Source organism: Podarcis raffonei, chromosome 1 (genome assembly GCF_027172205.1).
Source record: "Podarcis raffonei isolate rPodRaf1 chromosome 1, rPodRaf1.pri, whole genome shotgun sequence".
NCBI lineage: Eukaryota > Metazoa > Chordata > Lepidosauria > Squamata > Lacertidae > Podarcis > Podarcis raffonei.
Genome location: NC_070602.1, coordinates 83,635,984 through 83,695,388, shown reverse-complemented (window position 1 = coordinate 83,695,388; position 59,405 = coordinate 83,635,984). Strand labels below are relative to the sequence as shown.

At 43.2% G+C, this 59,405-nt stretch overlaps 3 protein-coding genes across 9 annotated transcripts in view; 2 read left to right on the top strand and 1 right to left on the bottom strand.

Moving 5' to 3' along the window:
* Positions 1-3,057, bottom strand: part of UNC93B1 (unc-93 homolog B1, TLR signaling regulator) — a 12,499-nt gene extending 9,442 nt beyond the window's left edge. Inside the window, exons 1-3 of the mRNA XM_053400185.1 lie at positions 2,978-3,057; positions 2,371-2,471; positions 1,210-1,351 (exon numbers count right to left, since the gene is read on the bottom strand). Of these exons, the coding sequence (XP_053256160.1) occupies positions 1,210-1,351; positions 2,371-2,471; positions 2,978-2,987 (253 nt within the window). The 5' untranslated portion in view covers positions 2,988-3,057. The remainder of the gene's footprint in view (positions 1-1,209; positions 1,352-2,370; positions 2,472-2,977) is intronic.
* Positions 3,058-25,410: 22,353 nt separating this feature from the next.
* On the top strand, positions 25,411-49,506 carry LOC128419428 (aldehyde dehydrogenase family 3 member B1-like). 2 transcript variants are annotated; one of them, XM_053400112.1, is made up of 12 exons: positions 25,411-25,548; positions 35,557-35,796; positions 35,938-36,382; positions 41,330-41,492; positions 41,604-41,714; positions 42,182-42,302; positions 42,466-42,551; positions 42,993-43,074; positions 43,408-43,794; positions 44,252-44,418; positions 48,240-48,339; positions 49,274-49,506. In XM_053400112.1, the coding sequence occupies exons 1-12, from the start codon at positions 25,539-25,541 to the stop codon at positions 49,465-49,467; spliced, it is 2,106 nt and encodes a 701-aa protein (XP_053256087.1). In that variant the 5' UTR covers positions 25,411-25,538; the 3' UTR covers positions 49,468-49,506. The 2 variants fall into 2 exon arrangements, with proteins under 2 accessions (XP_053256087.1, XP_053256078.1); XM_053400103.1 differs by having other exon boundaries at positions 35,557-36,382.
* Positions 49,507-51,835: 2,329 nt separating this feature from the next.
* Positions 51,836-57,241, top strand: NDUFS8 (NADH:ubiquinone oxidoreductase core subunit S8). Of its 6 annotated transcripts, none has more exons than XM_053400124.1 (8): positions 51,836-51,936; positions 53,050-53,125; positions 53,554-53,617; positions 54,688-54,750; positions 55,045-55,134; positions 55,917-56,089; positions 56,736-56,864; positions 57,037-57,241. In XM_053400124.1, the coding sequence occupies exons 1-8, from the start codon at positions 51,851-51,853 to the stop codon at positions 57,166-57,168; spliced, it is 813 nt and encodes a 270-aa protein (XP_053256099.1). In that variant the 5' UTR covers positions 51,836-51,850; the 3' UTR covers positions 57,169-57,241. The 6 variants fall into 6 exon arrangements, with proteins under 6 accessions (XP_053256099.1, XP_053256108.1, XP_053256115.1 ...); XM_053400140.1 differs by lacking the exon at positions 51,836-51,936 and adding an exon at positions 52,142-52,331; XM_053400133.1 differs by lacking the exon at positions 53,050-53,125 and having other exon boundaries at positions 51,843-51,936.
* The last annotated feature ends 2,164 nt before the right edge of the window (positions 57,242-59,405 follow it).

Here is a 59,405-nt window from a genome sequence, read left to right as displayed (position 1 = left end):
TACACTTCTCTACTCACCCTCCCAGAAACGCTATTCAGAAACATGCTGCCTCTAGTCCTGGCCGCAGATACATTTATCTTCCATTCATGTGTTTAATCTCCTTTGAAAGCCATCCAACATGGTGGCCATCACTACATCTTGCAGTAGCAAATTCCAGAGTTTAATTATACACAGTACGAGGAAGTACTTCCTTTTGTCTTCCAATATTCAACTTCATTGGATGGCTCCAGCTTCTAGTATTGAGAGATGCAGAAACATCTGTCCATTCCAAATGGTTGTCAACCTGTATCTGCTCTACATCTCAGCAGGCTATACCTCCTTATGCTGGTGGAGTCCTGCTAATCATCCACTTTAGCCAACAGATCCTGGAGTTTCCCATCCAGCTGCCTGGTCCTTCCATGCCTCACTATACCACTAAATTTGGAAGCTGCAAGTTGCCTTGAGACATCATTATTTCAACCATTTATATACCACTTAATTTCAATGACTTCTAAGTGATGTACAAGAAGCGCAATATAATGCAAACATAAATCTTGTTAAAATGATAAAACCAGAATTCAGCTAAAATGCCTGATGCAATATATTTTTGAAAAAGTCTTCAGTCGGCATAGGAAGTTCAAAAGGGCGGGATCCTGCCTGATCTCAACTCTGCAAAATTAGGTCCACAATGTTGGATGCACAGTTCCTAATGGATACAAGCCATGTATCTGAACCATAGGGGATTACTAACAGTTACTCCCCTTGAAGATCATAGAATAATAAAATTGTAGAGTTGGAAGGGTTACCAACGGTCATCTAGACCAACCCCCTGCAATACAGGAATCCCAGCTAAATCATCCATGACAGATAACCATCCAACCTCTGCTTAAAAACCTCCAATGAAACAGAGTCTACAACCTCCCAAAGCAGTCCATTCCACGTCAGTGATCAGGTGATCAGGTAGGGATTTCAGGGATCAAATTATTTCAAAAATAAATATCAAATAGCTAGTGGGAAAGTCTTTTCGGAAGGCAGCCCTGCGAACTGCAGTTTTCACAACACCCACTTTTACACTTTGCCCCAGAATCTTGGCAATGGATCAATATGACCAGAAAAAAGTTAGCCACACCTGACCTAGAGGTACGGCTGGACTTGCAGGTAGATGAACATCTGATGGAGACTAGGCTATGGGTAGCAGCAGGAGATGAAGACAATGAAAGTGTAGCATACCTAGAAAGACCCCGTAGGTCAGCATTCCCCCCAGGCTGGCCGCCAAGAGGTTCTTGATCACACCAAAGCGCTTGCGGCGGAAGTACTTGCTCTCCTCCTTCTCTTCGTCGTACTCGGCGTGAGCCCCCACAAAGTCATCCAGCTAAAGACAGAAGCATCACATGGGGGTTAAGAGAAACACCCTGGTAAACTCGCCCCCCCCATGGCAGAGAGCCAGCATGCCACATATCTCAGAGAGAGAGAGAGAGAAAGAAGTAAGGGCCACTGTGAGGTAGTGGATAGAGTGCCAGACAAAGGGCTGGGAGACCAGGTTTCAAAGCCCGACTTGGCCATGAAGCTCACTGGGTGACCTTGAGTTAGTCTCTGCCTCTGAGCCTCACCAATCTTGCAGGGTTGTTATGGGGATTAAATGAGGAGGCAGGCAACCATGTTCACCACCTTGAGCTCCCTGGACAAGAAGGTAAAGGTAAAGGGACCCTGACCATTAGGTCCAGTCGTGGCCGACTCTGGGGTTGCGGCGCTCATCTCGCTTTACTGGCCGAGGGAGCCGGTGTACAGCTTCCAGGTCATGTGGCCAGCAGGACTAAGCCGCTTCTGGCGAACCAGAGCAGCACATGGAAACACTGTTTACTTTCCCGCCGGAGCAGTACCTATTTATCTACTTGCACTTTGATGTGCTTTTGAACTGCTGGGAGCAGGACCGAGCAACGGGAGCTCACACCATCGCGGGGATTCGAACCGCTGACCTTCTGATTGGCAAGTCCTAGGCTCTGTGGTATAACCCACAGCGTCACCCTAACCGAGGTACCACTATTATTATTAGGCTGCTGAGAATAAGTGGTATGCACGTGTTCTTGCACGCATGTTGAAGAGCCAGCATACATGCCCGAAATAATTTTTTTAGCATGTTGATGTGGAGGGGCTTTCCCTCTTCCACATCAAAGAAAGCAAGCCCCTGCTATCCTCATCTTATCTTCACAACAACCCTGGGAGGTAGGCTAGGCTGAGTGAGCGAGCTCATGGCCCAGTGAGGATGTGAAACCTGGTCCTAGCCTGACACTCTCTAACCACTGTGCAGAACTGATCGCATTCTTAAACGCACTAAAATACAATTTCCATCCCTTATGAATACTTGGCTGGGGAGTGGGAGGGGCTTCTTACCTGAACCTCTGGGCCATTCAGGATAGGGCCGTTTATAACGTCGATCCCCTGGCCGTCGGGGGGCGGCCCGTGGCCCGGCGCCTCTTCGTACACATTGCCACCTGCAGGGAACACGCGGCGAGGAGGAAACGAAAGCTGAGCACTCCGCGCCTCCCTCTCCCTTCCCCCGGGGCTGCAAACTCCGCCGCAGACTCGGGGGTCCCGGAGCAGTTACACCAGCAGCACCCCTTTTTAAAAAAGAGACCCCCCCCACACGTCTAGACCACGTCAGGTTTTCTGCTTGCACCGTTTTACGGTTTACCGGGCAAAGAGAAATACACGAATATACAAACGGAAGTAATAAATAACGAAATCTTTCCTTCATCAGCACTGACACCGATTTCGCGCCGGGACAGGTGGCGGTTACGCTCGCTCCACTTTGGGAGAAAGGATGCTAAGATAAGGAACGTCAGAAAGTTGTGCTAGGATAAAACGGGGTTCTAGGAAAGAGAGGGCGCTTCTAAAAGCACACGAAGGGGAAGCGGCGCAAATTCCCGGGTTGTTTCCCCCACCCATCCCGGATCCTGATCCAGCTTCCCCTCCCACGCAAGGGTCAATTACAGTATACCTGGTTCCATGGCAGCTCCAGAGGCGTCACTGCTTCTTAGAAAGTGGAGGGTTCGCTGCGCTTTTCCGGCTCCACTGGGGTGGGCGGGGTGGAGAAAGGGAGGGGGCGAGCTCTTAAAGAGGTAGGAGTATCAGAAAGGCAAGCTAGGGGGGTGGATCCTATACGTATGTCATATTATACACAGTGTGCGTGTGTGCAAAGCGGTTTCTGTGCTTGCTCTACTTAAACGGCTGCATTAAAACATTGAAATAGTTCGCCCAAAATACTCTTGATAAATCGGGGAGCAGATTACTACTACTACTTCTACTTTTAATACAGGTACTTACAACAACCGATTTTAAAAAGGCACCTACTCTTCTTTCCCATCCATTTCTGCAGCCTAGATGTGCCTTGCGAATATAGATATATAGATACATGATATAGATATGGTTAGAACGGTCATAAAATTAAAGCAATAACAACGCAGGAGGCATGGGGTGGAGGAAGAATGGGAGGAGAGTAAGATGTTGCCGTGGAGTCAGTTGCTGCACCCTAGAGCTGTGCGTCTCTCTCTCTCTCTTATCACAGTACCTGGACTACTGCAGCAACTCAGCCCCACTAGTCTTCAGGAACAGTGTAACGCAGCCTTTCTCAACCTAGGGTCCCTATACATTGTGGGACTACAACTTCCATCATCCCTGACCTCTGGTCCTGCTAGCGAGGGATGATGGGAGTTGTATTCCAACAACACCTGGGGACTCAAAGGCTGGGTTCTAACCCATTCTCTTCCCCTGTTCCAGGGTCCCTGCTCACAGTCCAACATCCCTACTTTCTTCTGCAGTAGGCAAAGCAGTGTGGACAGCTCCCAGGGCAGGATAATTCCAACCCCATCCTATATCAAACAGTTTACTGTGGAGATGAGCACATATTAAAGCAGGACATCTAACTGGCCGGCAGCTTTCAGCTCCCATCTGCACCAGCCAGTATGGCCAATGGCCAGGGATGATGGGATCTGGAGTCTAGCAATATCAGAAAGGCACAACATTTGCTTTCTCTTTAATAGAGAGATGTATGCTGCAAGGCTCAACCATTTTTCTCAAAGTGAGACTCAGCAATAAAGCTTTGTTTTCTCCTTCATCTCTCAATTCCTACCCCCTTCACCCCCCCAAAAAAGCCAAATCTCTCATTCCTTGTAAACATGTAATGCAGGAGCCCAAGTAATCGGGACGTATTCTGCTAAATTCATTTCCTGTCCTTCAGGCAAATCTAATTTAACGTCATCACTGGGGTTCCTAGAAGAGTTATTGTAGCTTTAACAAGCAAAAATCCAACAGGCTAAATTCTCTCCAGTGTTGCTTTATACCAAAGGAAAGTTTTGCCTATAGAGTATCTTGCTATCATATTCAAGCATGGGAGTCCATGCCAGAAAACAAAGGCACCCGCTAATCTGGCATGCTCACTTCTTCACTTGGCCTGTGACACATAAGGATTGTTGCCACAGAGAAAGGCTGTAGCTTCCTCTTCTTCCCTAAACCTTTGCTTCTGCCTTCTGCTCATGTGCACCTGATCACGGCCCCTTCCTTCCCCTTTTCCTTTGCTGGGCATGCAAATAGGTCTGAAAGGGGACAGGGGTGCTGATGCAATGGCTGCTGATGACATGGTCTATTATCTTCCCCAATCTTTCTGTTTTCAAAAGAAAGCAGCAAAAGGCGAAGAAGAGGAGGTAGAGAAAGAGACCTGCAGAGATGTGAGGCATTCTTTAAGATGCTGCAGTATTATTATTTCAGTTGTGGGGTGAGTGGGTCCAGTAAGGTCTAGCAGCAGGCCTCCCTACTTGGCCCCTGAGCCATTTCAGTCAAGCCACACCCACCTGACCTACATCAGACATCATATATGATATATGATATAAAGACATGGCTCCCTGCTGAAAAGGGAGGTGTCCAGGCACCACTGATCATCTGATTGTTGGTATTGGCAAAGCCCTGTCAACAATCAGGTGATAAGTGCTTGCAAAACCCTGTGCCTTTGCTAGAGTGGTTTGATTTCAAGTCACACAGGCAAAGGGAAACATCATGGGGATGTCAGGTGGTTGATAAATGGGCATCCCTGCCCACCTGTCAAAAGTGGCCAGTGGGGGTTGGGGGACCTAAGCGTCCAGCCCACTGCATGTTCCCCACCCCAGTAAAGACAGTACAGAGAGAGGATTCTTCTTCGACACAAAGGATTCAACTAAAGTTTCTTCTCCATTCCGTCTGCCCTACATTCAGCTATCATAAATCCCAGGATAATATGAATGAAATGTGATTTTTTTAACAAGGGAAAGAGAACGGCTATCTGATGAATGTATCTCACAGGGATCCTGAGTGAGTTCACAACAGTGAATAATGACACTTCTGCACATGTGGAGCTCAGCTTTTTGCGGACTCTTCAGCCACCTGCAAGGGTGAGTAGGTGGAAATGGCTCATATAGGTTTCATTTTCTCCAAGTTCCATTTCTCCTGTGTGTGCTGCACACTCCCCAAGTTCCCTTTTAACTTCTGCTTTTAAGCACAGTCATTCTCAAACTTTCGTTTTCAGTTCTGTATACTTTGTAGGCAATGTGATAAAAGGCTTTTGTGCACATTTTATTTCAACACATTTTTTTTTATTTGTAAGTTGCACTTCCTCTGAAAGATACCAGGGTGATGTACACCAAACATATGAACAAAATACAATAGAATAGTGCTAAGCACACAAACATAAACAAGTTGCAGATCATTTAAAACAGCATTTCATATACTGTACATATTGCAGATGAGGTGTACACCTCTTATCTATCAACTTGTGAAACCTTGGACAAATAAGCATTATTATGGTTGGTGTCTGAAACCCAACAGACAGACATACCATGGTGCCTTGAATGAGGTTGCCATGGGCAACACTGGCCTCTGTCCCTCTTTTCTTTCCTCCTTGCATCTCTGCCTCTCAAAGGCTTGCACAGCTGTTTGTTGCAGCAGCCCTGGCTACAAGCTCCTCAGGCAAATGGTGCCTCTGGGGCTGGCCAGGGGGTGCTTCCCAGGCCCCTGTGGGGCAGTGTGAGGAGGCACCTCTATTGGGGGCAGGAGGGGGCAGCTCAGAGACGGGGGGGGGGGCAGCAGTGGCTGCCCCTATAACTCCCAAGGAGACGGGAGAGGAGGCTGAGAGAACACTCCACAAGGGAGGGTGTTTGAAAAGGGGTGAGGGGCTCCTGGCTCTGCAGCAAACAGGATGACATAACTGGGTTCCTGAGCCCCACAGGGGTGCCGCAGAAAGAATGTAGCTGGTCAAGGGAGTCAGGGACTGAAATAGGTTGAAAACCTCTGCTCCAAGGGGAAACCATGGAGAAGAACCTTCTATGCATCCTCTCACCTCAAATCCTGATGGGACCATGAGCAGAGTTTCCATCTTGCCTGCTGATCTTGAGATCAAATTGGCTGGTTTTTGGAGGAGGTACTCTGCAGGTATTTAGGACCCAAGGTTTGTAAACCATCACGAATCCTCAGCAGCCAATGCAAAGCTTTGAGAAAAAGTGTTGTACCCCTGTTAATAACCTGGCACTTGCATTCTGCCCTAGCTGAAGCCTCTAACCATTTTCAAGGGCAGTCCCACATAGACAAGCATATTGCAAAAATCCAACCAATAGATCACCAGAACTTGAGTTATTGACAGTAGGCTATCCCAGTCCAGGACATAGCTGGAAATAGGCACTGAGCCTCCAGTGACAATTGTGGATAAAGGAGTACCTCCAAGCTGCAAATCTGCTCCATCCAGGGAATGCTACCCCATCCAAAATGGGCTGTTTCTCCAATTCCTTGATGAAGGAACTGCCTATTCACAGTACCTCTGTTTTATTCCAATTCAGCTGGGATTTTGCCAGCTCACCCGCCCAGGTCTTCATTAAGTGCCTAGTTAAACTTATGGAACTATGAGTCTCTGCTTTCATATGTAACCAGAACAGTATAGAGCAGGACACATGGAAGTGGCTCCCCCAGTGCAAAACTTAAAATTTAATCCTTCCTTTAAAAGGAATCCTAATTTTGCAAATTTGTTTAGAAGTAGGCTTCTTTAGGCTTAATTTCCTGTTTAAACCTAGTGCATCAATGTAAGATAAGGGAGATAGGCTGACAATTCATTAATTGACAAGTGGAGCAACTCTATTATATACTGGTGCAACAAGACGCAGGAAAATAATCACCCAAACATATTACCGGAAACCATTGATCAGGCTATAGACTAATATAATTTGCTTCTCCTAAATTAAAATAATTAAAATGAACTTAGCATTTCACAACTGTTGTGCTTCCTCCACCCCTAGCTTTGGTAACAGCATGCTTGAGATTCCACAGGTACAATGTGCAAAAGGTAACAACTCGAGCAGTTGCAGCAGTTAGCAGGATTAGTGCAACCATTGAGGAGACCTAGTATAGTACTACAGAAATTCATATGTAAATCAGCCACTAGAGGGAGTAGGTGTGCCACATAAATTTTAGCCTTGTTTATGCATGCTCTTAGAAAGGACATGTGATGAGTCCTAGCTTCTAGCGCAGTACAGTGGTACCTCGGGTTAAGAACTCAATTCTTTCTGGAGGTCCGTTCTTAACCTGAAACTGAGGTACCACTTTAGCTAATGGGGCCTCCCACTGCTGCTGCGCCGCCGCCACACGATTTCTGTTCTCATCCTGAAGCAAAGTTCTTAACCCGAGGTACTATTTCTGGGTTAGCAAAGTCTGTAACCTGAAGCGTCTGTAACCTGAGATATCACTGTATATCTCCCCCTCCACCTAAACCTAGCATAAGGGTTTACCTGAGGCACCTGCCAAAACCTGTATCCCAGTAGAGACCCCACTGTCAATCCTGGGAGCCTCCTGGTCTGCAGCTTCTCCTCCATGCTGTTGCCTAGTTCACCTGGTCTACCTGAGCAGGTAAGCAGTGTGAGGAAGGAGTAATAACCTCTATGCCCCTTGCCCCTTTCCTCTGGCAGGGGATTTGGACTGGGCCCAGAGGAAGATGCAAGCGGATCAGCAAAAACCACAGTGACAAGATGCGGTCTCACTCAGGGCTCCCTGAAAATGTGGAAACAATTACAGGCTCTGCTCCATAGTAAGTGTCCATTCTATATTTCTGAACCTTTACAGGCTACATTTAGGGCTTAAAGGCAGCTGTAGAGTAGGAAGAACATTTTGTGCTTTCAGGAGAGTTTCACTTCTGATTGCCTCATAACTTGTCTGAAGGCTCTTCAGAGGATTATCTTATATTGAACCCTGGGGAATAGAGCAGATTAAAGAAAAAAAATCTGATGATCAAAACATTTTTGCTTCCATAAATACGCCTATGTCCCTACACCCAAAGCTTTCCTAAGTACTTTGCAAAAAGGATGAACAATTGTCTTGGCATTAAAAACCACATTGGCAATATAGCAGAGGGAGGGCCGCCTGCTGCAAAGTCTGCACGTTTGACTTCCACGTCATAAAAACAAACTGCGTGAATGTGAGGATTGCCAGGTCACTACCGGTGGGTGTTCTTGGTTCATTTCTTCTGTGCTGCTGTTTGTGAATTTCCTGTACCTGCCTTAAAGGGGCAGTTTATAGGATCCTTTGTCGTTCGTCATCACTTAAACACAGGCACAGCGTAAACATATGGCTAAGCTTTATGATTATGCTTTAGCAATTAAGGTGTTAAGACCTGCTCCAGAGAGATGTGGGTTCTAAGGTAATGTGCAAAATATGCACCTTGTTGTGTGCATCCCTAATCTCTGAGCAGTGCGAAATTCAAGATGTTTCACGTGCTTAGCCAGGGTTCAGTTTGTATTTCCTCTTGGAATGAAGGACAGTGGAGACTGTGGTGTCTTTAGGATATATGGTTTATTCATGCATATCTGCAACCTGAGCCTTCTGTGATGCAGGGGTTCACAGCATTCACTCTCCAAAAGGATCTTGTTTCTCCCATGGATTCAAACAAAATCAAACATTGCTCTCAAAAGTTGTTCTGACTGACTCACCAGTTTGCTGCTTTACCTCCAGGTCTTATTACTGCCACTTTCAACTCTAAACTCAGGCTATGTCCTTCTAAGTATCTCAGAGTTGAGGGAGGGCCACCAGTCATTTGTCTTCTCACACAGTCCTTTTTGTCCCCTTTTCCGTTAATGGTTTATATTTAAACACTGGGTTCAAGGGTGAGAAGGATCTTTCACACATCCTACTTCCTCCCCCATAAACTCAAAACAATATGCATGGCATTCACTGACAAATAAAGTTGTAGGATTGGAAATATTTGCTCGCTGACATTCAGTGGACTCAGGGTAGGAAACCTCAGGCCTGGGGGTCAAATGTAACCCTCCAAGTCTCTCCCCCTTGGGATTATCCCCAGGTAATGCCCCCTCCTTAGCCACGCGTCTCTCCTTGGACCTCCCAACAGTCTTCCTTGAATGTTTTTGCCTGGCTGCAATTTGTCCGTGAACTCTAACCATGCCTCTTGCTTCCCTGAATGGAGGAGAGGTGTGTGTGTAGAAACTAGCCTACTATATCATTGGGATGCATTGTTCTGCCCCCTTTTGCCTCTGCACTGCCCACCCCTGGCATGTGGTCCCTCGACAGCTGCCCAAAGGGCGTGAAGCCCTTGGCCTGGAAAGGGTTCCCCATTCCTGCAGCAGAGGACAGATCCATTGTCCCCTTTAATGTGGCAATCCCTTGCCCTGTGGAACTCCCTACCAGTGGAGGTTCAGAAGGAACCATCCTTCCCATCTTCCAGGTGTCTTTTGAAAACAAATACCGTTTAAACAGCACTTTTCAATATGAATTTTCTCTTTTTAACCAGTCAGTACTCCATGATGGGTTCACAATTTTTTTTAATCTCTAATGAAAATTCATCAGTGTGAGTTTCTCTTAGTATTTTTGTATGCAACATTTTTGTATGCACCTTTGCCCTATACACACATATTTTGCAAAGCAATTTCCTCATATAGAATGCATTTTTGTGTATGCTACTATTATATGTGTTTTATTCACCTTTTACCCTTGCAAATACACACACACATATACATACACACACATATATGCATTTATACAGACACACCATATTTTTCCGTGTATAAGATGCCCCCATGTATAAGACATTTTTGGGAACTCTAAATTAAAAAAGCACCCCTCAGCACTACCTGTGTATGAGATGAGCCCCAATTTTAAACCTATTTTTTTGGTAAAAAACCTAGTCTTATACATGGAAAGATATGGTGTTGGAGAACTGCACTGCAAAATTAGAAGCATTGTGAATTTTGTAAAATGGCCGTATTTCAGTTCCAGTATTATTTATGATAGTGCAAATTGGAGAGGCTCACTTTTAAATGCGAACTGAACTGAATTTCTCACTCACACAGTTCCCTGAAAAGAGAGAACGCTGGTGTGCTTAGTGCTTTGTCATAGCTCCTGTGACTAGCAGGTTCGCCAACAAGCTCTATAGGGATGCGGCTGGCACTATGGTCTAAACCACTCAGCCTCTGCGGCTTTCCAGTCAGAAGGTCAGCATTTCAAATCCACATGATGGTGGTGAGCTCCTGTTGCTCTGTCCCAGCTTCTGCCAACCTAGCAGTTTGAAAGCACACCAGTGCAAATAGATAAATAGGTACCGCTCCGGCGGGAAGGTAAACGGCGTTTCCATGCACTCTGACTTCAGTCACGGCATCCCATTGAACCAGAAGCGGTTTAGTCATGCTGGCCACATGACTCGGAAAGCTGTCTGTGGACAAATGCTGGCTCCTTTGGCCTGAAAGCGAGATGAGTGCTGCAACCTCATAGTCACCTTTGACTTGACTTAACCATCCAGGGGTCCTTTACCTTTACCTTGGGACAGATTACGTAGCCTTCTTTTGATCTTCATCTACCTCTACTGTGTTTGTTTGAGCATGTATATTGTACTGTGAGAAGACAGGAGTGCCTGGCGTGCTCTGGTCCATTGGGTCATGAAGAGTTGGACACGACTAAACGACTAAACAACAACGACAACAACAATCGTACTCTGAAGTATTGCAAAGTGTTTATTGTTCCATTGAAGTTTCTTAAAGAATGTAGCTTGCAATTTTATTTATTAAATGGATAAATCAGCAATGGTGGGTGTCATTTATCAGAGATTTGTGTCAAAGCTTCCTTTGGAACAAAGAGGTTTTGTTGGAGCTCATTATCAAGCCTTGCGATAATTTTCAGGCATAACAAAAATAAGTTTGGAAAGGATTTGCATCTACAATATAGTTCATATTATTTTCTTCGACCAAAGCCTCAGCCATGGGCTTTAAATGACAATGTACCACCTTGGCAAGTAGGAGGCTGAAGAGGAAATTAAGTCCTGACTTTAATAGTGTTTCAAAATGTGCTGCTATTTAGAGGGGAAGGGTTATTGCATTGTATTTTCTCAGTTTCATGGTTTCTTATGTAATTGTTATTTTGTAAACTGCTTAGAAACTGTATTAAATGGTATATAACTGTAGTAATAAGAACACAATCCTAGAACTGCCAGGATGAGTATAGTTATGATCCAGCAGATCTCTGACTGAGCCAGATTACATCCTGATCCTGAAATACATCAAGCCCAGCAGATCTGGCCCGACTGCACTGGCTGCCAATTAGTTTAAGGCCCCAATTCAAAGTGCTGGTTTTGACCTATAAAGCCCTGAATGGCCCACAACTGCAATAACTAAAGGGCCACTTCTCCCCATATGAACCAGCCCAGCCCCTGTGATCATCATCTAAGGCCCTTCTTTCAGTGCCTCCTCCATGAGAGGTTCAGAGGGTGGCAACACAATAACAGGCCTTTTCTGTGGTGGCTCCCTGTTTGTGGAATGCTCTCCCCAGGGAGGCTCACCTGACGCCCTTGTTACATATCTTTAGGTGCCCTGCAAAAACATTGTTCTTCATCCAGGCCTTTGGATAATTGAACAATTTATGACCTTTGAAACTGGGCTGGGTGAGTGTTGTTATTTTGTTTGTTACTATGTTGTGTATTTTTGTGTTTATATATTGTAAACCACCCTACAATCCTTGGATGAAGGCTATTATAGAAATTGAATGAATAAAAAAAATACATCTTGTATTGGCAAGTGCAAATTCCTGGAATATGTGGAAATGGTACAATTGACTAACAGACTAAGAGGTAATACTAGGCAATCATTTATTCAAAAATGGGATATGTATAAGAGATATCTACAGAATAGTAACAGTGGTACAATATCTATGGCAGCGTTTGAATGATGCTTGTCTAAAACAAGCAAAAAGGTACGAATTGTTGTAAGAAAGTATTAGAAAATACAGAAAGCATAAGGTAATAATTATAAGTACATTTATCACCAGAAAGGTGACATGCATTGGGAAATGATAGGAAGTTTATTCCATGTTAGCAAAAAGATAGGGAAAAAGAGATTGCATAAATTTAATTTAAATTCAATTTAAACTGGGGGGGGGGGGAGAGAATTAAAAAAATACATCTTATTTATTTACTTTTTATGGTTAGTCTGAAAACCCCAGACTTGGTAGCAGAAGTGGTCTGTTGATGGCTCAGTGTTCAGACTGACCTCTTCTAAGTTTTCCAGGTGGTGGAATGGTAGGAATTTTTAAGGTGCTAATAGAACTTCTCTGGTCATGACTCATACAATTGCTGGAATTAGCAACCCAATAATAGTGCCCTGTAAGTGCAGAATTATGGTAATGTCTTCAGGTGGGTGTAGATTAACATGCTTCAGTCTATGACTACTACATATTAATGTTTATTATAATTGGCAGCCAGCACCTACTCAGCTATTTGAAACAGAAGCTGTTGTACATTTCCACTGCTACTGAATGTGAAAGTTTTTTAGGATAGGTTAGGTGCCAGGTGGAAGGACTGCTGAAAAGCTACAAACCAACAGAAATTCATATGATGGCAATTTTTACTCAGTTCTACGATAACAATGGTGATGACAACAGTGGTTAATGGCTGAAACGTAGCTGTTTCAGCTCTCCTGTAAGGCCCCTACCATGGACTGAATAGCTGTGATGTCATGGAATACTTATCAACACATGATGCATGTGTCATCTACAGAATGTTAGATTTGAAATAATGAAGATCCTGTGAACTACAAGAAGAAGAAGAAGAAGAAGAAGAGTTTGGATTTGATATCCCGCTTTATCACTACCTGAAGGAGTCTCAAAGCGGCTAACAATCTCCTTTCCCTTCCTCCCCCACAACAAACACTCTGTGAGGTGAGTGGGGCCGAGAGACTTCAGAGAAGTGTGACTAGCCCAAGGTCACCCAGCAGCTACATGTGGAGGAGCGGGGAAACGAACCTGGTTCACCAGATTACGAGTCCACCGCTCTTAACCACTACACCACACTGGCTCCCAAGAGAACAAAGGGAATAGGATAACAAGAAAGTAGCATGGAAGTAAATTTCAACATATTTTATTCCAGGATCAGACATAAAACTATTAGAAACATAAAACTATTAGAGCTCAGATTTGAATTTAGCATTGCCCCCCCCAAGGCATCTTTTCCAAGTAAAAGTAGATATGTGCGTACTGTACTGTGGTTAAAGGGACTACATAGTTGTACCTTTGGTTCTAAAATCAGTATTTTTATATTTGAAAATAAATAACAAGCAAATAAAAAAGCAGGGGATGGAGGAATGCAGGAAAATGTTATTTTAAACAATAGAACAGGTTTGTGCAGAGTGAGCAGTGGGAAACACTGAAGTGGGGAGTGGCAGTTTAAAACAAGATTTGTGTACAGTAAGACGAGAGTTTGGAAAGGCTGTGTGATGTTAGCCTTTTGATGTTAGCTTCTGCACTGTATCCACCTCTGCTATTTCTCCCTGTTAAAACTGGTTTGTTTGTTTTTTAACAACAACAACAACTCGGTGTTCCTCCATCCCTGCTTTTTTCAAAGCTCTGTCATTTTTAAAAACCACAGTTTTCATTTCAGTGCTCCTCCATCCCTGCTTTACTCAAACTTCTGCTGTCATTTGATTACAACGAGAAGGGAGTGATACTGAAAGGAAACAATTGGCAGTTTTAAACTTCTGCCGCTCCCATTCCTCAATTGCCTCATTTGCGAGAGGTAAAGCATGCCAAGACCCCAAATATTCTATAGTACCATCCCACAATCATGTATTTCACTCCTGGTACCATATGTTGTCTTCAACATGAAGGTCCAGACTCAGTGTAGTACTTAAGAAAATATACTTTAACAAGCGAACACTCAAGTACGTACAACATCCCTCAACTGAACTTAACATTCTCTAACTGAATAAGTTGACAGGCTTGCTCCTTAAGATTCTATTCAACTTTAAGATACAGTAGGATATACCAGCATGGTGTGTTTGTGCAGAGCGGGGCTGCAGAATAGGAGAGAGGTGGAATAAAATGGGGGGTGGTCTGTGTGCAAGGAAAAGTTGAGAAAAATGAGGAGCGTGGAGGAAAAGGGGGCCCTACCAATTTAGATCAAGTGAGTTTGCTGCCCCAGGCAGCAGATTCTGAGTGTTCTGAAAGGACAATGAATCATTATTTACTTTTCATTATTATAACAAATAGAAAATATATGAAAGAGGTGCAAATGGAAAAGCAAACATAGCAGAGCTTTTTAAAGGATCTTCAAGAGCACTCAGATAACTGAACTTGGGATATCTAAGAAAGAGAAATATTTGCCTCAGAATGGAATGATGGTCAAGGGCCCATATGTCACTTAAACTGTAGCAAGCTCCATGACGTCGGTAAGACGTCCACAGCGAGAATAAGGACTAAGCATTAAATATAAAGACTTAATTATTCACAACTAGGACAAAGGAGAGCATCAGAATAACTTGTATTAATCATCACATGAGTAGTGCATCATCTGCTCAGAGAATGTGGTATAGCCAGCTGACAAATTTTAGCAAAGGGATGTGGTATGTTAAACTGCACAGGATCTCATTGAGTTTCTCTGCTTTCCAGCACCCAGAACTTCCTTCTTACTCCCTGGCCCCTGTGGGACCCAACTCCCTGGATATTTATTTGCATCTTCATTTCACCAAAGCAAAAAAAAGTGTGTGTTTGTGTGTGTGTGTGTGTGTGTGTGTCTGTCTGTGTGTGTGCGCGCGCATGCGTGCGCACACACACACACAGAGCTCTCATTCATTGATCACCCCTACCTAACCAAATATCCTCACGTAGCCTACACAGATACATTATTGCAACCAAGGCAAATTTAATTCGAGCCAGACCATGCCACAGTTTAGCCCTGGATACAGGAATCACTACCGAAGGTAAGGGATATGTAAATTCAAATTCATTCAGGGTGGTTTTTTGTTTTTTTGCAATCTTAAATCCAGTTCTTCACAATTCTGACGTTTTTGCATTTTTTAAAAAACCCTCATGAAAATTCACCATAATTTTAGTGTGAGATTATCCTAATAAATACATTTTTATATGCAGTTTTGACATTATGTGCGCAGGTTGGTAAGCAATTTCCCCTAGCATAATGCATTCTTGCAAGCAATGTTCATGATAAAATTATTTTTTATGCAAACTCTCTCATAATATATGCATTTTTGAAAATTCAGATAAAGTTAAATTTCAAAGGGTGCCTGTGTTTCAGTTCCCATACTATTTTGAATTTGATAGATTTGACTTTAAATGCAATCTGAACTGAATTTCTCCCCTATCCTTACTGAGGGAGCAGAGATTCTTCCATTATCAAGGGGCCGTTTCTGGAATTCCAGCTGTCAAACAGGAATACAAACGTTCTACATCTCCTCTACTTAAGTTCTGACGGAGCAGCCACATCTATTTTGTCCCTCCCCCCATTTTTTGCCTCCATATATTTTCATGCTAGCCTGGGCACCAGAAACAGGGTTCAATGCTGGTCTAGTATCTTGTGAAGAAACAAGGAAGAGAGCATATTTCTTTACCCACTGATAATGCCTCCAGTCTGTCACCATTCTGTGGGGTAGATTCAAGTGCAGAGTGCACATTTAGGTTTGTGCAATAAAGCAGTGTGGCTGGGGGGGGTGTACATTGGGCGCCACTCACCCAGGGGGGAGGAACTTACCACAGGGCCTGAAGTGCACCTAAGCCATGCATCTCTCCTGGAAGTGACACAGTGGTTTGGGCGCCTGTAGCCACCGCACTGCCTTTTCCGGCAGTGTGGGGTTCGTGTCAGCCCACTGCCTCCCTCTCAGCTGGAGGGTGGCTGAGAGGGGGAGGCGGTGGGCGGACTCTATGCAGGCTCTTCCCAGAGTGCCCTGCCCGGCTCTCCCCGCCCCCATAGACAGCTTGCCCCGCCCCCGGGTGCCTGAGCAGCTAGCTACGCCACTGGTGCAATAGAAGTGAATTAAAACACTATTTCACCTTAGCACAGCAAATCTTCTTTTCTGGGTGGAAAAAGAAGACTTTTTGCAGTTGGGGTGAAAAATATGGGGTGAATGAATGAATAGTGGGAAGATGTATCAAGCAAACAAAATAAAAACAGAACCACTGCTCAAGCGAATAAGGATGAATTCAGAATGAATGTTCATTGTCATATTATCTCCCCACAAAGAAATCAAAACAAAAGCTCAATGAAGACGGGACATAGCCTAACCATAAGCTTTGTGACACAAAATCAGGAGGAATGCTGAATAAACAGATGGCACTTAGTTGGAGTGTCTGATTTTGACAGAAAAAAACACCCTTTAGGGAAAGGGAAGTGCCTCTTCCCACATGCAAGCTCTCAAAGATATCAGTTTCTTCCCACACTGCACTGGATTACAAAAGCAGGGGGGAGCAAGAACAAGGATTGATGCCAATGACTTTCACATACAGCAGGGGTCACCCACCTCAAACCAGAGAAAATGTCATGTGCATCCCCACCCCAGATGTTTCCTCCCAACCTGAAATTGCTCCTGTGCCACAATTAGGCTTGAGATTTTATATATATATATATATATATATATATATATATATATATATATATATATTCCTTTGGCCACAGGAGGGTTTATCCAAGCCTAATTTCAGCCAAAAGATTGTCCCTGTGGGTTTCAGGGAAGGCATCTGTGGGCACATGTGCACCCACACTGGCCACCTATGATGTACAGGGTGCAAAACAAGAATAATAATGGCCTTGTTGTTGTGAGGTTGGAAGCGATAAGAGTCAGAAAACACTTTGAACAATTCAAAGCTGGCCAATGATTAATGGATTAATGATTTTAATCCATGGGTAGAGGCTAAACCCAAGTTTATGATAAGCCAAACACCAGTAGCTTCTTTCTTTCAGGTGACTTAGCTTTCTCAGGTTATGTACTGAGTCATGCTCGATAGCATCTATATGGTCATGGTCATGAACAATCCTTTAAGAGATGCTGTGTGGGGACATTGGCTCTCACCATGGCCTCAGCAATTACCTCAACCAAAATTGGGGTGAGACCTCATGAGTCAGCTGCTGCTCCTTTTTTTAATATAGGTATGTATATCTTAAATGTTTTAGACCACACCTTCATCCACACATGGATTTCATGGTAGCATCCACAAAAATAGCCACACAATATTAAAACAAAGAATCAAAACCAAAGCAACACAGTAAAAGCAAAAGTAATATAGCAGAAGCTAAAACAACACAGCACATTTATCTAGTTGCTCTAACTAAGGGTAGTATAGATCCTTCCCACCCATCCAAAAAGAGGTGTTACACAAGTCATCTCTAAAATTATCAATGCTGTGGTATTCATAGAAAAAGAAACTTGTCACTCATTTGTACATGTTAACAGTAGGGAAATGCTTGAATTTTCCACAACTGGGGTTTCCACTGAAGTCTAGACAGATTTGCAAATGTCTGTAACAATTTCTGAGCCCATTCTGTGCCCCATGTGCTTTTAAAAATATATTTGCAGAATGTATGTCTGCCACTGTTACAGAAAATAGTTGTTCTGCGTTTCAGCCATCTTGTTGGCATCCGTTTTGAGAGACAATGAAGTGCGCCTCCTGGGGTTAAGTCAAACCACTGTGTTAGCAGCACCTGCATTTTTAAGCAATATATGACAAAAGCCCAGTGCTTTTTTTAAAAAGGGGGTACTCAAGGGTACGCAGTACTGGCACCTTTTGTTGTTAAAAAGTGTGGGACTTACTGTAACAACTTCATGGTGAGTACCGGCACCTATTTTTCTAGAAAAAAAGCACTTCGAAAGTCAAAACTAATACTAGATATGAAGTGACAGCTACTATTAGTGTCACAGTAAAATATTATTATTATTATTATTATTATTATTATTATTATTATTATTATTATTTTACCCAAGTCACCTCCCTGTTCAGTGCTGCTTTCACAAGTAAACTCCCATAGTCTATAATTGCAACTCCACTTTTGTTTACAGCTTTGTTTTCAGACATACGTAGAAGCATTCTTTTTATACAGTGGTACATCGGGTTAAGAACTTAATTTGTTCTGGAGGTCCATTTGTCTGAAACTGTTCTTAACCTGAGGTACCACTTTAGCTAATGGGGCCTCCCACTGCCGCTGCGCCGCCGCTGCACGTTTTCTGTTCTTATCCTGAGGTAAATTTCTTAACCCGAGGTACTATTTCTGGGTGAGCGGAGTCTGTAACCTGAAGCGTCTGTAACCTGAGGTACCACTGTACCGTGAAATCCTTTACCTGCTTTACCACATAGAGGTTCATAAAATAATTTAATCTCCCACCCCCCCCACAAAACCCCCTACATAAATGAGGTTCGATGTATGAGGTATGAAGACAAGTCAAACAGACAAAAAAGCAGGGGAACTATCATGGTTGCTTTACACTATCAAAAGACTACAAGAAGGAATGGTTCTTTCAAGCTGAGTGAGCCAATCCGTTTTTCATGCAAGAGAAAGCAAATTGCAGGAAGGTGTGATTTTGAGGGAATTGTCGGGTGATGAAAAAGCTTTGCTGGGCAAAGAACAAAGACTGCGCAACACCCTGGGGGCACAAATGAACCCAAGGAGATGGCAGCCAGTTATTAACATTAGTAGACCTGAAGTTGCAACAAAGAGTTGCAAAAGTTGGAACAGAAAAGAGATAATTGAAACAACTTGCATCGGTTTGCAGAACACAATGTCAACTTAAAAGGCATTTTGTAAACCAAGTTACTTTATGAGCAGATTTTGTGCAAGGTAATTCTGAAAACAAATGAATGCAAAAATTACTGTGAGTTCAGTCCCTAGTTAACAGATACGCTTTATGGTATGGACTCATCTCTAGAAAATAACGTCAATTGTCCTTCCGATATATTTGATTGACTTGCATGGTGTTTACAAGTCTTTCTCTTAATCATTTGTTTATCTCACGTTTCCCTGTCAATTTCCTAACTGCAAAAAGCTCTGGGCTCCTTTGGGAGGAAGGGTGGGATATTAAACAAACAAACAAACAAACAAACAAACAATTTAAAGGGGGATTTGTTGTGTTAGGGTCACAGAGTGCTTTATTCCACTTTAGAGATCCTTATTATTGCATGTCATAATTATTCCCAGGGCTTTTTTTTTCAGCTGGAACACACTGGAACTCAGGTTTGCCACCCATCAGGTGGGCGCCATTGCCATTCTAAGAGAACATGGGAGGTGTTCATGGTGAGTTCCAGCACCTCTTTTTCTGGAAAAATAGCACTGATTATTCCATTTTCAGTAACTGTTTGCGGCTGCAAAGGTTTGGGTTTAGCAACTCTGCTTTATCTTCAGTCAGTGCATAAACTCAAATCCTGTAACTTTTTATACCACAAATGTTCTGACTTATTACTGTCCTGCTTTTGTTGCACTGTATCCTGTCCAGATGGCAATAAGGTGTTAGCATTGGGGAAGCATCGAAAAAAACAACAGCTCAAGTGGAATAAATCCAGCACTAATGCATTAATCTTTTGTCGAGAACATGTTTCAGAATACACCTGCTTTAAACTCCAGTTAGGAGGCCCTGCTAAAGTCTTGCCTTCGAATGAGTCACACAAAATACTGGCAGTCTTGAGGTGACCATCAAGGCTTAGCACCTCATGTTTGCATGAAATGTGAAGTCAGTCCAGAGACCTGAAGGGGCAAAGGTATGGAGCAGACCCTGTTATTACCTCAGTGCAAAAATGTACCATGGATAGCATGAGGTAGACTTCCTTGAAGGGGTGTGACAAGGGCAGGATGTTTATGCATCTATATTTATATCCCTTTACTCATCATGCATACATGATTTGTGGCATTTCCTCAATGAGCTTCAGAACTCCTGAGTTACAAAAATTACATAACCTTTCTTTAGTGGCAGTGGTACAGTATAAATTTTCTCTACAAAAAACTGCTGTAAAAAAACCACGAATGATAATTTTATTATTTATACCCCACCCATTTGGCTGGGTTGTCCCAGCCACTCTGTGTGGCTTCCAACATAATAAAAACACAGCAAACTTCAAACATTTAAGACTTCCCAATACAGGTGTTCAGGTGTTTTCAGAAAGTTGTTTAGTTGTTTATCTGTTTGACATCTGATAGGAGGGAATTCCACAGGGTGGGCACCACTTCTGAGAAGGCTGCAAAGGGCCTAAACCATAAAGTTTGTGAACAAATCAAATGTATTATGTGCTGCAGAAAAAGTAAGAGGTTCATGGCGAAATTCTCTCCAATGCCCAGTACCCTGAGCAGCTATTATTATTGCTCCTGAAATCAGCGTGAGAACGGCATACTTGGCCAGCCCAGTTTCACATGCTACAAAGTTCTGTTCAATTCTTAAGTTTATTATTCTAGCCAAGCCCACGATAAGCTTGTAGCAATAATATTAATAAAATACAGAACATCCACCCATAATAAAAGCCAGCCTCCATGATGTAAGAGAGAGAAAAGATACCATCGCCAGGCCAAGATCAGCCCATCCCTATAGAAGGAAGAAGGTGACACCAAAGAAGACAAAGAAGATTGGCAAGAATTAATTAATGAACTACAGTATTCAGGAAATATTAGATAATTTGAAACCCAAGAAAGAAAGAGGGTATTGTTTTGTTTTTTAAAAAGGGAAATGTTTAATGCATACTTTTCAAGGGTTGTGTACAGATTTTTGCATTAGTAGAACTTTAACAAGTCACTTGTATTAAGATGAATAAGGTTTGAAAATTGGATTGCTAAGAGTATAAGGCTTTATGGACGTGCATGAATAAGTCAATACAATGGAGCCAAGAGGGGGAGTGGAGGGAAGTCAACTGAGTTAAGATTTACAATTTGAATTTTTATATTTGCTTTGTTATTGTATTATTATTGTTTTGATTATTGTTTTCTTTTTTGTCATTTTTGGAAAATTAATAAATCATTATCAAAGAGAAAGAGAGAGAGAAGATATCAGAGACACCAACAAGCTAGCTTAATTTCAAATTAAACCTCCGAATCTTCCAGCCTGAGAGCTCTTGATGCTACCCAGTTATTGCTCTTTTGTAAAACTGCAGTTGACTTCCCACTGGGTCACATTATTTCTCAATGCACATCCTGCTAGATTTCATCCACACCTTTGGGCTCCTCCAAAAGGCATACCGGTATTTATTCAGCATTCATCCTGATATGCTTATAGAAAGACTACTCAGAGGTTACACAATTGCAGTTGATGGGGAGGTCTTACACAGCAAACTCACTTTCCCGTAATACTGAACGTTTTTTGTGTGATAAGGACAGGAAAAGGCACATGAAAGTATGGGATAATAATAATAATAATAATAATAATAATAATAATAATAATAATAATTTTTATTTATACCCCGCCCTCCCCAGCCAAGGCCGGGCTCAGGGCGGCTAACAAGCAATCATAAAAACAAGTTGAATGAATACAACTTAAAAACAATATTAAAATACAACAATTAAAATATTGAAACATTAAAATATTAAAATGCAGCCTCATCACAGGAGGAGAAAGGAAAAAGAAAAAAGAAAGAGGGGGAGGGAATCAAATTGGCTCCAATAATGCTTGTTTTTGATGCAACATCATCTGATGCAACATCATCTAACCTCCCTATAAACAAATCATTAAACAGCTGACATAATCTAATTACCCTGCCATCAATGAAGGATGAATGCTCAGTAAGCAGGTGGTCTGGAAATGACCACGGTAAGAGAAACACAACAGAGACCTGTAAGTTGCTTGCATTCTTTCACTGCTGCTCTACGATGGAGAGGAGAGTCAATACTGTGTACAGTTTGCAAAGCCCATTTTTGCTATGGTGTCCTGAATTTTCCAAGCCCAGTGTTGAGGTGTGCACCGGTGGGTACACGGATAAACAACAGGCAGCACGGCAGAGGCCACATTCAATGCTGTATCCTGCCCTGGAACCTTCTAGTGAAGGTTAAGCTATAATTCTGATAATAATAATAAAGGACTCATCATCATCATTTTGCTGAGAGTAACAGATCAAGCTGCTTGCCACTCACTGTTTATTGGATGCAAAGTTTAAATTGTATATTAATTTTTATAGGGCAATTGCTTTATTTCTTGTCTGCTTGTGAATTTTTATTGATCATTGTGAAGGCTTATTGTTTACAGTAATAAAATACTGACTGGGGCCAATTACTTTAAGATGCTTTGATCTGCTGTGAAAAAAACTGGGAAATAATCTCTAAAACAGATTGATAAAATGCAGTGCACATCTTTTCCCCATTGCCTGCAGTAAAAAGCAAATGTGCTTGAAGGAAATGTACAACAGGTGTACTTCAAAAACTATAATTAAACCCACTTCATTAACTATAATTTGAACCTTGTCTTTCAAGCTTGTTTAATCAACAATAACTCACTAAGGCTACAAAAGCAGCTTTTAATGTCTTTATTTCTGCCAGTACTGCAGGACATCATAAATCATTCAAGGCACTGAATACATACCCTGCTGTTATAGAAAAGCTATGTGGGCTGTTTGGTGAGTGCAGCGGTTTTCTGGGAACCATTTTCAACCCAAACATGTCTGTCTTTCTTTCTTTCTTTCTTTCTTTCTTTCTTTCTTTCTTTCTTTCTTTCTTTACCATATGCTGTTATACTGGTAGTGCTGCTGTTGTGATCCACTGTAGATCAGGCATTGACCCAGTAATGCGTTCTGACCCACCTAAAAAAAGACCACTTTTATTTAAACAATAGTCAATTGACTCAAGGGACCTATTACACAGAAAGCAATAAGCTGGTCTGAGTCAGTGTTTTGAGATTTGAAAGCCTTTGCTCCCTGATAAGCATGTACAGGCTGCTTAGTTGGCTAAGGATCATTTTGCAATGGTTGCTCAGAGCCAGTCAAACTCCAACTTGTTGCTTACAAACAGCATTCAGGCAGCAAATATTTGTCAGATCCGTATTTGCCCCAGTGAAATACAAAATGCGTCAAATCTGTGTCATCAGAAGTCAGACCAACTATCTCTGTATCATCCCTCTGATGTAGGCTCCTTATAAAATCATGCAGCAGTACCCTATATAGAGTGCATCTCAAACGTTACGTTGTCCATGCTTATTCCATATTGCTGCTTACACTGGGCAACATATTTAGACATTTGTTTTGAAAGTTGCAAGGAGGAAGGGGGAGAAAACACTAAACATATGCAATTTGGGGCTTGCCACACCTGAGTTTATTGTGTGTTTGCAGTGTTCCCATTCAGGTTGTGTAGTCCACATGATGATGCCCTCAAACAACACCAATCTCAATGCTTTTCTTCTTTAAATTTAGGTTACCCGATAAGGGGATAATCCAATAAGTTGGGGGAAATCAGGCTCCAAACCTCTCCAGTTGGGGCTGCAGACAATTTATTTCAGTGTTTTTGGATGGGCAGGTCAGTTGTCACTTTCTGCTATTCCGCTTTCCATGCCCACTGCTTCCTGCTTTGATTTCTTCTCCAGTTGTGCTGTTTCCAGTATGCTCCTGAACAGAGTTGAAACTAGAAAACTGCGCATGCAAACCATGGGGGTGGGGAATCTACACCCGAAATACAGGGCAGCAATCTGAAAAATGGGTGCTAAGAATTTACAGTTGTTTTCGCTGCTCTGGTTTGCCAGAAGCGGCTTAGTCATGCTGGCCACATGACCCGGAATCTGTACGCCGGCTCCCTTGGCCAGTAAAGCGAGATGAGTGCCGCAACCCCAGAGCTGTCCGTGACTGGACCTAATGGTCAGGAGTCCCTTTACCTTTACCTTTCCTTTCTTTTCCAGCCATAGCTGTCAACTTTCCCCTTCCCCCCCCCCCAGGATTCTTTGGAAGGAAAATGTGTTTTAAATTTGCTTTACATGTATGGTGCATCTGCAACATGTGTGAGGTGCCACCTGTAATATGCACACATGTATTGGTGTGTAGGAAAAACATTGTATAAGATACTGCTGCTTAATCTTATAATAATAACTTAGTCTTCTTGGGGAGGAAGATGAATTGGGGCTGTACTAAAATGAATGAAAAGAACAGCCACAGAAATACATTGATTCCTTACACCCAGGCCACAGGAATGCACTATTCAGAAGTGAATTCCGATTATCTGGAAAGTGTGACCCTGCTATTTCCAGGCATTCCAGAACTGAGACACCATACCCATCATGTGCTGTCCAAGTGCCACATATACCTGAATCAGCCACGATAAGATTCTTGTGGTTTCTAAGTACGCAGCAAATGTGTCAAAGGTTTCCCAGCCCTACCTGTTGCCTCCAGCACAGGATGCTCTTTAAGAGCCCTCTTCAAGCAGATTAAGACCAAAACTCTCTCATTATGTGCTGAAAGATGACACCATCTAGCAAACGAATTATTTTCAGGTGTGCAAAGAGCAGGCAAGGCTCCTGTGCAATGTGTAGGATTATGACGATTCGGATCGCGGTGTTTCAGGGACACATCTCATTCCAGTATGCCTCAAAATAACAATGAATGATGACAGCGATGATAATCCAAGAATCTCTGCTTGCCAGTAGGGGAGTATGTTCCAGAATGCATCTCAAGGAAGTGTGTGTGTGTGTGTGTGTGTGTGTGTGTGTGTGTGTGTAAAAGAAAGTAACTTCTGGGCCAGAGGTCCACAAAAGGGGTACCACTATTACCTGGGCAACAATGAGAAATGGGCACAGAAAATTACGTTCCAAATTTGCTTTGTGCGTGGGGAGAAGAAGAGACATGTCCTTCTCTTACATTCAGGTCACCTTCTTCGGGATTGTCCTGCAAAGGAAACAATAGTGTCTGAGGGGAAAGGGGCTCTTTCTTACACTTAAGGTCCTATTGCCTTCATGTGAGTTCTCCTGCCTTCTAGGCTGTGTCCATGCAGTTCCATAAGGCCAGCACTGCCTCCACGTGCCCTTTTATGGGTTATCCCCACCCTTCCAGTCATATCCTTTGCAAGGCTTATTCTTGTGGTTTGGGCAGAGGTCCCGCCCCAATCTCCTTCAGCCCCAATCAGCTGCTAAGTGGATTGGCCAGCACCCAATCACCTCCCCTAGAGATGAAGGGCAGGAAAAACAAAGAAGCAAAAATGCGCTGAGTCAAAGATAGTTCCCAGAGAAACAAATAAGGTGCTGAGGCTTCCTCTCATCAGTAGCACCCAGGGCCAGCCAGACATAAAGCAGCAGGAAGACAGGCTGAGGATTGCAGCAACAACAACAACAGCAGCAGCAGCAATGGAAAGAGGTACTACTATGAATGTTGGTTGGATGAGATCCAGAGGGTGCTAGTTGCATCTCATCTTCAAGGAATTGGATAGCTGAGAGGACAAGGATAACAGCACGTTCTGCTTGCATGTTCAGATCTGCACATCCCTAGTGTTGTCAGTGGCTGAGGGCATGTTGTGTACGGAAATGAGTTAACGAAAACTACAGATAGAATATTGGTGCTCTTGTATCGGATCTGAGAAATGCAGGATGCAGTCCTGGTTCTAGACACTGCAAGGCCCCGAATGTTGCTATATCTCAGCTTCTGGTTTCCATCTGTAAAATGGGAATAAGAAGCTTCCTTCATAGGATCATTGTGAAAAGAAGCTTCGCAAGGAAATGTTGATGTGTGGCCTGAGCCTTTGGCTGGTCTGTATAGCTAAGGAAGCGTTGAGGATGTTTGGCCAGCAGGACATTTGACAATGACAGCTATTTTAGCAACAGTTTTTACAAAGCCATAGAGGGAGTCTGAAGGGCCTTTTCAGTGGTGGCTCCCAGCTTGTAGAATGCGCTCTCCAGGGATCTGGCACCATCTTTATCCAGCTTTAGGCACCAAGCAAAGCCTTTTCTCTATTCCTGGCCTTTTGGCCCTTAATTTGAAGAATAGCACTGTGGTGTCTTTTAGTGGGGCAGGGCCCGTAGTTCTGCCTTTTTGTTTTGCTGTGTTTTTAGGCTTTTTTATATGTATTGCTTGAATTGTAGGTTTTTATTGTTGCTTTGAATTGGTTTTAATGTCAGTCCCCTTGAAATACTTTGCAAGAAAATAAACTGGCAAATATTAACATTAAAAATAATAAAGTGTCTGGCCTGTATTAGGATCGAGGCAAGTGGCAACCTACTCTATCAGAGATCATGGTAGTTCACAGCATTGAGTGCACTCGTCAAATCCTCTGGCTATGCAGGGGCTTCTGGGCAACGTATCACTAATAATGGCTTTTGTTCTAATGCTATGGAAGTTACTTGAACAAAGGAAAATTCAGAAATCTACTGAGCAACAGTGACTTTGAGTCACATGATGGTATTTGCTGCTGTGATGTCCCTTAGCTTCTCCCTCAGAAGACATCACTGGGACTCCTTTATCCAAGACACTGAGGAGAACTTTGTCTGTGAAACATTTGGGGCTCCTGGGATGAATCCTGCCTGAGCCCCAAGAGGGATGAATGCTGTTACTGTATTCTCTGTCTAGGCAGAAAAAAGACAAATCTAGAACCAGACCAAAAGTCCATTGTTAGCAACATCCAGGAAAGCTTCCATTGTGAGCAAGAACAGCAATTTCTGGGGTAAGGGAACTAGTAATTATCTGTCTCCTGCTCCCCGTATTTACCAGGAAAATGGTATAATCAAAATTATAGGCAAGATTTGATGAAACAGTTGCGCTAGCGAGAACCAACACAACAAGCGCCACTAGTACAGTGGGATTTTCTCCCCTCTCCTTCCTCACACCAGATCTGGGGGGTCAGGATAATAGTGTGAAAGGGGAGGAGAGGGGAGATTCCTCCATCAGGGAAGCAGAGATGCTTGCAGTGACTGAGCAATTTCCTGTTGTTTTGATTCCACCCAATAGTATTTCCCTGCAAAGGATATTACAGCGGTACCTCAGGTTACATACAATTCAGGTTACATACGCTTCAGGTTAGAGACTCTGCTAACCCAGAAATAGTGCTTCAGGTTAAGAACTTTGCTTCAGGATGAGAACAGAAATCGTGCTCCAGCGGAGCACCAGCAGCAGGAGGCCCCATTAGCTAAAGTGGTGCTTCAAGTTAAGAACAGTTTCAGGTCAAGTACGGACCTCCGGAACGAATTAAGTACTTAACCTGAGGTACCACTGTACAGTTTTATAAAAGTTTTTCAGAATTTGATCTACTTACTAAAAACAGAGAGAGAGCATGAAAGCATACAGCAAAGGCAGAGAACTTGTTGCCCTCCAGGTGTTGCTGGACTCCAACTCCCATTAACCCCAGTGAGCACTGCCAATGGTGAAGGATGATGGGCACTGTAGTTCAACAACATGTTGAAGGGGGCATGAGTCTCTCCTTCCTGCTGTAATAGGTTCAATGGAATCTGTATACTAGGGAGGACACCTGGAGTCCCATTGGCCAAATCTGGCCTCCTGGGTGGTATTATGTGGCCTCTTTCCCCAGAGGGAAAGGGGTGTGAAGGAACATTGTGTGTGGCAAGGGGATGTGGCAACCTGCCACATTTAGGAGGGGAGGCTGGGCTTTGGCCTTCCCCTCTCTTGCCTGAAGTGGTCTTAAATTGACAAAAAATGTTGCTGACTAGCTCGCTGTTTACATGAGAACAGGATTATTGCATTGCAGGTGGTTGGACTAGATGACCCTCAGGGTCCCTTCCAACTATTCAGTTCTACGGTTCTGTAAGTTAAATGGATGCCCAGACAGCTCCCTGTTTCTGAAACAGTCTGGTTTGACAGCAACAGAAAAACATACAATCAGAATACAATACAATTATATTATCTGTTTTATTAATCTCTATAACTAAAATGCAGGGTGTAGTTACATTTAAACAGATAACCAAATGGTAGCAACAGAGTTCAACAAGTCCAATGAACCACATAAAGTATTTTCATCAAAGGCAAAGGTGGAAGGCAGCTAATTTGAGCTAATTCACGGGCGATTTGAGACCTGATGTAAATAGTAAAGACACTGAAGGCTATCACGTGACATTTTGCGCTTGCCACGGTTCCCCAACTACAAAGTAGATGTGTATCTGACATTTTCTTTCAGAGATGTTGAATTTCTGGGAGGAATTCAATATCACATTTTCCCAGTTGTTCTGTCAGCTTGCCAGGTGGAAGAATCTCCCATCTTCTTCACCATGTGCTGCTTTAGGGGTTCCCTTGACCCCCAAGCCAAATTTGTGAAGGGCACATGAGGGGAGACAGTGGGGAAGCCCCATTGTACTAGTGGAAGCTCTTGTAGTCCTCTGTTTCCTTTTAAAATACTTTTAAAATGGACTGAGTCTGGGCTTGCATGTATTTTAAAAAGGGTGATGGCAATGGTAACAGTTTCCATACATGCCTATATTACATTTGTTGTGATAAGAACACATTTCTGTACTTACGTATGGTATTGGCAATACTGAGGTAACCTTGAAACAATTTCAGACCCACTGACTCCAAAGAAATGTTTAGATTCATATGTCAGTAAACTCTTAGGTCATATTATATAACAGGTCAATTTTATATTGGAATAAGACTAAGCTTTAAAAAAGGTTTCTGAAACTGACCATTACAAAAAACACTGCATTGTCCAGTAAATTTAATTTGATTGGGGTTTGTTTTTGTTTATAGTAAAATAGCAATACGTAACCCTTCTCCCCAATTTAAATAAATGTTTATATAGATAGCCAGATGTGAAGTGCTCAGTAGCCATACAGTTTCAGATGCTTCTGAAAAATGACATTTCGGTTCTGCACCACTATGCATACTATTTATTCTGATTTGCAGTGGGTTTGTATGGCTAGGCTGTTTTGACATGTAGGCTGTATAAACCAGAATGCCCTTGATTTTCAGAGGAAACTTCACTTGTTGTCATTTTATTTACCGTATTTAAGTTTTTCCAAACCATCTTTCGTGCTGAACCTTCCTTGCATAAACAAAAACCACCAAAATTGATTGGCATACATGAAGAAAAGAAAACACACACGCTCCCTAACATTTAATAGGGCTGAGCCAAAACAAGTTGCAATTAATCATAAATGCTATGAGCCGGAGGAAATTTGGAGCACGGTAAATTATGCCCGCCCTTTGATAGCCTCTATTATTCGCATCTAGAAAATCAGATAACATGCAAACCGGCAATCTTGATAGATTATCAGACATGCATCAGCACAAACTCACCCACATCTGGGCTTTAAAAAAAATTTAAAAATTGACAACCAGACCCACTTCTAGGAAAAAAATGGGCAGTTTGAAAACTCAAGCCATGCAAAAGATATGTTAGATGATGTAAAAAGTGACAGATAACAACATGAAAAGGGGTTTCATCCAATACTAGTTATATTCAGAGGAGACCCATTGAAGTTAATTCAGATGTCTTAGGTTCATTCATGTCCATCTGCCCTGAGCAGAATTTAGTTGGAAAGAACTCAAATAAATTAAGTAGATTAGGCTCCCCTATAATTCCAGACTCTGATCAAGCAGACCCATTTCTTCCTCTGCCACTCCCCACTACTCTGCACAGAGTGTTCATCAATGTTTCTGAAAGGAAGGAATAATTCTAAAACATGAAGACCCTATTCCTGACAAGTCATATGAAGTTATCAGTGATTCCATAAATATCCCTGACGACATTCTTAGCAGGGAACTGATTGGAGCAGTTGCATGAAACATTTGTGCCTGAAGGTATCATCACAGCACAAAATCATTGAATTTTAGCTTCAAAAACAGATAAATCCTCTATCTAGGTTACAGATAGATGATCTGTTAATGTGAGTTTTCTGAGTTTCTCATCTTAAATTCAGTTCTCCATATTTCTGCGGCAATTTGTCATTTTAAAATATCATGAAAATTTGTCAGCGTTTTAGTATCAGTTTCTTTTCTATACACATTAATTAATTAAATTTATTTTTATTATTACTTAATAATTAAATTTATTAGTCACTTGTTTTGCCACAGCAACTCCAAGTGACTTACAATATTATAAGCAAAAAAACACATACATTGAAACCAGCATCAAAAAACTGTAAGCAGTTTTAAATAATATACACATTTTTGCAAGCAATTTCCCAATATATAATGCAATTTTGTTTGTTCTTTTCATTAATATATTCATTTTTATAAAAAACAACAACTTTGGTTAGAAAATTGTACCACCAAGTTCAGATAACTGCGAATTCCAAAGGATACCTGGTGCTGCGGTTTGAACATTTTTTCAGAAAGTACAAATTTGGTTAGTTCACCTTTAAATATGGACTGAATCAGATTTCTTCTCCATGCTGCATCTAGATGTAGGACTGCAATGAGAGTCAGACACATACAAACCTCAAAGAGCTACTTGGGAAGAATGAGTGCTTAACCCAGGGGTAGGCAACCTATGGCTTGGGGGCCGGATGTGGCCCAATTACCTTCTTAATCTGGCGTGCAGACGGTCTGGGAATCAGCGTGTTTTTACATGAGTAGAATGTGTCCTTTTATTTTAAATGAATCTCCGGGTTATTTGTGGGGCCTGCCTGGTGTTTTGACATGAGTAGAACGTGTGATTTTATTTAAAATGCATCTCTGGGTTATTTGTGGGGCATAGGAATTCGTTCATCCCCCCCCCAAAAAAAATATAGTCCGGCCCACCACATGGTCTGAGGGATGGTGGACTGGCCCATGGCTGAAAAAGGTTGCTGACCCCTGGCTTAGCCAAAAGCCACCTGTTTCTAAGAACCACCCTCCCCTAAAGCGGTTTCTCTTTAAAAACAAACAACTTTACAATCTAAATCCATTTTACCTTTACAAACCAACCATCCATTCAACAAAAACTCAGTAGTGAAGAACCACTGCCAGTCAGTACAGACAGTGCTGAACAAATGGACCACTGGTCCGACTCAGTACAAGACAGCTTCCTATATGTCCCTAGTGTTTGACTGAATAGATGCCTCTGGTAGGAGAAAAAGAAGAAAGGCAGTTTTTGCCTACCCCCCCCCCTTTATATAGTCCCCAGTGCCCTCTGAAAATTGGTCTCAGAGGGTTGGGTGACCTTCCAGAATACGGTGGAAGGTGGCATTGGGCCTCAAGGGGGAAGAACAAATCATCATCAACAACAACAAAATTGTTCCCCTTTTTCATTAGCAGATGAATCTGCCAGATCAAAAGTCCATTTGTGAGCACAAGCTCACTGGATTCCAACAAACAGCAGCAACTGGATTCCACTCATAGGGAACAGCATGCCAGAACAGTATGAGGAGGACACTCAGGGGCTAGCAGCAGATGACATGAGAGGAAGCAATGACTATGCTGAAAGGAAGGCTAGGGGATAGCATTAATTCCATATTCATTGCCTGCTGACTTGCTTTGCTGGATCAGATTAAGGTCAACCTACTCCAGTACTCTGCTTCCAATAGCAGCTAACCAAACACCTATGGAAGCTCACACAGAAGAAGCATGAAGGTGATGTCATTGTCTGTTTAGAACCAGGTTGTCTCCAGCCACTGGTACAGAGCAGAAGCTACACCATCTTTGAACATGAAGGCTCCATTTAGTGAACATAACTATCAACCATTGACAGGACTTGACCTCCATGAATTTGTTTTGTCCTGAAGTTGCTTTTTGAAGCCATTCAAGCTAAGGGCCAACATGATGTTTTGTGGCAACGAATTATGCAAGTTAATTATGCTTCTTACCATCTGTTTTGTAGCACTTCCTTCCATGTGTTTTAAACACCAGGTGATTACTTGCTTCCATGTGTGAATCAGCCACCCTGAAATTTCAGTGAAGACAGATCATGCATTTAGTTGAATTATTGATTGAACATACATATTGGAGCCTTATATTTCTTTCTCTTTGTATGCAGATGAAGGTGCAACCAAGAGGCATTTTTACTGAAGTAAATAATGATAATTATATGAATCAGTTCAAAGAAAACTTCAAAAGGAAGGAGGGTAGGTTAGATGCGAAACCTGTTAAGGAGAAAGGTTTAATGCAGAGATGGGGAACCTGTGGCCCTCCAGATGTTGTTGAATTCCTGTTTCCATTAGATCCAGACAGCACCATCAGTGGTCAAGGATGCTGGGCGCTGTGGTTCAACATCGGAAGGACCACAGGCTCCCTGTCCCTGATTTAAGAAGAGAATTGACAGGGTCATAACATTTGAAGGAAAACATGGTTTTAGCCAATGCATTTACAACCGACTAGAGGAAGATACAGTAGGAAGAAGGCCCACAGCACTGTATCGTGTTTCAGGTTATCAGAAGCAGTGTTTAAAAACAATGAAAAACATTGGTCTAGGGGAGAGACTACCAGAAGGATGTGCAAAGTCTTTAGCAGGAGATTCAGAAAGGAAAGAGTAGATCTTGAAAAGGAAGACATGATGTGATTGTTGTGACTGCACGTGAGAGATATGCAAATAGAAGAAAGAAGACAAGAGATTACCTCAGGCTTGTGATGCTATTGCATGAGAAAAAATGATTTCCCTCCACTACTTTATTGCAGAATGATGAGGCCAATTACACCAATTTGTGGATCATAGAAGTCTCAGATTCTAGGAAGGGACCCAGTCTCTCCTAGTTAGACACTTCCTTCATACTCATGCTTTGTTTCCTCAAGACAAGTTTAGCAGTTCTGGGGCAGTTCTAGCCAGAAAATCTGAGTCAGCTATTATCCACGTGACACATTATGCGGACAGTGATCTTGTTTTAAACACAGAGTTAGGACACTCATTGCTCACTGCAAGCCCAATAAACAAGCAGATTCCCGAGGGGTCATTAAGGCCCCACCCTTAATAACCCCACCATTCTCTTCTGGAAGGATGCTATCTTCTGGTTTTCAATAAGCGTCCTTCACATATTACTGTTTTTATGTGTAGAAGTAAAAAACAAAAACAATCTGTTTCAAAGACAGGGGTCTCTGAATTCAGAGCTCAAACCCCCACTAAGGGCTCATGGAGTCAGAATCCAAGTCCCAAATCTCCATGCTCCAACTGCAAGCGAGTGGAGGAGATTAACGAATTATGAGCCAGCTCTAATTAAACCAGGAATTAATTCCAGAATGCGCTGATTAACCTAGGATACTGACTCATACAAGCGACTTCATTCTAGGCTGCACACGTTGCATGAACTTCCTCCAGGTGACCATTCTGTGTGTTTCCTATGTTCACTAGCAACCAGTAAACATAACAGGCACACTTATTTCTTGCAGAAATGAACTGCAAGGCAGGAATTCAGAGTCAGACTGGGAATGCCAAATCGTAAAATTGAAACATAGCTCAGAGAGGGCCTGAGTCAACGGCGCAAGGGTGGGCAGGGAAAGAAAGAGAAATTGGCTAATTTTTATGTATCCTTTGCTTTTTGAGTTGCCATGGGAGTACCAGACTTTTGTGTGAAGGAAATTCGTGCTCTGATTTTTAGAAGACACTTGAAGGGGCAAACATGCTCAGCAGAATGGACTGAGACACTTTGCGCTGCAGAGAGTGGCTGCCACATATAAAAGTCCCTGCAAATCTGTGCACATAAAGAAATGTAGTAGCCTTTGCCTGCTGTGCTAGTTTTTGACTTACAAGGAGGAATGTGAGGGAGCATTTATATAACCACAAGCTGCTAATAGCGGAGGCTGGCTTATGGGGCACGGCCACACTAATCACAGTTTGCCCCCAGCCAGCCCTCCCATGCCTGCCTTACTACTTACAACCAGCCCAGGGAGTGGCACTGCTGGTCAGTTCCTTTGTCTCAGTGTGGTCCCTTGTAGGATTCAGCAGCAGGGAGGATGAGGACAAACCTAGAATGAGTTGGCCCTTTCTGTAATTGGCTCTTGCTCCACCTACAGCTGATCCCCATCTTCCACCCTTCCATCTTCAGTCCCTAGGGGCAGTAGCCGTCACTGCCCTGCAATGCCAGGGTGAAACTGACTACCACCTGGGTGTGTGTGGCAAATCCAGAATGTGCTCGGTCGCAAAAGGGAAAAACTGAGGTGCAGAAAAGTACAGTGCAGGGCATTCCAACAAGCAAGGCTGTTTGCCAGCACAGCAATGCCAGGGTCCACTTGGCAGCCCTGCTCCTTTGTCACCCAAACATATACAGTGGGCTTTGGGTGTAATGATGGGGAGAAGTTCCCTCCATTTGTGAAATTCCCTTTCTTCTCCCTAGAGAGCCTCAAGCAGTGTCCACATTAATAGCTGTCCAGTGCCAGGCGAAGTCCTTTCTTTTCTTCTAGGGATTGTAAAGTTGTTATAGCATCATTTCCACAGCTTGTATTGATATCCATTATGTGAGTCTCGGCTGTTATCCTGATTAATTTATTTTGCCCTGTGCAGTGTGTTAACCCTCTGTCATTTTGATTAGTTCACCTCCATCATTTTAGTGTTGTGCTATGATTTTTAGGCTTGATTAAGTCAGTGGTTCTCAAAGGATGTAGTGCGCCACACTGGCATGGCAGGAGAGGATGGCAAGTGTCGTAGGAAGATTCAAGGGCAATCAAAGAAACATTTAAACATTTCAGTGAAGTATAGTACTGAATCAAAATAAAAATTTTTTATTTGCTGTACATGGATAAATATCTTCTCAAAATGGGAGCAAGTGATATTGATGACAATCCTAGTTGTTTCCCAATGTATTTCTTTCTTTCTTTTTTATTATATATTTTATTGATTTTAAATATTGCATCACAAGAGTACAAAAAAACCCCCACCACCCGTCAGTTAGCAAAAATATATTATATAGAAATAAAAATAATTACAAAAAATAAATATTGCATATAAATAAAATACAGTTCTTCCATACTTTCAGACTTCCGTCTCTCTCAGCATGGGTCCTTCATTTCCACATTAACTGTATTATATTATAACAATTAACTTAAGATATATTGTCTATATTCTTTATAACATATTATATTGCAGAATGTATATTGTCCCCATGTATTTCTTATCAGTAAAAAACAACTGATATAGCGTGAAGTAAATTCTTATTCTGAAAGTATGGCCCAGATAAAAAAGTTTGAGAACTTCTGGATTAAGTTTGTTTTAAAACAATAAATGCTGTTATTTAAATAAAGTGCACCACCCAGAGAACTCTGGTTATGGGGTGACTCAGAAGGACCATAAATAAATAAATTGAGGCACTGAACAAGACAAGCTGCAAATGTCCCCTGAGAATTTAGAATTATTTTGAGTCCATAGACATAACACCAATGCAAGCTAAGAACCACCTAAGTCAGCTCTGTTTAAGAATAGAACACTTTCCACCTTTCCCTGGGAAGGTACCCAAAGCCAATAGGATTTTCTGCCAGTCAGAGAGCACACTTGACTTACTCTATTTTCTTCTCTCTTTCTAGCTGGAGAAATAGTACAAAGTGTATTCTCAGGACAGTGGGACATAAGACAACAGCGCAAAGTTCCAGAAATCCCCAAACAAATTAAAGATATGCAGAGCACAGAAGGTGCAGGGGCCCAACCACAACAGCACAAATTCCAGGAAATTCCTCTCCAAAGTGATGCAGGACAAGCAGGGAGCTCTGGCGCTTCAGGACAACAACGGGGCTTTCCAGGACAGTCAAAGAACTCTGGTTCTTCAGGTCAAGCAGGGAGCTCTGGCGCTTCAGGACAACAACGAGGGTCTTCAGGTCAAGCAGGGAGCTGTGGCGCTTCAGGACAACAACGAGGCTTTTCTGGACAACCAGGGAGCTGTAGCTCTTCAGGACAACAAGGGTCTTCAGGGCAAGCAGAGAGCTCTGGTTCTTCAGGACGAGGGTCTTCAGGGCAAGCTGGGAGCTCTGGCTCTTCAGGACAACAACGAGGCTTTTCAGGACAAGCAGGGAGCTCTGGTTCTTCAGGACAACAATGGGGCTTTCCAGGACAGTCAAAGTGCTCTGCTTCTTCAGGTCAACCAGGGAGCTCTGGCTCTTCAGGACAACAGCGAGGTTCTTTGGGGCAAGCAGGGAGCTCTGGCTCTTCAGGGCAAGCAGGGAGCTCTGGCTCTTCAGGACAACAACGAGGGTCTTCAGGGCAAGCAGGAAGCTCTGGCTCTTCAGGACAAGCAGGGAGCTCTGGTTCTTCAGGACGAGGGTCTTCAGGACAAGCAGGGAGCTCTTCAGGACAACAACAAAAAATCCAAGACCTTCCTAGTCCAAGCCAAGACAACAAGGGCGGTGAATTATCTAGGTAAGGAATGGGCACTGAGAGGACAAGTTAGAAAGGATCTCTTGTGTTTACTGGACCCTATTTTCTGTTCAGTTCAGGTATGTGTACAGTACATAGTCACAACTTCAGCGTCTGAAGAGGATACACAAATAAGTCACACTGCACCTGGATTCTGTGCATATTTACCTTACGTACCCCAAAATTGTTTTTTTTTTTTAGGAAAACCCAAAAGTTGGAAGATCTGGATGTATAGCAGCCCTACCTTACAGTCAGATGATTCAGTGGGGCTCCAGGAAAAGGTGCTTAGCATTGCATCCTACAAGGGGGTTGGAAAGAGGGAGAGAGAGCCAAGTATGGATTGGGACTCAGTTAATATAACCACTTCTCCCAAAAGAGACTCTGTACCTTTAACTGTGATATAAGAGGCATCATTTTCATCACCAACGAAAGCAACTTCCTCCTTTTACTGCTACAGTTAGGCACTCACTAGAATAGTCCTGTTAGCATCACTTTCTCACACCCTTATTTTCCCATCTGTAAAAATTAGAACAATAACAACTAAGTTCATAGTTCAGTTGTGAGGATAAGCAGGATAACAATTGTAGAAGAACTTTGCATTTTAAAGGTGTCATTGTTCGTGTGGACTTGTCCCACTCAACTCAGTGGAAAACTGCTTTAAAATATGTATTTTACAGCACCTAAATGCATGCTAAGTAATTATGCATAAAACAGTGTTATATGCAGAGCTACTCATAGGGAACCATACCATGAAATACACAATCTAGACTAGACCCTAAAATAGAACTTGCCTCCCTGGAAATCTCAACATGTCTTAAGGTAGGTTTTTGATCCTTGCGGCTTGGGAAAACATTTGAAAATTGGTGATTAATGCCCATGAAAGATTCAGACTGCATATGTACATTTGAAACACATGGCCCATGAAAAAAAATAATCCTGGGAACTGAAGTTTAAGCTTCACAGAGCTACAATTCCCTGCTTCCTTCACAAACTACAGTTCCTAAGATTATTGGGGTGAGTGTGTGCCTCATAGTTCATTTAAAAAAGAAAACAAAAAGGTGGACTTTCAGAACTACATTCCCTATGCCTTGCTGAGTTCCCTTCTCTCCATCTTTCTCACCGGCTGCCCTAGCCAACATTTTCCTTCTTTTTGTGTCCTGCACCATTTAAATCCATGCCAAAATATTTCTAATGGATTTGTGTGTTTGATACTATGGAATACTACTGTAAGAGTACAGAATGCAAGCTTACCCATTCATTTTCACAAAAACATTGAGTTTTTGGTGAAGTCTACATGCTGAGTTTTGCATTTTATTCACGTGCTTTGAGAAATGGGGTTGCATCCAACTGCATTTTGCTCAGAATAGGCCCATTGAAATTAATGGACCTAAGTTAGTCATGGTTATTAATTTCAATGGGTCACACAACCCATGGTTGCTCCACCACAATACAGGTCATTTGGGCATGTATATAACTTGTTTGCAACGTATGCACTTTTTACATAGTTGCCTGATTTTCTATCCATGCCCAGTGCTCCAATTCTATACAAGAAGCATAATAGGTTGCTGCCTTCCTATTATAAGTGAACCAACAACAGGACTGTAGGAGTCACTACAAAGGTTGGCATGGCAAAGAAGCCACACTGTTTATCTACCCAGGCCCATTTTCTAGTTGTTTCAGCCAGTTTCCACAACCACCCCGTTGTTGTTGCTGTTGTTGCTGTTGTTGTTGTTGTTAACTGAATTTCTATACCACCCTTCATCTGAGGATCACAGGGCAGTTTACAATATAAAACACAAAAATACATAATGTAATATTGGGTTGCCATGGCATGGGTGTTTTGTTGAGACTTCTTCCAATGCAATTTGTTCTTCTCCACAACCATCATGAAAAACCTATTCAGATGAATTGATTCAGAGTGGACTCATTGAAATGAATGAACATAACTCTTAGGTCCCTTCATTTCTACTCTATGTAAAACTCAGCTGAATACCACGTGAGAGGTTTATGCAATCAAAGGTTTGCAATGGGGGCATGTCCTGCAGTTTGCTCAATAATTGCACTGCATTTGCCTTACCTGGGTCAGCTAGTTCCTCTATGTGTCAGTCAGCTGATCTGCTGAGAAACACACAATTTGTGTCAACCAGGGCATGATTTCCTTTGAGCATGGACACAGCCCTGGAATACATGCAATCATGATAAAACTCGTGAGCACCTGCATCTGGAAACAGGTACAAAGGGTTTTTTTTAACTCTGTGTACTGAGTATCAGGGAAGGGTTTCCAAGGGAGACAGTGTGATCTCAAGCCTTGTTTAAATTTGAAACACAAGCTGCTTCAGTCCACAGACAGATTATAGTATGTGTTTGGTCAAAGGGCTTAAAAGAAAGAAAGAAAGAACAGGCAGATCAAGACTGCTAGCTCAGCTGCCCACGCCTGGAAGCGTGAAGCCAGCTGCAAATCAGGCACAATGTAAGCGGACTGGCAAAACTGGTTTATGGATAAGCACTAAGAAAGTCACCACGCGGGTGGCGTGGTGGGTTAAACCACAGAGCCTAGGACTTGCCGATCAGAAGGTCGGCGGTTCGAATCCCCGTGACGGGGTGAGCTCCCGTTGCTCTGTCCCTGCTCCTGCCAACCTAGCAGTTCGAAAGCACGTTAAAAGTAGTTTGATTACAATGATGAACCTGAGCCAGGAATCTAAAGCAAGTATTGTTCTCGAACCACAACAACTCGTCCTGCTCTCCAGCGTTTAAGGAATTAAAGTTCAATGAGATTCCTACACCAAAAAAATCCCAAGAATCCCCAGTAATCCTACCTCCTCATTTCCTGCCTTGCACAACTGCCCTGAAAAAAATTTCTAGGATAATCAGAGGGGAAAGCTTGGGTGGAGGTTTCCCCCATTCCTCTTTCACTTCTCCACCAACCTTTTTTGGGTTCAAACTGGCAGTCTTCCTGTCAGCAAAAGCTGTCCAATCAGCTGCTGGGAAGCTGAGACAAGGGCAATGGTACTCACCATGACAGGACCGCATCCATGCAACCTGTACGCAGCAGCAAGGTTGTTGCAGCAGCAAGCGCCAGGCCAGGTCTCAGGGTGGAGCCTATTCAATGGGAAAAGTTGGAGATGGAAATAGTTCAGGAAACAGGATTAGGTTTTTGGAGGTTTGGGTTAGGTTTTTGGAGGTTGGTCAACATCTGTTATTCACAGGTTATGATACTCCTCTCCAGAAGTAAGACCGATCCTGGATCACAGGGTGCTAAACTTTTTGCTTTGCTTTATCCTGCAGAAAGCTACAGTTTATAGCACCCTTAACAAACTAGGATTCATGGGATGTGTATGTGCTTTAAATGTATGGGGTGTGCCTTCTCATGCCTGCTTCTTCTCTAGTCTTCTGTTCTAGTCCTTCCACACCGTCTTGTGGCACCTACATCTCCTTTCTTACAGAATCATAAAATCACAGAATTGTAGAGTTGGGAGGCTTCCTGAGGGTTATCTAGTGCAACCCACTGCAATGCAGGCATCTCCCCCCCCCCCATTTTTTTTTATTGGTTTTCTCTTATAACACACATTACACTTAAGGAAAACATTACACTTAACACAACATAAAAACTTAACAGCAACAAAAACACAAAAAATAAAAGAACAATTTTTTCTTCTTGTTCCCAGGTATATTTACATTGCTAATAGACTTTCTCGAAATCCTCCAATCTGAATTTCATCATATCTCATATTTAGCAGTTCCCAATTTCATATTTATAACATCAATATCTTCTTTCATTACAAACTCTTATCCTTACTTCCAATTATAACAGTCATCATTATTAATCTTTTTCTATCCCTTAGCCTAATCTGTTACTTCTAGGAATTTCTTAATTATCTTATATTGCAATATCTCGCTAAATATTATTTAAATTTCTTCCAATCTTCTTGTGTTTCCTCCTCTTTCTGGTTGCGGATTCTTCCAGTCAGGTCAGCCAGCTCCGAGCGATGCAGGCATCTCAGCACAAGGTCTCCCATCCAGTTTGGAACCATACTGTACCCTGTTTAGCTTTGCAAATGTGCTAGCATTTTTATTGCTGTTGGAGTCTGTCCAATCAGACAAGAAGGGAGTGGGTGCAGGCAGTGAAGGTGGACCATTTGATGAACAAATCCAGCATGGAAAATTCAGCTCAACTGATGGGCATCATGGTGTGCCTGTTGCAGTATTGTAGTGGATGTGGGCACCCCATCGATGACCCTCCACAGTAGTTGAGAACATGCTGTAGACAGATTCCTTTACTTCTTGTTGCAGTGGGTGGCATTCAATGCTAGTCCTACACAGAGTAGACCCACTGAAGTGCACAAACATTCATTCATTTCAGTGGCTCTGCTCTGGACTTAGCCCAATACAATCCAGTGCAGCCCAAAGTTATTTTGACTTTGAACAGATGAGGCAAGTATTGCTAATGTGCAGTCTGTCCAGTGAGCAGCCAGTTCTTAGTGGGGCTCCATTGATTCTCTGAATGACACCGTTATCAGCTGAGTTTGTGAGGTAAATGTGGTGGTAGCTCCTAAATACCAGACCCTATTGTGTGTGTGGAATATGCATACCAGCCCCAACGTGATCCACACCCCACTCCAGAGCACGAAGGAAAAACATTTCATTGACCCTTTCCTGAAGCACAATAGGGTTTCGTGCATCTACATTAATAGGACGAGGAGCTGTTAAGCAGGAGATGATTCTCCCCAGGTAGGCACACAATAATAATAAAAAAAGGAAAGCAGACACCCATCAAGGATGATACAATTCTGGGGCATCCTGATTTAGGGGATGGTGTTTTCATAAATGATCCATGACATGGGGGTCTTGCAGCAGCTCTTCAATCTGCTTTGGGTCCATACAATGAAAAGTGATATACACAAGCCTCAAATAAGTAAAATAAATAAATGAGAGCACCTGCTTTCTCTCCAGAATGAACCCCTATGCTGGCCTTGTGGACTGCCTGCGTGCCACCTGGCTGACGGGAAAGACACGTCCCATGGAGTATCGGCAAGGGCAGCTGGAGGCCCTGAATCGCTTCCTGGAGGAGAGGAGGTCAGATCTCCTGCATGCCCTGAATCAAGACATGCGAAGGGTGAGTGTGGTCATCCAGGTCAGAGGAACCACAAGGGTTACGGCATGGTGTGGCTCTTCAGCCCAGAATGGACTCTGCTAATGTATTTTCTTTCTTGCGTCCTCTGTACAGCCCCATTTCGAAGGGGAGGTCGCTGAGGTTGCCTTCACAAGGAGTGAGGTGAACAATGCCCTTAACAACCTGAGCTGCTGGATGAAGGATGAGAACGTGAGCAAGAACTTGGTAAGGAGGCTGAGTTGAGAAAAGAGGAAAGATGACCTCGTGTGTTAAATGGGGAGAAAAGTCTAGGAGCTGTGCTCATTAAACTGGGGGTGGATCTTGTATCTGTGCAGTGCCCTTTCAAAACTGTTATATGGATGTTCTGTTCGAAGGAGTCATTTAACTCATTCACTATTATTACTGTACTGTATCTATCTATCTATTTGTATGTAAGGTCTCAAACTGGGGCCTCCAGCAGCTAGTCTCCTAGTGCTTTAGTTCCTGTGCCAGCAGCACTCAAATTCCCACGGGTTTAGTAAGATCACATAAGTGCCCCATTTTAGCTATGTTGACTGAATGCATTTTCGCACTAAAGATCAGCAGTGGTTGAAATGCACATTCAGGCTTTCATTTCTACAACTCGCTTCACTCTTCTTCACTCTGCTCCACTTGCTTCATAGATTTTTGTGTGTGCCTTTACTTCCCTATAGGCCACCAAGCTTGACTGTGCCTTCATCCGCAAGGACCCGTATGGTGTGGTCGTCATCATTGCACCCTATAACTACCCCATCAATCTTCTCTTGGTGCCTCTTGTGGGGGCCATCGCAGCTGGTGAGTGAAAAACCATCAGAGGTCCTCCATCTAGTGCTTCACAGCATCTCCCTTCTTCCACTGGTCTCTTTACAGCGGCAGCGACTGCTGCTCCTTGTTTCCAGGCATGCTGTAGTCTTTCTGTCTCCTGTCGTTATGGTAATGTGTCCTTCTCTCCCACCAGGGAACTGCGTGATTGTCAAACCCTCAGAGCTAGCCCGCCACACTGAAAGGCTTCTTGCCGAAGCACTGCCTTGTTATCTTGACCCGGTGAGTTCCTTGGTTCTTTTGTGTTTTCTCAGAGCACAACTGATGCCAACTTACTGGACGTGCCTTCTTCCTGCTCCTGAGTATTACAGTTGTCTTCCTTCCCCGGTGTGATGGGTATTGTCAAGTGGTGGCACAGGGGCCACCACTGAACTATCTCTCAGGAGGGTGGTGGTGGTAGTGGTGGTAAACTGAATTGCATAAGAGGAGCTGTCCTGGATCTAGTCCAGGACTCTGTTTTCCACAGTAGCCAACCTGATCCCTATGGGAGGTCTGCAAGGGAGGAATGAGCACACCATCACTTTCCTGCCATTGTTCCGCAGCAACTGGTATTCAGAGGCTCACTATCACTGGTCTTGGAGAGCTGCACTCTTCATAACAATAGCCACTGGCAGCCTTATCCTGCATGAATTTGTCTAACGTGAACCTTCTCTTATTTTACAGGAAACCTTTGCTGTAGTGACAGGTGGCTCTGAAGAGGTAACCAAACTCCTGGAGAACCAGTTTGATTACATCTTTTTCACAGGTGATCTCTTTTTTTATTAAAAAAAACCACCTCCATTTTTATTACCATCACCCTTTATATAGCGCTTATAAAATTAAAGCATTCTCATAAGCCACATCCCAACAGAATGTCAGATTTCCACTTTTTTAAAAAAGCAAACCTTGATCTTGGAACGGCAGTAAATTATAAAAATTAAATATGGGCTATGTTATTTCCAAAATTCATTTTTTACACAGATTCTTTCTGTGTAAAAGCACAGGATTTGGGGTTATCTTGGTGCAGAATGTGAGGTGGGAGTTTGAGGAGTAGCGTATCTCTCTTGTGACTCCCCTAAATCTTGCCATCCCTCTGCAGGGAGTCCCCGCGTGGGAAAGATTATCATGACTGCAGCAGCCAAACACCTGACCCCATTGACTCTGGAGCTGGGGGGCAAAAACCCCTGCTATGTGGATAAATGCTGCAATTTCCAGAACGCGGCCAACCGAATTGTCTGGGGGAAGTTCTTCAACGCTGGCCAGACTTGCATTGCACCAGACTATGTGATCTGCACCATTGAAACGCAGGAGAGGCTGATGCCTTGCCTGCGCCAAGCTATCCGTGAATTCTATGGTGAATGCCCCCAGGATTCGCCCGACTTTGGCCGTCTGATCGACGATAAGCACTTCCGGCGCCTTCGAGCATTCCTGGAATGTGGCCGAGTGGCCATTGGTGGAGAGTCTGATGAGTGTGACCGTTACATTGGTGAGCAAGTGACCTGCTGACAGGGAGCCTGGGGTGGGGAAAAGACCAGGAGACCCTCTTTGATATTTCCCCCCTTTTTATTTTTGACATTTATATCCTGCCCTTTCTCCCTAAGGAGCCCTTGGCAGTAAACAATGTAACAAAACAGAATTAAAATATATTAAAAACATTTAACAGCACAAGAGGAACCCTGGTGGATCAGGCCAAAGGCCCATCTAGTCCAGCATCTTGTTCTCACAGTAGCCAACCAGATGCCTAGAGGGAAGCCCACAAGCAGGTCCTGAGCACAAGAGCACTGGACCCACTTGTGCTCCCTAGTAACCGGCATTCAGAGGCATATTGTGGGCTTGTGCACTGGGAAGTGCAGCCTTGGGTGAAATGAAGGCCATGGCTGAATTGGAAGGCATGGGAGCAATCTGAGAATATAATGTGTCTTGATGCAATCTTCTGCCTGCAGCCCCCACTGTACTGGCTGATGTGAAGGAGTGGGAGCCAATCATGCAAGAAGAGGTCTTTGGGCCCATCCTGCCCATTTTCACTGTGGGAGACTTGGACGAGGCCATCCACTACATCAATAGAAAGCAACGCCCACTGGTTGCCTATGCCTTCTCCTGCGACTGCAAGGTATGCTTTAGGGTTAATGGTAAAGGTAAAGGGACCCCTGACCATTAGGTCCAGTCATGACCGACTCTGGGGTTGCGGCGCTCATCCTGCTTTATTGGCCGAGGGAGCCGGCTTACAGCTTCCGGGTCATGTGGCCAGCATGACTAAGCCGCTTCTGGCGAACCAGAGCAGCGCACGGAAATGCCGTTTACCTTCCTGCCGGAGCAGTACATATTTATCTATTTGCACTTTGACGTGCTTTCGAACTGCTAGGTTGGCAGGAGCAGGGACCGAGCAACGGGAGCTCACCCTGTCGCGGGGATTCAAACCGCTGACCTTCTGATCAGCTTTAGGGTTAGAGCTCTCCTAATCCAGGAAGTTGGTGACGGTTACAGGAACGTGACCCAAGCTGGCCAACAGCCAGAGAAGTGTGGTGCTGCTTTCAAAATGTGCTTATGCTTGGCTGTATCAACATTGGTATAATGTCCATGGAGCAGCTCCCAGCAGCATACCTCTGCATGCCCAGTGTTTAAACAGTGCGCCGGTGGCAAGGAGGCATGTTGGACCTCGAGATTCTTTGTAACATACAACAAATGTTTGTGTATATGGTAAATGCACAGCCCGAGGCTTGTTTCTTAAGAAGTGAATTCCATGGAGTTAAAGAAGACTTAGCTACAGCATTATTAAGAAACATGTATGGGCTTATTTCCATAGAGGGTTGCAGCCTTGTTTCCCAAGTAAGTATGCATAGGATTTTAACCTGAGCAAGAAAGAACAAGCTATATTTGTCCCGTGAAAATCAGTGACCACAGTGAATTCTGACAGCAGTGAATTTGCTCTGACCTACAGACATAGAACCTGAGGTTGTTTGTGGTTGTGATGGACAAGGATACAAATACACGCCCACTAAGCCTTTTTTTAACATAAAATAAAAAATGTACTGAAGTATCTAGCTATACACGGAACAAGGACCATCAAGTGGTGCTACAAGTAATCTAGTGTGCAGCTGTTTGAAAAATAGTCAGAATTTGGTCTATGGCCAGCTCTCTTCCTATTTATTCCCCAGTTCCTTAGCCTAACATTAAAAGGTGATCACCAAGTGACAGAAAGTAGAGCTGAGGCTTTAGGGTTTTAAAAAACCAGCAAGTGTGCCATATCATTTCAGTTTTGTTCCTTCTGAAGTGAATAGTAATTTTGGAGCAAGAGGTTCATTTGCCAGACTGGTAGCCCAACTATCTTTGCAGTGAGTGAGGCTGTGTGGCTGAGACACACTAGAATGCCTTGCTGGTGTACTTGAAGTTATTAACATCTTTAGATAGCTGTGGTGGCGGAGACTTTAATCATCAGGCTTCAAAGCAGCCCGTAAATACACCAGTTATTATATGTATCAGTGGCATAAATCACACACAGAGGCTTTTGGCTTCTGGACAAAAGACAGTGTGTTCTGTAAAACCGCCTTTCAAGGTAAATCCTTCTTCCTAGCCAGAGTTGCTGGTAAACAGCAATTCCTGCACTCAAGTAGCATGAATATTGGGAGAGCTTTGGATGTGGGGAAGGTGACAGTGTTAGTGTCCAGTGTACTTCCTTGGATAGTGGCTCTGACATTGCAGTATAGTTCCATTCCCCCACCTACCTGAGAGATTTTGAGCCCACTATTTCTTTTTTAAAGGGGAGGGAGTACCCAATGCTTTGTATCTTTTAGTTTTAAAAGATCTCTGAAGGGTGTGCACCCCTTTTGTCTGATGCTAGTGCAAGCGCTCTCTCTCTCTCTCTCTCACACACACTCTTTCAGAATGCAATGTCTTGTGCTAGCCAGTGAGGTGAGTGTTCAGCATGTATGAATAAAGAACAGTAGCTCAATTTCAAAAATTTCATGTGTCACATGAACAGTGGCAAAATGGCCATTCCAACACAATTCTATGCATGCTCATGTGAAAGTTAGTTCCACTGAATTAAGTGGAGGCTTACTGTGCAATTCAAAGTGGGGAAATCTGCAAGGGGTCAGACACGCTCGTGATTTACCCCATGCAACGTCCACAACATCCAAACCCCTCCTAGCCAGCAGACCTGGTGGTTTGGATTGCTCTTTGCCACTTAGGAAAATCTGTATAGGATTTCAGCATGAATTTAATGTGCCACAAGACTCTTTGTTGTTTCAGTTCACATTTGTTGTTTCAGTTCACATTTAAAATAAACCACCTTATTTAAGGGGAAAGACCCTTAAAATGTGATATATGGCATAAGTGAATTAAGATCCCTATACAGCACATGGGAACAATCCACTGGGAAAAGTTCTTATACAAATGCCATTGAAATGAATGGAAACTGTGCCACAGTCCTAAGTGTCAATTCATGCCCCAGATGTGTATATTTTTCATAGGCGCATATGAAGCTGCCTTAAACAGTCAGGTCACTGGCCCATCCAGATCAGCATTGTCTCTACCTAGAGATGCCATCAAACCCACTGAGACTTTCTATATACAACTCAGCTCTGCCGCTGAGTTGAACCTCACCCTCCCAGCCCCAATAAAGGGGCTGCGCTGCATTGTGGCAACACCATGTTTGCCAACAAGGATTTGCTGGGCAGTGAGCTGCGGCCGATCCCAGGTTCCTTGTGACTTGGCTTGTATTAGACTCACAAAACCTTGTTCGCTGAATTCATTCACCAAATGGGCACTGAAAACAGTTGGATGATGTATCTTCAAAATGTAATACACGCTACTGTTTTCCTGTTTGGGGTGACTGGGCTGCCTCTGAAACGTAAGCTCCTGCTGAAACTGCTGCAAATGGCCAGCAGATGGTGCTAGTGTAACAGACATCTATTATTTCATTTCGACATCTATTTGCAGGCACGTTTTAGTTCTTCTGTAAACTTTCCCACTCATCTCCTCTGCTATCTATCAGAAGCCTGAGTTATATGTAATTTTATTTTTAAGAATCCAGACTCTGAATGCAAGGGGTCCATTTATTAACAGAGGACTGCAACTCCTGCAGAGTATCAGCTGTGCACACATCTCTTGCAGTTCCTTTAGATCAGGGGTCAGCAACCTTTTTCAGCCGTGGGCCGGTCCAACGTCCCTCAGACCATGTGGTGGGCTGGACTATATTTTGAAAAAAATAAATGAACGAATTCCTATGCCCCACAAATTACCCAGAGATGCATTTTAAATAAAAGCACACATTCTACTAATGTAAAAAAACAACAAAAAACGCTGATTCCCGGACCGTCTGCGGGCCGGATTGAGAAGGCGATTGGGCCGCATCTGGCCCCCAGGTCTTAGGTTGCCTACCCCTGCTTTAGATTTAGCAAACTTCTAGACAGTAGCCCCACAGCATTTGATATTGCATCCTTTAAAAGTCAGAGCACTTGCTATGATTTTGTCATAGAGACACTACTGAACACGATCTCCCCTGGATTGCTCAGTTGGTTAGAGTGTGGTGCTAATAACACCAACGTTGCAGGTTTGATCCCCGTATGGGGCATTTGCATATGCCTGCATCGCAGTTCACAGATGATTTGCTAGACACTGTCATCAGTACAGAAACTTTTAGAAAGGACTAAGAGAACATGAATGAAAAAACCCTAATAAATGTATCGACTCACAAAAACAGACAGTACTCAGTGAGCACTACCTCACTGGGTAAGGGAGTTTCCATTTGGGTTTTGAGATGCAAAATGTCAATAAACATCTATTATTGGAGCAAGTTTGATGATGCAGCTCTGAAGAAAATAAATGGTTGGAAGTGTTTCCAATTACAAAAGCTAAAACCTGTCAAACCCCAAACTTGAGGCTACCAGGGACAAGGCCCTTGATATTCTTCTGCTCTTTTTCACTCCATAGGTTGTGAACCACGTATTGAATTGTACAAGCAGTGGCAACTTCTCTGGCAATGATACCATTATATACTCAACATTGGTCTCCTTACCATTTGGTGGCATAGGTATGAACAAGGCCTTTCTCCCCCATGTTGTCTCTTTCCCCTACCTCTGCAAATGCTTCCTCCCAATTTGATACTCCTTCCTTTCCCATGGGTGAAGGCCAAAGGCCTCGAAGGTTTCCGTACTGCTCTTGGTGCATCTGTTGATTACACGCACAAAATGCAAAATAGAAAAGGGAATTAGCTGCAAACATGCATCCCAGCGTGCCATTTAGAAGCTGTAGTCTGGGGATCTGCTGGCAGGAAGATACACCAAGATAACCATTGGTCTCCATAGGAATATTGCAACAAATTTTTGTATTCAAATCTGCCAGAATGCAGCATCTCCTTCCCCTCCAGTATTCATACGGCAGGCTCAATCAAAGGAACGTGTTTCACATGTCCAGCACAATCCTGTGCATGTTTACTCATACATTAGCTCCATTGTGCTGAAGTCTTGCTCCCAGGCAAGAGTGCAGAGGCCTGCAGCTGAATTTCTTTACATTTTTTTAAAGCTGGTTATTATTTTTTATGTGCCACACCATGAATCATTTTCACTAGTGATAGTAAAGTGGGAAGTCTTGCCGAACATCAGAACACAGTATCCAAGTATATACTGTTTGCAGGTAGAATCAGGTAATAAGATACTAGATTATCTTTAGTCAATGATTTTAGGTTGTGATGCATTGCCAAGTGGGTTCAAAACCCTGAAAATGCCTTGAAGATAAACATCAAGGGCTGTGATAAGGGAACGCTTTCTGAGCACACCTGCTGCAATCTGGCTTGGAGAAATTGATAGTAGTAGTAATAATAATAATAATAATAATAATAATAATAATAATAATTTTATTATTTATATCCCACCCATCTGGCTGGGCCATGCCCAGGCTGTTGGGCAAACACTAAGCTTTTGCCAGGGAGCAGGATCTGAACTGTATGCTTTCTTCTTCTGTTGCAGGATACAGTGGCTTAGGCAAGTACCACGGCAAGTTCAGCTTCGACACATTCACTCATCAACGTGGTACACTCTTGCGCTGCATGGGATTGGAGGCAATCAACACCGTTCGCTACCCTCCCTATACCGAAGGCAAATTACAATTGTTGCTCTCCCTTGTTGACGTCAAGCGTAAAGGCATGTGCACCTTGCTGTGAACTCCCATGAATCACATATGCCTTCTGGCCCCAGGAGCTGCTGGAGACAGAGAAGATTGTTTTATCTGGCTCTCTCCTCGCCTCCCAATAAGGCACTTGCCTAAACTCTTACCTCCTGGAAAAGCCTTGCCCCATTATCCTGATTACTTGCTACATGCCCTCCCACCCCTCCCCTTTTTCTGCTCCCCAGTTTTGGTGGGTCCAATGCCTAGCTGGTGGTTATATTTTGATGTCATACAATGTATAGGACCACCTACTTCAGTTAACTAAGTACTTGCAAGGTTTTTGCAGTAGGTAAAATCAGAGTTAGATTTCCCTTTTAACAGAGTTTTATGAAGCTAATTACTGATTTAATGTCCATGATCACCAATTCCTTTGTAAAGACTGGTGAACACTGTACACTGGAATAGCTATCGTCACAAATATATCTGTATCTGTATGATTTCTTAAGGAGTGATATTTTCATGGGTGAAAGTAGAGGCCAATTAAACCAATTTAATTCCAAGAAGATCCAAAGTTAAATCCATGCAACTTCTTGTACAGCCAAATCTTCTTTTAGTTCTATACCCTCAATGCAGTCATGCACTATCCCTCAGATGCACCCCTTATAGTAACCACAATTCTTCTGATATCCGTTTCTGTACATTAGCCACATCCTTAACTCAGATTCCTCATCCCATCAATAACTTCTGCACTAAGCAATCCTAAGCATCTGTACTCAAAAGTTAATTCCTACCAAGTTCAATGGGGCTTGCTTGCTAGTAATTATGCTTATGAATGCAGCCTTATTAACACTGCTTGCATAACTGAACATTTTACAAGTAAATGTTTTATTTCTGTAATAAAGATCTTGCATCAAATCTAACCAGTTGTTCACTTGTATTATTCAAATGGTGCCATCAGTATACTTAGCATAGTAATTTCCTGCCCCAAGGAACAGAAAGAGACCAGTAGCAGTACTGAGTGAAGAAATCATAAATGGTTCCTAACAAGGAAATTTCCATCCAGAATGTCTGCTTATCCATGTTATCAGGTTTCTTCATCAATCATAATGAATTTTTAAAATGAATGTCATTCTCTGCATGTTCTCAGATTCCAAGTTTTCTCCACCTTTTCTCCACTCCACATTGTAAATTGTAATCAACTGTTATGAGGGCAGGTTGTATTTCCATGCAGCTTTTGAAACCCTTCCTCTTCACTCAGTTGGCTGAAAGACTGAGCCCTCAAAGTGGGTTGCACAGAAGGAAGCTGCCTATCATTCACTTGTAGTTATGATCACAGCTACACATATGTATATGTGTATTCATTCCTATTTGCACTACATACAACTGGAAATCAGATATGTGCCTATTTTGTAATTAAATCTTTTTTTAAAAAAACTGCAATTATATATTATTATTATTATATCCCACCTTTCTCCCTGACAGGGACTCAGTGTGGCTTACAGCTAAAATAGGTGGGCATATAGCTGTTTTTATGTGGTAATAAGGCCCACAGTACCTATTTATATCAAAACAAAAGTTATTGGTATACTCTTGACACAGCTATCTCGCTAACTGGTTTGTATGGATATTTTGAAGAGGAGAAATGATCATACCAATATGAAATCATTCAACTTACCAAGGTACTCTGCAATTGGCTTCAAGGCAATCTTACTGACAGAGAGGAACTTCAAAAGAGAATACGTTAAACCACTGAATTACGAGTAATCAGGAGGAACTGTGTTATTGTGGACAGGACTGGACAATGGATTTTTTTATCATAGATGTTAACTGGCTTACCGACGTCAAGATGTTTTTCGCGAACAGTCACTTGCAATAACATAATAGCCCCATACCTTCTACATCTCCTTTCGTTCTGACCTCACTTTACAATACCCCCAAGGATTCATGCACATGCTGCAACTCAGGATAGCATTTCAGGCATCCAATGGAGCAAACTAGTCCACTAAAGCTTATGCAATTTGTTAGTTTTCAAGGTGCCTCTGAGGATAACACGGAGGTGGCGGGAAAGAACACGCTAAACTCGCTGGGGGTGGGGTGGAGAAGGAATACAGTAATTAATGTAGCAAATAAATAATTATTTTTTAATGTACGCTTCGATCCACTTCGCTTGCTAGTAAAAGTCTACGCTGCAGGGAGACCCGCAGCGGCACCAGGCAACGCGAAGACGGAATTCCATGAACCTTCACCAAACCATCTCCGCCAATCCCCGTGGACTTTTAAAATGCTCGCAGCCAATTACGTACTGTTATTGTCCGCGTCATCAACTCACCCTTTCCCCTCAAAACATTCCGCCCCTTCCTATCCTTCCAACCAACCAACCAACCAACCAACCAACCAACCAGCGAAGAGATCCCGCCTCTTCTCGGCGCTCCTAGCCAATGAACGTTCAGGAAAGCGGCGATTGGTCCCAGTTCTTACTCCCGCTAGCCGCCGGCTTGGAGCGGAGCTGTGGTATCTGTCGTGGGTGAGTTCCCTGGCGTCCTTCTTGACGCTCCCTGACGCCGGGCGCGCGCTTTCCCCCTCCAGGCTCCTGGAAATTCTATCCGCGCGAAAGGTGGAAGGAGGGGGGAGGGAACGGAGACCGTGGCGGCGCCTGTGCGCCGGGGACCTTCACGGGGGCGCCAAAGGACATGGAGCTACGCATGCGTGAGGCCGGTTGAGGTCGTGAAGACGCATGCGCCTGGTGGGCCTTGAAGGAGCAGGCAGGGGGATGTGCGCATGCGGATTTATTCTGCTCCTATGGCTGAGGGGGAAGGCCGAATTGGCACCACCCAGGGGGCGGGAGAACAGGAACCAAGGCCCCGCCCCCTGAGTTCCACCTCGACCCCTGCGCCCCACGTTGCGCTTTCGGTTGCCTGAGTAAGTGTCAGCAGCGCCCTCCCCAGGTCTCATCGTCGTCTACGGCGGGAGGACCGTGCTAGGCCCCGGGTGGGCAGGGGATTCCCTCCCGCTAAGGAGCAGGGGGCGCCTCGCAGGTGCGGCGCCCCTGGCTCTGGGATGCCTCTGCCCGGTCCTGTGTGGGCTGCTGACCGGGATTATTTTAACATTTAACTATAGCAGCCTGTGCACTCTGATAACTTCCCCACTGGGTTGCTGCAGTGTGTGCTTGGTGGGGCTTCCCTTGGAAGCTGTCCCGGTGACACAGTGTCACTGCAGCGAGCGGGGACCATGTCACACCCATTCTGAAAGTGCTGGACTTGCTGCTGGTGAGCTACGGGACTTGGTTCGAGGTGTTGGTACAAGTGTACAAAGCTCTGAGTGCTTTAAGACTCATGGGTATGGCTTCCCCCCCGGCACCTGCCAACTGGGTTTTTGCAGTCTGCAGGGAGGCCAGATTTGTGGTGTCCTTGGGGAATATTGAGGCACCAATATTTTGCATTGCAGTTCTAATTTTGTTTTTAATGTTGCATTCTTATTAGCCGCACTGGGCTCTCATGAGAGAAATGGTGGGGTGTAGATAATAAAATAATACCTGAATGACTGCTGTCCTTTGTATTTTTAAAGGGAGAATATTCATTGTTTTCCTGGCCAATAAGCCTTCAGTGCAACCTGAAATTTTCTTTGTACTTTTCCACAGTCTAACCCAGTCAACAGTGCAATCATATGTGTGCGTACTCAGAAGTCTCACTGTGTTTGGTAGGGCTTATTTGCTAGTAAGTGAACATTGGCTTGTATAATAATCCTACATATTATGCTTAGAAGTATCAGCCGGTTTGTTCAATAGGGTTTACTTCCAAATAAGTGTGTATAGAATTGTATGCTATGTCTGCATAATGCCACCATCACTCCATATTAAGATTATGACAAATTGCATATGGGGGCTTCTTCAACATGTCCAGAAATATATTTTTTCTTGCCCTCCTTTAAAAAAAACTTTAACATCCAGATTTTTGAGTCCTGGTGAACTTGGATCACTTGCACTTTTCCTGTAGAATATTTTAATTCATCATATGAAATACAACTGTTGACTGCTGGATTAACAAGATTAGGTAACGGATTTAACTGGATTTAACCAACTTGATTACTGCTACTTTTTTTTTTACAAGAGTGTTTTTGTTTTCCTTCCTTGTTCCCTTTGCAGAGGAGTCCTAGACTCAGGTTGAACATGCCTGTGTTGTGGATAACGCGCCAAGCTTCCCGAATAGGTAGGCTGCAACAAAAAAGTCATTCGAGTTCAAAGTTGGCATTTGATCAGAATCCAAGAAGGAATATTTGTTTATGTAGACCAGGGGTGTCAAACGCAAATTCATCGGGGGCCGCATCAGCAGTTTGGTCACCCTCAAAGGGCCGGTTGTATCTATAGGACTCAATATGCACTCAATATAAAAACAAGTGGAGGTTTCCTGAATGCATGTAAAGTGGAGGTTTCTTGTGTAGAACAGCCGGCGCCGCTAGAGGGCAGACGTTCTCTGGCTTGTAGGCTGCCGCGCATGCACTGAAGAGGTGGCTTTCTTGTGTCAAAAAAAAAAAAGTGAGAATAAAAGGTGAAGGCTGGCGGCCGGCGGTGGCTACACGGGCCACATGACAAGGTCTGGCGGGCCGGATTTGGCCCGCGGGCCTTGTGTTTGACACCCGTGATGTAGACCGTAAATCCATAGAAATAAAGTTGCAATGACTGATGCTGTCTAATATCCTTGAAGAAAAAACAAAGGGAAGTCTACCACGGGTGATGAAAGTAGACATCTTGTTGGATTTTGAACAACTTCTCTGACACCTCTTATGATAGTATAGTTAACTGTTTTGAAGAAGTATTTTAGGAAAGTCCTCCAGTGTTCTCGCTGTCTCCTAGTTGGATTCTACAGTTGAAGAACCTGAAGGGAACAATACGAATTCTGTGCACACATTGTGGATGCCATTGTTCTTGTGCAAATCTTGAAAACTGTGTGGTTGGAACTTAATTGTTTGTAATACTTTCCTAACACGACCTTTATGGTCTACATAAAACCCAAGTGCTTGAGCCAATTTTGTAGCATTGGCCTGCTTAAAGGCAAAACATAGGTTTAGAAGTGCTTCTGGTAGAATTCTCTGGGAAGGTAATTGCATAGTTTCATTTCAAAGTGTACATATAAATCGCAAGATTATGGACCTACACTGTAATAAAAGTGGCATATGAATCTGACTAAATAATGGTGCTGTGGTTCTGTGCTCCTTTGGGACTCTGGGACTAGTGTTTCTACTCTTATTTAGCATGTTGCCCAACTTTTCTGTTTTCTAGGGACTCCAGTATGCTTAAGTCTTAGCCGACATCTCAGCAACACAACCCCAAGAGCCTCCTACAGTAAGTACATAATAGTGTTCTCTCTGTCTGAACTACTTGAAACGATAGTTTAGATCATTTGTCTCTAGAGGTTGGTCCTCGAGGCTCTTCTTGGGGGCATAGATATGAATTTTGATAATATCTGCATGTCCCCAAAAGTGACACCACACATGAACATTTGGGCATGAACGTTTCTCTTTGAAATCTTTGTTTTAATGAACATTAACATGGAAAATTCTTTGTAGGAATGTATTACAATTAAATCTTTGGTGTTTTTGGACAGCAACAGCTTACACTTTTCTGTTTTGGCTGTAGAATATGTAAATCTAAGAGAGGAGCCGACAGACATGAAATCCATTACTGACAAGGCTGCACAGACCGTCCTGTGGACAGAACTTATCCGAGGTGAGAACCAGAATGATGGTTGGAAAGGCTGAGCTGGTAAAGAAGAGAAACTAGTTTTGTAACTTCAACCAGTTTGTCCGAGTGGGCATGAAGGGGAAGACTCTAATATGCAGTCCTAGAATGGATTATCCAGAGAGTTGGCGACCTCCTCATATCCATGGTCTCCACAGCAGTTTTGTCTAGAACCATGACAAGGTATTATCATCTCATGCTGACTGGCTGACTGTAACTACAGGCAACTCTCAATTTACACACATTCAGTTGGCGTGCTGTGTCTTTCCCCTAGTTTTTCCCAACATTATAGCTACATGGGAAAGTGGAAATAGTGCCCTACCAGGGCATTATTTGCCATTGAGCTAGGTAAAGGTAAAGGGACCCCTGACTGTTAGGTCCAGTCGCGAACGACTCGGGTTGCGGCACTCATCTCGCTTTACTGACCGAGGGAGCCAGTGTACAGCTTCTGGGTCATGTGGCTGGCATGACTAAGCCGCTTCTGGTGAACCAGAGCAGCGCACGGAAACGCTGTTTACCTTCCTGCCGAAGCGGTACCTATTTATCTACTTGCACTTTGTACCTGGTGGTAATTGTGACTTGTTCTAGGTAAGCAGGCAAGCTGTAGCACTGCAACAATTGGAATATTAAATCTAGTTTAGTTCTAGGTAATTTATTTAGCAGTTAAATAACTCTCTTAAAATTTGTTTGAACTCTGTTGTTGACATGCTCCCAAGTTTGAAGGTGAACTGTGTATTTAAATAAAACATCTGCTTTGTCCTTTCCCTCAGGCTTGGCTATGACCATGAGCTACCTCTTTAGGGAACCTGCCACCATCAACTATCCCTTTGAGAAGGGTCCCCTGAGTCCCCGCTTCCGTGGGGAGCATGCTTTACGCAGATATCCATCTGGAGAGGAGAGGTGCATTGCCTGTAAGCTTTGTGAGGCTGTTTGCCCTGCTCAGGTAAGGCCCTTGTTATCCGCTCTTTGCTTCCTTTCTGATGTGGCAGGTGACATTTGTAAGCCTATGGAAAGCTGCAAGCCATCTGGGAGATAAACTCTCACACAACCTGTATGGATTGGGTAATAGGGCCTATATATAGTCCTGTTCAGATTCTATTTGTGAGTAAATTCCATATCTGTGGGACCTACTTTCTTTATCTGAACTACGTGAATGTCCATTCTCTTCCATTTGCATGCAGCTGGTAGCAAGAAGTGAAATAGTTTGTCTACTTGGTGCTACAATGCTGGGATAAAAATGACAATGTATAGTAGATCACTTGCTTCTGCTACACATCCATGCGTGCACATACCCTTGCTGAGCTAGTGCTTGAAATAGGGTTTCCTTTTTGAGCAGGATGGTAGGCTCTTGTTGAACTACTGTGTTGACTGTGACATCCCTCTAAGCTTGGGTCCCTTCTCTTCCATTGCATCTTTGCAGTTCTGTTGAATCCCTGAGCCTCTTGATTGCAAATGAGGTTGCCTTCATTCCAGCAGGGATAAACTTGCTGTTGCTCCTCCTCTAGTTCAGCATGGGTTTTCAAGGCTTCTATAACTGGGGCTTGGGGAATGCCACATGCTAGTGAGTTACGTCTCTTTCTCCCTCACAGGCAATCACCATTGAGGCAGAGCCCCGTGCTGATGGCAGCCGCAGGACCACTCGCTATGACATTGACATGACCAAGTGCATCTACTGCGGATTCTGCCAAGAAGCTTGTCCAGTTGACGCCATTGTGGAGGTGAATGGGCGGGGTGTTTTCAGGCTAATGAAGAGGTGCTGTTACATTTGCCCTCTTTCAAATTTGTGTCTAGAAGATGGAGATACTCGGAGAGAGAGAGTATGCAGTATGAACATATCTATGTGTACATGTAATTTTTATTTGACTTCATCCTCCTTTCTGTGTTATGCAGGGTCCCAACTTTGAGTTCTCCACGGAAACACATGAAGAGCTTCTGTACAACAAGGAGAAGCTGCTCAACAATGGTGACAAGTGGGAAGCTGAGATTGCTGCTAACATACAAGCTGACTACTTGTACCGGTGATGGAGCACTTACTACAACCCTCACACATCCTCACCAGCCGAAGCCAAGTCTGCAATAAAGGGCATGCACTCATTGTTTGTCTCCCTGTGTCTTGAGAATGAGGAAGACATTGTTGGCAAACTTTTTGAAGATAATGTAGAATGCAGAGTCCTACTTGGAGAGGAAAGGATGAGGGGGCACACGATCCATCTTTTAATGCAGGAGTTTTTATTGCTCTAAGGGGAAATTTAAGAGGCAGTGTAAGGGTGTTGGTCTGGGAACAGTTGATGGATAAGGTGAGAGAAAGGAGAACCCAGATTTGTTTCGTAGACCTTTTCTGTTGGAAAGATTATTTACTCTTATATTTCAGGTAGTGGCCTCAAACTGTCATGTGTGTGTCATGTGTGGAATCACAAAATGGCTTTTATGCTGGGCATGGCTCCCATTTCTGGTAGGGTAGGGGCCCCAAACACACACTCCTCAGACTCTGTGAACATGCATGCACACAAACCACACATAGTTCCCATCTGCACAGATTCCTGTCCTTTCTCTCCACCTTCCTGCCACCAGTTGGCTTATCTGAGCTTCTTCATTTCTCAACTCTCACCAGCTTACCATACAGCAGCAGTGATGGGGCTCCTTTTTTTTTTTTTTTTTACAAAGCAAACAAGAGTGTGCTGCAAAGCACTGGCCTCCAGCTTGCACTTATCTTCATTTTGTGGGAATGCACTTGGGCCCATGTGGGACACTGAGACAGTGTGGGAAGATGGCAGCTGCTGGAGGCCAGCGCTTCACTTTACAGTAAGCCCTGGGAACCACTGCATTCAGAACATTGTGGAATCAATTCAGATATTCTGGAAAACTTGTTCAGGGTTCCATCAAGTTTAGAAACATGATGCAGGCAGAAAGCTACCTTTCTCCAATGTGGGCTAAGCAAGAACCTTCCCCACTGACAGAATACCTTTCCTCATAAAGTATGTTTTCTCACATGAGGGAGAATTTTAAAGAGGTAACTTAGCTCCCTCCATCTAGGTGCATTCAGTTTGGTACAGTTGTGGGAATCCTATGCTGCATGCTTTATTTCAGAATATTTGAATTGGTTCTGAATAGAGTTGAAAAAGCTGTTTTTGTACTAAGATAGCTACTGCTCAAAGCATTCTTATCTCTCTATTTTGCAGTGAAAGCTTTGTGAGTACTTGCTTGTTTAAGATATGCCTGAGTGGATACAGGAGGGACATGCACTCAACTCATAAAAGTCTTGCTTTGAGAAGCGGGCACAACCTTCAGCTGTTTAGCTGCTTATTGTCCAGAAGAGGGAGAATTTTTATCTGCTTCTTGCATTTTGTTCAGTCCCAGAAACCCTGTTCTCCATGCAGAAAGAATAGTTTTCTTTTGTTCACATTGGTGTGCACCACTGCTGGTCTATACCATACTTATGGGAGTTCCAGTAGGCCTCTCAGGAGTTGGGTTGCATTATCTCTGAACTCTGATAATTTAAGCAGCCTTGAAAAACAAAAATATTCTTTCTCTCCCACCCCCATCCTCTCTTAAGGATGGAGCCAATTTCTTCTGCTGTTGGAACATGATCTGAGTTGTGTTGCACATTTTTGAATTCCTGTTCTGATGCAGTGTTGTCACGTAGCTTTTATTTCTGTTGTGACAGAGTACCCACCCTAAATTCTGGAAGCTCAGGGTTTTGTTAGGATTCACTGGCCCTGTGGAACAGTAGCCTATATACCGTATTTTTCCATGTATAAGACTAGGTCCCCCCAAAAAAAATAATGTCAAAAATTAGGGGGCATCTTATACTCTGGGCCATCTCCTCCCATTCTGTAATTTTCTTCTACCAACAGCATCTTTAAAACTATCAGCACTTAGAAAACAAAGATATGACTTACAAGTAGGAATGGGGAAGGTTGGAATAAAGCAGTACTGGTGCAAAGAGAAAAAAATCCCTACTTACAAAACATTGTAAGCGTGTCGATAACAATTTACTATTGATAAGCGTTTCATCTCAAAAGTACACTGAGATCTGCATACAATTGTTTATCACAGTGCTGGCGGCTCCTGATGCACTGATCATAGCCAGGAGAACAATAGCTTCCTATCTGCATACTACTGTTTCAATCAGTTCTATCCAATAAGGTCTGCATGACCTGCTAGTTCAGTCTATAGTAACCTGCTTATCTTAAGATTCTTCCTAAATGCTTTCTCTTCTCATTAATATACACACCATCTCTTGTACAGGACAGAAAGCT

Coding starts and splice junctions, on each gene's coding strand:
- LOC128419428 (XM_053400103.1), top strand. Junction 42,303..42,465: donor TGTGGGGGCCATCGCAGCTG/GTGAGTGAAAAA, acceptor CTCTCCCACCAG/GGAACTGCGTGATTGTCAAA. Junction 48,340..49,273: donor CTTACCATTTGGTGGCATAG/GTATGAACAAGG, acceptor CTTCTGTTGCAG/GATACAGTGGCTTAGGCAAG.
- NDUFS8 (XM_053400124.1), top strand. CDS start 51,851: ATGAACGTTCAGGAAAGCGGCGATTGGTCCCAGTTCTTACTCCCGCTA. Junction 55,135..55,916: donor GTGGACAGAACTTATCCGAG/GTGAGAACCAGA, acceptor CCTTTCCCTCAG/GCTTGGCTATGACCATGAGC. Junction 56,865..57,036: donor CAGTTGACGCCATTGTGGAG/GTGAATGGGCGG, acceptor TGTGTTATGCAG/GGTCCCAACTTTGAGTTCTC.